The sequence below is a fragment of the Rattus norvegicus genome, chromosome 2, assembly GCF_036323735.1.
Source record: "Rattus norvegicus strain BN/NHsdMcwi chromosome 2, GRCr8, whole genome shotgun sequence".
Lineage (NCBI taxonomy): Eukaryota > Metazoa > Chordata > Mammalia > Rodentia > Muridae > Rattus > Rattus norvegicus.
This window is the reverse complement of record NC_086020.1, coordinates 40,641,028-40,713,116: the sequence shown is the minus strand read 5'-3', so window position 1 is coordinate 40,713,116 and position 72,089 is coordinate 40,641,028. Positions and strand designations below refer to the sequence as shown.

Here is a 72,089-nt window from a genome sequence, read left to right as displayed (position 1 = left end):
GATTGAGTGGTTAGCAGAGGTTCAATGGGTGGAGGGAAGGACTGGAATAACTCCTAGGAATGTTTTCACTGGGTGATGTCTTGCCATCTGCAAGCATAATGACATAGGATAGTGTTTATAGATGTGACCCTAACCTCTTAGGACTACGAAGCAAGTGTAAGTAGAAAATAATTAAGAAAAATATATACTTGGACAAAATAAAACAAGAGCCTCACTTGGGGAAATGACTCATTGCTATGTTTGAATATGCCTCGAAAGGCTCAGATACCAAAGGTTTCCTCTCACAGCAGCATCCTGGGATCTTAAGGACTATGATGTAATCAGTGGATTACATCTATTGATGGATCCATGACTGAATAGACTTTTGGCAGGTATTGGAAACTGTGGCTTGACTGGGAGAAGTAAGTTGGTGAGGGCCTGCTTTTAAAGGATGCATCTTAACCCTGGCCTCACCCACTCCGCCCACCTCATCTCCAGATGTGCTGAGGTGAGCAGCATTCCTCATCCATGCTCTTACACGACGTCTCAGTTTTGCCTCAGGTCCACAGCAGTGGAACCAGCTGACCAGGGACCAGAAATCACAAAAACTGAGATCTTTCCTTTTGTCAGTGGCTTCTCTCACGTATGTTGCCCCAGTGACAAGGAGCTAACAAACAGCCATCCACACAGGCTTGGGAAGTTTGAAGCCCTTCCTCTATTTTGAATTTACTCTTGCAGTGCAAAAGGTTATTGGTGTGGGCGAGGCTTCCAGCTGTTGGTCCGGCTCTTGCACTGTGAGTGCATCCAATCCCTGCTGAACGGAAGAGAAGCATAATGGGAGAACGAAGAAGCAACTTCTATAATATAACTGTTTCCCAGGTATCTCACACATACAAACCTTGCAAACCTTTTTTAGATTTTAAGGTGTTGGGACTCAAGGCTAAAAGAAAATGGGCCTAAATCCCACCCTGCAGGTTTCAGGGGCTCTTTCGTTCAGCTCCAGTCCTGCACGTTGCTTACATAGAGTGTTTGCTTGAAGAAAGTAGAGCTCGGAAAACATCTGGTTCCACTGGATTTTTGGAGACAACCTAATGCAATTTGTTTGTAATAGGATTTGATCTGTGCTCAATTCGAATGTCTGTGTTATTTCAATGAATTTAATGTGGTTTTTGTTGTCGAGATACATGCACTGTTGTGCCTGTTTTCTGTGGACTCCCAGGTGGAAATGATGAGGCAGGCCAATAATAATAGCAGTCTTTATAAGAAGGCATTAATTAATTTATCAGAGAATTCACATATGATCTCATTAACATTTTACCTTTGGGAAAGCTGAAGGGAGAGGAGCTGTTATAAAAAACCCCACATATACAAGATCAGTTATGGTCTAGGACCAGCTTCACTAATACCTGTCTGTGATGATTTTCAAAGATGGCCCCTGCTGAATCGCATCTCCTGTCATTCATGCATTATGTGGTCTCTGGTTCTGGGAGCTAGAAGGTGACCACACATGACACCAGTTTTCTTTCTAGAACACCCTCTCTTTGGAATGAGCTGCCAGTAGTATAAAAGCCCAAACCACCCAGTGAGAACACACACAGTAACTCCAGCTGGCAGCTGGCGCCAGTGCTCATCCTTGGGCTTCCAGCTCAGTTGAGTGTCAGGTGACTCCAACTGCAACTACCATCTCACCACAGTGGGAGGCTACGGCTTGAGTGAACACAAGCCAGCTGACCACAGAACTGTCGGACATTTTGATAAGTGATCTAAAGCTCTTCAGCTTTGGGGTGGCTGAGGGCATAGCCGTGGCTAAACAGAATGTCCTTCCAGTCAGAATGTCCTTCCAGTCAGAATGTCCTTCCAGTGCTTCGTTAGAGGCTACGTGGCGACTTGATCACTGAGTATCATACATGCAGCATCTCAGAGGAACACATTCATGTCTTTCAAGGACAACACCGCCAGCAGCCTGTAACTGAGATCAATTCAAAAGGTTCTATTACCTCTTCCATTGCCACACTGAAGACCAAGTTCCTAATATTTAACACTTGGGGAATACTCAAGGCATGGCTAACCTACAGTGTGCTGTGGTACAGGTTTTGTTTTTTTAAGGATTTTATGCTTTATATCTGACTTGAATACTTCAAGAAAGGGAAACGGGTTCTCCCAGGCACTTCTTACAAACTCATTTATTTTGCATCACTGAGTATCAAACCCAGGGTCTTTGCATCCCCTAACCTCCATCCCAAAGCATCTTTTAAAAATTCTTCACTTATTATTTGTAGGCTCAGAGAGATTTCCCCTGCCTGGTGGGCACCTCTTAGGTGGGTCTTGATGGTTTGGGTCAACGTGTATAAAGAGACAGGAGGGCAGTTGAACTCTGAAACTATATTGAAACTAGAATAGTAAGCATGCTTCTGCACAGGTAAACGGCAGAGGGGAGCTGAAGAAGGTTGAAGCTGAAGCTACTTTGACCATCCCTTGAAGTTCTGTAAGCCTCGAGTTCCATGATTAGGGCTCTCTCGCCCTTGTGTGTGACCTTGGGATCTGAGTATTTATAACCTGATGCTCGAGGCTGAGGAAACCTGAAAAGAAAAGGATTTCTTAAGCACCCCCTTCCACCAGCCATAACGGGTCACCATTCCAGTTTTCTGTGGCTCTACTCCATGCCTCTCCAGAAGAAAGCAGGCTACAGGAGGTCTCTGAAATACACCATGCTCCTGTTGCTACAATATATAGTAGGCAGGAAAAAAAAGGCTTCTTCAAATTAAATTCCAAGGACTTAACCCAGAAGATTCTGGAGTCTACATCCCTAACAGAGATAGAAAGGACACCACAAGGTCCAGGGATGACTTTCCACATTCTACAACCTTTGTGGACCTGGTCACTGTTGTTTCATGATACGGTGGCCTCTGCTGGGCCAGGTTCTTCCCCTTAGGCCTTGCTGGCTTCATTGAATACATATGAAAGGACAGAAAATAACTGTCTCTGTAGAAACCATGACTTATACCTTATTCTCCTATCCCCCACTGATATTTCTGGAGAACAGAGGGAACATGTGTAGCCTCATCCACTTCAGCTTCCTCCTCAGCCACTTACTGTCTCAGCTTCCTGTCTACTCTCGCTCTAGGTGGCTTGCATATGAATGGAAGAATATGGGAGCCTATTCTAAGAGGCTCCAGTGTGCCTGCATCACCTAGGCCTAAGCACTTCCAGCCCTTCACACAAAGGTCCATGGCAGTGGTGCTGGCCTTCTGTTAGTTTTATATGTCACCTTTGTTGGCCTGTCCTGCCTGGCTGCTGTTCATGCCCATGGCACTAGCAGGGAAGCAGGGAAGGGGACTTCGAATTTGCTATGACGACAAGGGACTGGGCACTGCCAGCTCATCCTGTGATTTCGTTTCCTCTCTCAAGTCTGTGAGTCAGATCGGGACAATCACTTAGAGGCTGTGTGTGTTGTCAAGGATAGTGCTGAGCACAGGGAGCTTAGAATAAGAACTGGCTGGGCTTGCTCACAAAGCCATTTCCTTCCCTTGAACTTAATTAAAAACATGTTAGCCCCATCCTTCCCAGGGCCAGCCCTGCCCAGTGCAACCATACAATGTGTGATCTGCCTCCCAGGGCACCATAGTGGGAACCTGTGGTAATGGCACAGTAGTCATATGGCGCCATACCTCACTGAAAAAGAAAAAGGAAATTTGGCCAAAATAAGCAATTTTATGGAGGAAGTGGGCTGAGATTAGCTTTCCCTGGGGAATCAGTTACAATGTCTCATGCTTAGAATCTCAACACACAGGAGTCTGAGACAGAGGGATTGCCATGAGTTTAAGGCCATGGCTGCACAATGAATTTCAGGCTACAGAAGGAGGCTTTGTCTCCATGACAAAACAAAACACAAAACAAAACAAACCACATCTCCAGAAATAATAAAAAAATAAATAAAAATAAGACTTTAAAGCCGCCATCAGAAGCAGACTTTCATAAGTTTTCAGTGTTCCTACTTGGTTTAGCAGGAATGCCAGTCTGCAAGTCATTGTTACTTATTAGGGCAGGCAATTTATAACACCTACCTTAAAACCAGAAGGAGCCAAGCATTGCCTTCAGGGAGTTGAACTTGCAGTGTGAGAGGCTTCTCAGCTACATGGCGGCCTAAGGAGCTTTTCCCTCCAGCAAGAAAAAAAAAATGAGGTCTAGGTAGGCATCTCTAGACTCCTTTTCAGCGCATCTCCCAAGCTCTGGCGGTTACAGCCCAGGTCTCCAGAGGGAGGGGCCTGACTCTTCCCAGGTACCTGACACACCCTGCAGGCTAGCCTGGGGAACCAGCACTGTTAGCCTCCCAGATGAAAACTCCCGGGAGACAGGAGAGGCCTAATCAGAAGAGGCGGGGAGTGAGGCTCAGGGAGGTGAGTTAGCAGCAGTGTGCGTGTTGAGTATTATCTCTGAAAGAAGAGCAAGATGTGCCAGGCAGGGTTTTTAATATTCAGGTTGAAAAGGGTTTTAAATGTGACTTGGCATCATTGGCAATAATCTACTTTAATTGAATTTGCTGCAAAAAGAAGCCACTTGTGCCTCTTAGGTGGATGCATGAGAAAATGCTGCGCCCTTCCACCTTCGCCCCGCCCCCGGCCCCCACTCCCACCCACCAGTCATTGCTAAATGTCTTGGCTACATTCCTGTGGCCAGAAGGCTCCCAGGGTAGGATACTGGAGCTACTGGCTCAGTTGGGCTCACACTCTTTCTCCACATGGCTCAGGTCACTGGACCCAGCTCTGCTCTTTTCTCGGAAGGTCAGTGTCTCATGGGGGAAGACTGATAGCCCAGCCACTATCGTGAGTTGTCCTCTGTTTCATTTCTTCTCCTGATGCCTGTCAGGCACTGAGATAAGGAGGGTTCGCTGGTGTCCTCAGTTGTCACCAACTGCAGCCAGGCAGTCCAGGCCCAGTCGCCAAGCCTCTTCCCATTTCCGACTTCTAAATGCACAGCATTGATTTGCACATAGCACGTGCTGCCTCCGAATAACTGACAAACCTCCCTCCTCGGCATAGCCAATGGGATCAGATGAACAACTGGAATTCCAACCACTCCACCCCCACCCCTTATCCCGTGGAGACTAAGAAAAAAATTGCACATCTAGGAACAATATGTGCAAGCGTGGTCTCCTGGCAATTTGCAGCCAATTACAAGTGTACATTGCTTTGCACAATGGATGTGCTGCAGAAAAGGTTATATGCAAATCGAATTTTTGTAAATTGAATTATATTTAACATGCACCAAGGGAGTGGGCTATTTTAGGGAGACCAAAGTTGAATTCATTTTATGGGGCAAGGAACCGTTTTTTTAAAAAGCAAGTTACCATCCTCCATTATATATATATATATATATATATATATATATATATATATATATATATATATATATATGATAAGATCAGTGTTTATTATGTTGGACTTTTCTGAGCTGCAGCATACCTACTACATTGAAGTCATAATAATAAGATATTGAGAGTCTCCTCTGAGGTCTAGAGGTAAGAAGGTGCAAACTGATTGCTCTGTCCCCAAGGGAAGATGAAGAAGACAAAAGGGAGACTTACCAGCACCAATCTGTGAGCTTCCCTACAGTGCTATTGTCCTTTTGGGTCTAAGTGTAAGTGACTCACCTCAGCCAGAGCCCTGGGTGCCTGTCACATTGTTCTCACCTGTGATGGCAAACTCCCCTCTTCCCCCGTGTTATATAACAGTGGTCAGCCCAGTCAGGGCCCTGTTAACCTTTAGATAGTCCCAGCACAGATCTCATGGCCTATCCGCTCTGTTAAGACCTCTGCAAATGTCTGGGATCTGAAAGAGCATACAGAGAAAGTGCAAATCAAAATTAACGAACCCTGAGGTAAAGAGCAGCAAACTGTAACGCTGTGTCAACTTCATTAATTGTCAAGTTTAGTATTCATAAAAATTTAATTACCTAAGAATTAGAACAAAAGAAACACAACGACCATTACTCATGGCTACTCTAATGGTGGTCCACACTGTGTGTGTGTGTGTGTGTGTGTGTGTGTATTCTGAGAATCTATAGACAAACTATATTGGTCAATAGGTTTTATATATATATATATAATATTTACACACATATGTATATATATGTAGATGCAGATGATGTATATGATATATTTGTATATGTGTATATGTATGTGTATGTATATGTGTTTGTGTATATGTGTATGTATATACATGTATATGTATGTGTATAAACTCCAAAAGAAACTATGGAGCAACCATATTGATCAATAAAGGCTGGGTTATTCTGAGGAAACATCTAACCCTGAAATCCAAGTAATTCAATAAAAAGACAGTTTATTTCTTTCTCATGGATGAGACTCTCTGCTATGGTGTGACTCATCAGTTCAGACCTACCACCTGATAGAGGGCATCCAAGTCTGTTTTAGAATCACTGAGGAGCTTCTGGGTATCTTTGCCCAGAAGCGATATTATTGTTTCTCTTGTTCTGTGGGCTGTAGCTGGTTACATGTGCTTGGGAGGAGTCGCTTTTTACATTTTAGAGAGACCTGGTCCTGTCTATGGTGTAGACTACTAAGACATATAAGAACTTATTAAGATAAACATAGTGAAATAATTATACTCCTGTATAGCCAAAGATCTAAACAGATATAAATATAAAATGCAACAAAAGCCATTGGGCACTGTTGGACAAAATTAACATAAAAATCTGCAAGTGTTTTGTACACATAGAACTTTTTTGAAGGATAGAAAAGAAAATGATCTTCTTCCAGCTGTTTATGCTGAATACAATTATAACTGAAACATGAAATTTTTGATAGTGGTAAATGGATCCTATCAAATGGCAAAAAGGAAAAAGAAAAAAGAAAAAGAAAGAAAAAAGGGCAACTTTGCAGAAGAAGGTGACTATGGTGGCAGAACATGTACTTTGAGCAAAAAGCGGTCAACCAGTCATTGGGATCACTGAGTATTTTTAAAAGATCATATAGGCTGAGGCAGTTGGATTCCCATGAGTTTGAAGTCAGTCTTACCTAAATAGTGAATTCTAGGCCATCCTGGACTATACTGCAAGAACATGTCTCAAAAACATAACACTAATAACAATAAAATCACAGATTATAAATGATCATGAGCTATTTGAAGCAAAATAATTTCAAAACACAAAGGTATAACAGTCATTTTTCCTCAAGAGGAGAGAGAGGTTGGGGGAAGAAAATCGGGGAGGACAGCATGTAGGAGTTGAACAATGATGCATATGTATGAAAATATTATAGGGAAGCCCTAAAACTTAATAAAAAGAAAATAAAAATTTTTTTCCCGTTTTCTTTACAGTATAAAGAGTATTTTTAGAGTACACTGTGGGAGTATTTTTATATGTTTCATAGGATCTGCAATGGGGCTGACTAGCTCAACAAGGCTTTGCCCCTGTCCCATTCCACCCCTTCATTGCCTGTCTGCTCTCCACTGAGTGCCAAGACGACACAGTTTGAACCTTTCAGCCACAGTGGCAATGGCGAGGTGCCTCCAGGGCTCCAGACAACCCATGTCAGCTTGGCTTGTGTTTGGAGCAAGATGGAGTGGCAGCGAAGTCGTGCAGTGAGACGCATCTTACAAGCTGCACGTGTCCCTGTTAGAGCAGGTCTGGTGACTCTGTGGCAAAGGTCTGATTGAGGACTTTCAAAAAGGACAGAGGAAACCGCTTAAAGGAAGAAAAGAAATCAAGGACAGTACCCTGGCCCAAAGTCTGAGTCACAGGAAGAAGGAAGTGATTTCGTGACCTCTCGTTGACAGCGCTTGCATCCGCTTTCTTTTTTAAATGGGTTTTGCTAAGAATAAAGCAGAGTATGCCTTGCCTTTTCCTTTACTTCGCCACCGCTAGCCCCTTGGCTCTGTCTACTGCACAGCTTCCTCCTGCCCCAGATGCTCCACCATTTAGCCGCATCACTTCTACGCTTTTCCCTGTGCCCTACTTTACTTATCACCAATCCATGGCTGAAGATCACAATTCTATTGTACGCGGCCAACTTATTTTCCCACAAGCAGACAGGAGCTATTCACAGATGAGGCTATCTTTGAAAGACAGAGAACACAGGAAAAGGAGGATTCTAGAAAATAAGACTAGGGAAATCAATAGAATGTTACCTTCTTCCAGACGCTGTTGGAGCCGCCGGTCTGCAGCATGGGAAAACGGCGGGCGGTGGAGAGGCTGTAATGGTTTACGTTGGGTGTCACCTTGATACAATCTTGAATCTGCTTGGCAGCCTATCTCTGAGCATGTCTGTGAGAGAGTTTGTAGGTCGGCTAATTGAGGTGCGAAGATCTACACTAAGATTGGGTGGCACCATCCTCTAGGCTGGGGTGCCAGACTGAAGTCCAAGAAGACCGAAGGCAGAAGACAGTCATTCACTTCTCTCTGTTCTTACAGCAGATGCAGTATGACTAGATGCTCTGTGTTCCTTCTGCCTTTCCCCACCGCGGTGGGCCATAGCCTCAAATAAGAGCCAACATAAATTCTTTCTGCCCGTGAATGGCTTCATGCGAGGTATTTTGTCACAGCAACGAGAAAAAGAACCAAGAGAGCTACTATAGCTAAGTCCTGCTCAGTGGGGGCCACTAAACCACGTGGTTATAAGAACTAAGCAACGTGCCCAGTAGCCTGCACCTGGGAGATACTTTCTGAACTCCATTTGAGGACATCAGAAATACTGTTAGAGCCCTTTCAGCAATGATATAAGGAGACAATAGCTCCTGAGGGCTTAGTGCTGAAGGAGACTTGAGAGACAATTCAATAACTGGTCCTGTTTCCCAGGGTGATAAGTAAACTTTCAGTTGTATCACATGTAAACAACCAACTGTATTGATGACAAAATATAACTGGCTTGGCATGGCCTCGTTAAATGATGCCACAGAACTAGGCAAAACAGTAGGAGATCTAATTGGGTGCCATTTAAATATCTTTGATTCAAAGTTTTAATGAGGAATTCAGGAGGTGGGTACCACAAAATGAAGTAGTAAGGAGACAAACGGGATTCAAAGATGTGGTAAAGAAAAATGTAATAATCGTGACCCTAAACGTCTAACATTAGGGAGTGACCTGACACATTTGAGTATTGACACAGCAACCATAGACAGGAGAGGCTTTGTGAGTCTCCTCAGACTCACAGGTACAAACCCAGTTAGTATCCTGGCAACCTGGTCTTTAGTCATGAATAAACCCAAGCCCTTAAATGCCACCCTAAAACCTTCTTAGGAAGGTTTCTACAACTTACTTTTGAATCACCTATTTTCCTTATACCTGTATGTATATGTATTCACACTAATGCATTTATGCATATCAAATGTGTTTACATTTTTTTCTAGGAAAATTTAGGGAACAAGGGAATTTGGTAGTGAATTTGTACACATCTATTAATTTCAGAGAATTGGTACTAGTTAACAGAATTTAGCCTATCAGGATGATGTGTCAGCTTTAAAATTCCAATTTAAATGAGCAGACTGCTTATTTATGTGTGTTTTGTGTGTGTGTGTGTGTGTGTGTGTGTGTGTGTTAAATATGTGTGGGGGGTATGCATGATTGTGTACACGCATGCAGATTTCCGTTAACACGCCACTAAAAGTCAAAATTTGGAAGCTAACCTTAATACACAAGTGTTCATGTTAGCTACAGTAGCATCCTGACAACCCTTATTGAACACAACACTTATATCAAAGACAGCAAAAACTCATATCTACCTTTTAAAAAATCAAACGCTCCATATTAGGAAATACTGTCCTTTAAAACAGTCACTCTGGAGGCCCTCGGTGCTTTCTTTGATAGCTCAAAACTCCCTTCAAACTCACCTGAGATTATGTTTCAGAGCTGGTATATCCTTTTCTCTCTGTCAGGCATGTTCCAAAGTCTGAGTTGGAAACTGGATGACAAAATTATCTAACATAAAACTGAACATGTCACACTGCTCCAAGTGCCTGCAGTTTGACACAGCCACCCAAGGGAGGCACTGTGGGCACGGCGGAAGGCTCCCTGGTCCCTCTTGAATCATATTTCCAGGGTCTTTTTCTCTTTTCCTGGACAGTTAAGAGGAAGTTTTCCTATCCAAAGCTCAATGTAGGCACAGACAGGGAAAGTCTCCTAAAACTAAAATTATCGAGTTTTGAAGTGGGGCCTTTGGCCTGGGGTTACAAACAGAGGTGGGGATGTTCAGAGTGTGGGGCTTGTTTGGGGTCTGGGGTCCTCAGGGTTTGGTGAAAGGTTTCTGGAGTTCCAAGCAGACGGGTTCAGAGACAGAAACAAACCCACCCTAAAAAAAAAACAGAAACTCCAAGCACCAGAAAGACTAGTGACAATTCCTATTTCTCTGGGTGTTAGCAATCTAAATTCCGAAGAGGGTGGAGTAGGCTAGGAAAGATGAGGGGAAAGGCAGATAATAGAAGGGAAAACTGCAAAAAAGCAAAACTAAACAAACACCCTGTGTTTGACGTGGACCTTAAAGCACACTAACTTAGACACTGAGGATCTTTATTATGTCTCTTTTATTTATTTGTTTGTTTGTGAAACAGAAAACTACCGCACATTTTGTTTCCCTGAGTCTGAATATTTGCCAGTTCCCAGCTATGTAATACCTCTCAATTTTATTTAAATATAATTACGCTGTGGGATAAAGATGTCCCCTCTTGAACAATAAATAATTCCTTAAAAACAATAGAGCCGCACTTGGTTTTCTTTCTTTCTTTCTTTCTTTCTTTCTTTCTTTCTTTCTTTCTTTCTTTTTTTTTTTTTTGTTCTCCACTAGATCTATGACAACGAGCGAAGTGACTCCTTCATATTTGCTCTGAAGTCAATTGCTTTTAATGCTTGTCAGGTAATCCTAAAAACAAATTCTGCCAAGCTTCAAGGGGAATCTCAAATGCATGCTCTGCCTGAATGGTAAAGAATGCTTCACAAAGGACTGGGGACTCCGCTCCTGCATCGTCTACCCTTTGAGCAGGCTTGTTAGCATGCCCAGGTACTGTTTCCCCACCTCCCAAATGAGTCAGCATAGCAGGCACGATCAGAGAAGCATAGGGGAGCCTTTCAGAACAATTCGTTTCTTTGCTCATTCACTCATTCACTCAAGAGAAGTCTTTGCCGAGCACAGGACAGGGGCTAAGCTCTGGACTCAGGTCTGTAAAGTTGTGCGAGCTGGTTCCTTTCTATGAAGTCCTATCAAGGACACAACCTCTCAAGGGGGGACTGCTCCACTTAACATTGGAAATTACAGTGTGGCTCAGCAGGCAAAGTGGATTACTAACAATTAATAATGATTACTACAGTCTAAGGGGTTCTAAGTTCTCATTTATTCCAGAATGATCCAGGGACCTCAGTTGGAATATATGGATAATGGAGGAAATACCTTCTCTCCTGAGGACAATCACTGCAGAATTCTAGCGAGATTGGAGGGTAAATAATGGGCAGGAAAAGTAGCCAACCTAGTGGAGGGCACAAAGGAGCCTGAGGTTCATAAGGCGGTTTTCACACTAAGGGTAGCATTCATGGGGGGAGGCGTCATTCAACTTCATGGGGCCTCAATTTGCTTATTTTTAAACAAGAGGAAACAGTGTCCTCCAGTTAGTGTAATGATCACGCGGGATATGATAAAAGCAGTGCTATGTGTAATGTCAGGATGCGGTGAGACCCAGACCAGCACTTAATGAACAAGTGGCTGATTAGGAAAGCAACACAGGCAGGATGGAGAGAAAAGCACAAGCAAAAAAAGCTGATGTCCCAGCCCTCTCACTTGCCTCTTTTCACTGGGGCTTGGGCTTATGTGGAAAACCCCTGTGCTGATGTGATAGCTGTTGGAAGTTTTCCTGCACTGCTGGACCTCACGTTGATAGAACTTACTCTAATCAGATCGCCCATGTCCGCAGAAGCTCCACAGTTTCGAATGCTCTTCCTTAAGGACTTGTATGCGTGCTGAAGCAATTGCCCCACGCTGAGGTTTGGATATTACTGTTACTGTTCACTTGGCTCTCTTTAGGAAACTAGGCCATGAAGACTTCTTCCGGCTATTCTGTGAGTTCGTCTATTCATACTGTCACCTACTTTCCTGTCCCAGGCGATGGTAGGGGACTAGAATAGGGGAGGAGAGTATAAGGACATGAGCTCTGGGCTCCCCACCCCACAGGGAGCTTGGAGAGGTAGTAAGAGTCATTCTGAGGACAATGATCTTTCCTCTTTAATACATAATTTCACATGGTCAATTATCCAGATACTTTGGGAGAGTGCCACAGATAAAGATTTGGGCATCTATAAAGCCTTCAAATGTCACAGTCGTTTTTAAGATGATTTCATAGGTGTGGGTGAGGTAGCTCAACAGATGCTGAAAACCTGAGTTTGGTTCCAAAACCTACATAAAAAGCCAGATGTGGTGGTGAAGCAGTATCTTATTCTCCGTAATCTCAGCGCCCCATAGAGATGGGAGGCAATGACAGGAGAACTGACCAGAAGGTTGATATGAACGAGAGACCTTGCCTTGACACGGGGGAAGGAGAGAATCAACTCCTGGAAGTTACCCTCTGATTTGTATGCTGGGCTATGTATGCACTTGTATATATACATGTATACATACACACACCTTTTTATTTAAACATTTTTAAAAAAGATTTTAGGCTAATTTCTCAGCCAATACGCTCTGGCTTACTGGTTTATAAACTGGAACATATTGGTACCTTTGGATGAAGAAACAAGATAATGTTAGGGAAAGGCTATAAACCAATGAAATGCTAATTCTGGCCAAGTGTGTCGGTGCAAGCCTGCCTACCACAAGAGTTCTGGAATTCAAGAATAGCCTGGACTGCATAGGGAGGCTCTGTCTCTTAAATCAAGCAAGCAGACGTTAATCTCGATTCCCACAGTATTTTGTGTAACTCCCTGATTCTCAGACCAATGAGCAGGATGAATCTTAGCCACTGGTGTTTTTTGTGTTATTGCTTTGTTGTTTGGTTTGGTGTTTTTACCAGCATGAGGCAAGCTAAAACAGACATAGTATCACTGCTATGTAACACACGGGAGCATGTATAACCTTTAGTATGACATGTGGGGGTGTCCAGGAGCTGCAGCCCCTGGTCCAGGCTAAGTTGTCCTCTTTGGTTGCCCCTGGGATATCAGTCCCTAAAAAGATATCATCTCCCACCTCCATGGAGAAGTTCCCTTGTGGGTCAGTGGGGTAGGCCATTTTATTCTTTCTTCACAACACTCATTGCCACCAGGCCTTGGGTACTGTCCTTCCCAGCTCTCCACAAGAAAGGTATACATGACTCTTCCTTTTTAAATTTTTATTTTTCTTGGATATTTTATGTATTTACACTTCAAATGTTATCCCCTTTCCTCCTACCCTCTCCCATATCCCCTCCCCACTCCCCCTGCTTCTATGAGGATGCTCCCACTCCCTCCCACTCACTCCAACCTCAATACCCTGGCATTACCTTACATTGGGGAAACTAGTCTTCACAGGACCAAGGGCTTTTCCTCCTATTGATGCTAGACAATGCCATCCTCTGTTATATACATGGCTAGAGTCATGGTCCCTCCGTGTATACTCATTGGTTGGTGGTTTAGTCCCTGGGAGCTCTGGTAGGGTCAGGTTGGTTGATGTTGTTGTTCTTCCTATGAGGTTGCAAACCCCTTCAGCACCTTCAGTCTTTTCTAACTCCTCCATTGCAGTCCCCATGTTCAGTCCAATGGTTAGCTGCAACCATCCTCATCTGTATCAGTAGGGCTCTGGCAGAGCCTTTCAGGAGACATCCATATCTAGCTCCCATCAACAAGCACTTCTTGGCATCAGCAGCAGTGACTGGGTTTGGTGGCTGCATATGGGATGGATCCCCAGGTTCAGTCCCTGCTCCACTCTTTGTCCCTGTATTTCCTCCCTGGAGTATTTTGTTCTACCTTCTAAGAAGAAATAAAGCATCCACATTTTGGTCTTCCTTCTTGAGTTTCATATGAATTCTATGAATTGTTTCTTGGGTATTCTGAGCTTTGGGCTAATATTCACTTATCAGTAAGTGCACGCCATGTGTGTTCTTTTGTGACTGGGTTACCTCATTCAGGATGATGTTTTCTAGTTCCATCCATTTGCCTAAGAATTTGATGTAGTCATTGTTTTTAATACACACTCCATTGTGTAGATGTACCACATTTTCTGCATCCATTCCTCTGTTGAGGGGCATCTGGGTTCTTTCCAGTTACTGGCTATTACAAGTAAGGCTGCTATGGACATAGTGGAGCATGTGTCCTTGTTATATGTTGGGGCATCTTTTGGGTATATGCCCAAAAATAGTATAGCTGGGTCCTCAGGTAGTTCAATGTCCAATTTTCTGAGGAACCTCCAGACTGATTTCCAGAATGGTTGTACCAGCTTGCAATCCCACCAACAATGGAGGAGTGTTCCTCTTTCTCCGCATCCTCGCCAGCATCTGCTGTCGCCGGAGTTTTTTATCTTCGTCATTCTGACTGGTGTGAGGTGGTATCTCAGGGTTGTTTTGATTTGAATTTCCCTGCTGACTAAGGATGTTGAACATTTCTTTAGTTGCTGCGTTCATGTCTCTTATCACAGTCATTCATTCCCCTCTGAAACTTTGTGCCTGTCCCCAGCCACACTGGCACAATGGGGAGTTCAGATTCATACTGTGATCCTATTTAAGGCATGGACATGAATTTCTCTACAAAGAAAAATGAAAACTTGTACTTAGAAACCTGTATTTCAGCCCCTAAAGTGGGGGACTAAGATGCAAGAAATAAAAACCATGACCTATGGCATCTCACCCTTGGCCGGGAGGGCACCTGCCAAGAAGTACTTTCCGATTCCCAGTTCCTTCTGTCCTGAGCCGTACTTCTGCTCCCATGAAGTGGTCAGGATCCTGCAGATGAGGACTTGGGAATGGAAGCTCAATTGTCCCCCTTGGCTTATCGTTACTAAACATGCAAAGGAAAGCTTTAGCCTACCATCGATTTAGATTAATCTGTCCGCTTCGATATTATTAATTAGCCAAGTTAGCATACCCCATTTAAACATCCAAGTCTGACTTCTTCCAAATTAACTGTTTCATTTGCAGTTCCTTTCCCACAGTTGTACCTGCATTCTTTCTTGCCTTGTGGTCCCACATGAAATGCTTGGCAGATACTGCTCTGACTATTGTCACGCAAAGTTATTAGGCTGGGGATCAACCCGGGTCATTCCTTTCATGGGAGGCCACCAGGCTAATCCTTTGAAGTGACATTTCCATAATAACTTAACATTTGCCAAAGTTCTCTGTTGCATCTGTGCAAAGTAAACACAAGGGTTAATTTAGTTCTCTGATCTCTTGTTATAAGCCTAATTATTTTACATGTCTTCATTTCATTAATGAATTGCAGCTTTTTATATGCAGCTCCTTCCCCATTGCTTTTGTTTAAACCTCCTGGTGGGAAGGGATAGATTAATTTTGTTGTGCCTTAATGAAACTGTATGCTACATTAGATTTAACCATTTGGCATGCACTGCCAACATCACCATTATGCATAATGAATTATTTTTTGTGAGTCCCAAACTACTGTAGACCTTCAGTGTTCTCTCCTTCAGACACTGTGACGAAGCGACCGGCAGGCACACACAGCGAGCTCAGTCGTTGCCCCTGGTGTCTACAGAAACAGCCCTGTCGCTTTTCACTATCTGTAAGTTGCGTGGAGACATCTAGGTTTCTTGCCATAAGGAACCCGGATAGGTGGTAGATTTCCAGGGAACATGAAATGAGCAAATTAGTTTTAAGGCTGTGAGGGCAGAGCAATGAGCTAGGCACCTGGAGGCAGGCCTGAAAGTTGTTTAGTCTTGTCTTCACATCTGAAGCAGATGTCACTCCTCACTGATTCTAAAGTGGGGGCCATCTGTGGTTGGGCTGGTCTAGCCTGGGCTTAGCAGGCAGCTTGGCTCCAGGATGCACTGGCTGGGGAATCTCATGTCTCCATTTATGTTCTGGGACCATCGAACTAACCAAAGCATTGGTGGAAGCTTACCAAACCAGGGCAAAGGCAGGTGCATAGCCTTATAAAATGCTGGCTGGGACATGATTATGCTCACTTATTTATAGCACACCAAAGTATATTGCTAAGCCCAAATTCAAGAGGCTGGGGAGCCTCCTCTGTGAAAAGGCATGGCATAGACAACAACCAAATTATCGATGTGGTTTTAGAGGATGTGTGGGTTCTAGGCTGTAGCCACTACCAAATTCTTGAACTGAGCCATTTGCTATGATTATGGTGAGTCCTAGCCTGAACTTATCCTTAAACAGAGTTCCAAGAATGTGAGGTTGGCAACACTGATGTAAACTCAGATAAACCTGATTGAGTTTGCCTGGACCCAAGTCTCTTCTGAGTTGCATGCATTCTCATGACTCCTTGTACCTCGAACTTGGGTTCCTAGCAGTTTTCTTAAGGCTGTTTAGAGCCATATCCATCTTTACCTGAGCTCCCTCTTTCCAGACCTTTTCTGAATTGACCTGGGAAACATTTGATTTTAAAATCATTACCACTTGTTTCTTGCCTGGCTCTGTCTACAGGACACAGACCTTTCCAGGAGGATCTCCATAATTATGGTTTAGAACAGTTACTCTTCCCCCTTGAAACTGGAATTTGACTTGTTCTTTATCCTGGAAACCAACAGCTTGACCTTTCTGCCTGAGCCTTTCCCTAACTCCCATATCTGCCTCCCAGACTGAAAATCCAGCTAGAAATAGGATACCCAATGCCAGAGGTCAATGGTGCTTTGCATCCTTCTGAGTGCTCCCTATAATTCTTTTGATTTTAAAATCGTAGTTCTGTAGGATTGGGATTGAACTTAGGGCATTTGCACTTGCCAGGCAAACACTCTGTCACCAAGCTACACCTCCAGTCTTTATTTCTAGAGAGGGTCTTATCAAGCTGCCTTGAACTCACCTGGTAACCCAGTCAGGCCTTGAACTTAGCATCCTCCCACTTCGGGGTCCAAAGTAGCTAGGATTGTAATACTGCATGTTTGGAGAAAGCTGGGTACTCAGGGTTGGGACAAGCTGGGACAAACTGAATGCAGAAAGGATGAGAAACTCAAGGGGAGAGACATACTGGGCAAGATGATAATTTAAAATTGTGTGCTGTATCCTGAGTTAAGTGACAGACGCTACAGACACAGGCAACACTCTAGAGGCCCCATTTGCTTCATATGAACAGTATGACCCTTCCATGTTCACAGCATTTGCCTTCACAACCTCCCTTCACAGGAGCTATTTCCCCATGACACTTCTATGACTCTTTCAAATCCAATGCTTACCAATGACCATGCTTACACCTATGTCTTTCCTGACTTCCCAGTTGTTATTGCTTCTCACTCTTCCTCCCTTCCCAGGCGTCCCCATCTTCCCACCCTACCTGGTTTTTTAGCTACCTTACACACCGGACAGTTTCCTTTTTGTTTTGCTGGCTGCTTCCTTCTTGCAGTGTAAATGCTTCTTCATTGTCTGCTTCGATTTATCAGCTGCTTTGCTGCCTAGAATGTATGGTAAGCATGAAAACAATAGCTGTCGAATGCAGGAAGAAAGGGGCAACAGAAAGGCTGGAGGGCAAATCCAGGCCGAAATCGAAGCACGAGGTACAATTGCATGAAGACAGACACATGATGTTCATATCCAGGACTCCAAGAGCTGGGTGTCCAGAAGGCAATGTTGATGTTCATCCTCTGCCTCTGCAGGCTCCTCAGCTAGAGTCATTCCAACCGAATTGATTTCTTTGCCCTCACTTAATGATCGCCCTTCTGACTTCAACTTCTACATGCCTGGGCCAGTTGCTGATACAGCATCCACTCATGATTCAGCTTGAGCACTCAGCATCTTGTCTTTCAAAGATGTCTTGATGTCATCTGTTTCTCACTCTCCACTGAAGTGGACAATTTGGTTACATTGAATGATATTTTGCTGGGCACACAAGTGAAAGGATGTTTTTGCTATAGCAGACACGTGAAAGGACACGTGATGTTTAGAAGGAATATAAATACGACCCCACAGACATTGGGGGCTCAAGTACTGGTTTGCTAGTCTTCGCTGAGGACACACATGTGTTGATCCCCTTATATTGTGTTGCTGAACTTCGCTTGTGGTGCTTTGGAGAGAGAAATTCACCAGAGAACTTCTCCTGAGGTTCCTTCCACAGACTCTGGCCCAGTTAGGAAGCCTCGAGGTTTCTTCTGGATTGAACTGCACTTGCTGATTCATGTGTGATGTCTGCTGAGTGGATTAGTCTGCAGCTCTTGGTTCTTATGTAGTGTTCGATAGAGGACTGGACTGAGAACAATGAAGATTGGAATCACCCCAAAGAACTATTTCTAAACAGGTCCAGTCCCCACTAATAACCTTTTCCACTACCTTTGGTGGGTGGTAGGCTAGAGAGGAGGTTGAGCCCTTATTAAAATAGATTGTTAAAAATATTTGCCTACAGTCCATAATCATTATTACTACTAGCCTTGTCTTTCCTCCTACATCAAGGTTAATACCTCCATGGCCCTCGACACCTGGAGGCCCATGCCAAACTCCCTATCCCTTATGATGCAGCTTGTGTTGTGATTTGCCCATGTTTAATCGCACAGGTTCTTATATATGTTCACATTTTGAAGATTTATCCCTCTAATCAAGAGTATCCAGGAAATGATGGGCATGTAATTTTTCTTATTATATATAAATATACAGTAATTAAAATGAAAACCATCCATTCACATTCCCTGTAGGATCACTTTATATGCTACAGTAACTATCCCAACCCCTGCCCTCAAACACTAATTAAAAATGACCAAGTTGGATCAGGGGTGTGGTCATAGAAGCTGTACCCAAAGGACTGAGGCAGGAAGACTGGATTTTTATCTTGCAAAAAAAAAAAAAAAGAGTGCTGAAGCTCACAAGCTGTCGTGCCCGGTGTCACATGGATTATATAAGAGGTTGCCCTGGCATTCGGGCCTTACCATTGGCTCATCCACATTCTCGGCCTGCTCACACACCGTCTCCATAGGTCTTACTTACTGCTGCAGATGCTTTCACCGTTTGGATTCTGTGACAGTGGAGCTTGTTCTGTTGGAAAGGTGGACCAGCTGCTAAGGGGGATGGGAGGATACCCGGAACAGGGGACCTTGTAGAAAGCAGCACCCAGGCTGACTGAGATTTTCTAGGCTTGCTTTACAAATGTCCCAAGGATGCCAATCAAGTTGGCATGGTTCTGACAGAATCTCGGACTACTGACTTTTTCTGCTGTCCTGTACATTTTGGGTCCCTAGAGATGCTCTGAACTTTACAGCTCTGAGCCAGAAAGCACCAGAGCCAGATCACCGGATTTCTGCCTGAATCTCAGAAGCCCAGCCCGTGTGCACATGGCATAGGCCGGTCTGCTACAGAAGAACCTCAAGGTCGTGCACCAAAGCCTCATGGTAGCTACGCTTTACCTTTAAGAAGAAAATCTTAACTCATCTCCTGTTGTTGGGAGTTTCGTGGAATCTGTGCATGTTAATAGCCATACCTGTCAAATGCCTGTCACCATTACCGTGAGACTGTGTGTCACAGCATTTGAGATGATGCAGCCAGATACTATCGACCAGCTCAGCATCTCTCGGAGAAACCCATGCTCAACTACATCCCTCTGGGTAATAAACAGGATGGATGCCCTCATCCCATGATAGAGTGTTATCTACAAATGTATAACTCAAAAGGAATTACCACCAATAATCTTTTAATTGGAAATATCCTTCTTCCGCCTAAGCAGATACGTGCAAGCCCCTCTCTTACTGAAGCCGTCCACAGCAGAGGAACATGTGTGTGAATGACAGCCTTTTAATCTTCCCCCATAATCAGCTCCCCAAGCCCGAATGCTGAGTCTGTGAAACTGGCAGGGCCAGCCTGTTTCTTAGCTCCCTCCTGCCGCAGGCTCCAGTGGTCTGCCCTGCCCTTCTCCCTAACTTTAGCACTGGGACTCTTTAGGAAGCTAGGATGTTTTTCACCCTGGGCTTGATCCTCCATTAAAACCAGCCGACCTAGAAAAAGAAAGCTTAGGCGAGGCAGCTTTTCTGATCCCATTATTGATAAGCTCTTAGAGTTCATCGATGAAAATTAGAACTTGTTAATCCTGTACATTTCCCCCCGCTTGATTTTTAATTACAAAAGAGAGAAGTAATGGATAACGTCTGGGCTTGCAAAGACACTGAAGCTGTCAAGAGAAAATTAAATTTACAGTCAGAGAGTTTTGTTTTCTCAAGTGTCCTTCTAAAATGCAAAAGAGGCTCCTGGCATCACCAGGGCAATTCAACTGGTTTCCTAAACTGGCAGGATTTTCCTCGAAGAAGCCCTCCTTCCTTTGCCAAGAGAGTGTATTAATGACAAGGACCGGACCTAAAGGGAGCTCATTCAGAAGAAAACTGCATTAAAAGAACATTAAGGGCGATGTTTTAAAGTCTGATTTAAACTCATGAAAGCAAGGAGATTTATTGTTGAAGCCAAATCGCCGGGCTGACGCGCCCTGCCTGGTAATACATTCTGATTGGAGCACAGGGGATTGAATCTGTGCGGAGACATTGCTCACTGTGGCCTCAGCATTCCAGCTGCTGAGCCAGGAGATAGTGATGTGGGGCGGGGAACAGACTGGGGACAGCCACATTTCTAAAAGCAGATGGGCTAACATCCCACTGGGGCCAACTCACCAGGGAAATAGGAGAAGGGAGCTGCCAGCTGAGGTCAGCCTTGATATTAGTAGACAGCTCAGCAGCCTCGCAGCTCCCCAATATTAACAGTCATGACTGTGTTGGGGGAGGGGGAGAGAGGGTTCCCTGGAGAATCAGAGGCTCAGCAGGAAGTTCCAGCCCATCTTCTCTGAATCCCAGCCAACCCTCCTCAACTCCGTGGCCCCACCCCAGCCACGGGGGAGGGAATCTTCTCTTGGGCAGCCCCTCCTACATTCAAAGAGACCCACGACAGAAGGAACCCCAACCTCAACCTGCTGCTCTATTTTCCTTGGCAATTGCATTAAACCCAATGCAAGTTTCGGCTTGTGCTGCAGACCTGGCTGCTAGCCAAAGAGCCAGCTGCTTGCTACCTTGCAAGTCAGGATCTGATTTCTAGATTAGTAGTGTTTGTGCCAATGTTGGAAAGGTACCTTGAAGTCACCTGGAAAAAATCAAAGAACACAATCTTGAGCTCCTGCCCTCTGCTCCCCTCCAAGTTCAAGGTGGGGATGTCATCGCATTCTATTCCAAGTAGCAATGGTCTCCAGAGTAAGCCTTAGTGCCTTTTCCACTTGACTTTCAAACTGATCCCCCTTTGTGCCATTTTTAGTATCCTAACACCTAGACAGATTTCATTTCTTGGACTGTGACTCTCTAAGTCGTATGGAATCTTCCCCATGCAGGAGTATAGGGCTGACCCTTCAAGTGGTCACATTTGAATAGCCAAAAGATAGTAAGGATGTGCCAATAGGCCAATCTGCAAAAACCAGAGGATCACAGAGTGTCACTTGAGGAGAGACCCAAAAATGTGTGCACGCACATGTGTGTGTGTGTGTGTGTGTGTGTGTGTGTGTGTGTGTTTTGTTTTCAGAGTTTTATTGTTGCAGACAGACTCTCGCTCTAGCCTAGGATGCCCTAGAATTCATTCAGAAGCCCAGGCCAGTCTCAAATCATGGTGATACCACCTTCTACTTTCCATTTCTTGAGTGCTAGGATTGCAGGCATGACTTGCTACTCCAAGATCAAAAAGTCTGTGGTGAAAGCAAAATCAGATGTTCGAGACTGGGCAAGCCTCCTTCTGGGAACAGAACCAGGAGTCGACTCAGAAGGCTCACTAGGTGGGATGTGAGATCTTTCTGTTATGTATTTATCTGGTAATTTGTATGTTGAGTGCTTCTCAACATCACAGAGGATGAAGCTGCATAAACTAATAGGCGGAGCAGATTCAGCAAGTCATAAATGTCATAAATGAATGCTCACAGTAGAGGCAGAGACAGCTGCGGGGAGTGTTGGGAGGTTGATCCACAGCAAGTTGGGCTTGAAGAAAATAGAAGGCTCAAAGGCAAGGAGTAAGAAGTGTGGAGGGCAGGGTGCATGAAACTCAGAGCAGGAATGTAGTCAATCCTGGGGTTTAGGGAGCTAACAACTGTGGAAGAGAGATTGGCTGTACCACTGGAGCCATGGTTACAAAGGCTCTCTGTCCTAAGGACCATTCATCCTCTCTGGTAGCTAGTAAAAGCCACTGAATGATTTAGAAACTGAATTATCATCAGTCTAAGGTAGCTGAAAACTCAAACTGCCTCACATAGCTGTCCTAAGTGCGGTAAAGAGGATGACCCCGGAGGGAATCAATACTGGTGTGGACAGTATGAGTCTCTGAAGAAGACCCACAGGTATCCCGGGCCCCAAGAAAATTGCTCATACAATGAAAATTCTGTGAATGATTTCGTGTGCTCCCTAAAGCCAACCCATAATATCTATGTGTCTTAAGTCTGTAGCAGCTTACTCTAAAGAGAGCCAGGGCAAAGAATTTGCTCTTTAAGGAGAATTTCATACACTATATTAAGAAACGATGTGTCACAAGGTCTTGCAATGGTTCACAAGTGTGTGTACTCACACGCATTTCCAGAGAAAGAAGCAGCCTAGGCTTGCTAACCGTGGATGAGTCTGGGGATGGCATATATGGGTGTTCAGTATAATTTCTTTCAACTTTCTGTACATTTGAAATTAAAAAAAAAAAAGAGCCCCAGAAAGCCCCAGCTGAAGATGGAATGAATATAAAGTGATGAGCCTTATTCATTTATATTCCTTTACCACATTCTGTCTGAACACACGCTGTAGCCGTTCAATATTTAGTTGGAATAATCAATAGGATGTAGTATCTGATGGAAGGCACAGTGGCAGAGCTTGAAGTGGCCAGTGTGAATGATGGGCAGCTCAGTGAACAGGGCGACCAAAAGGCACAGAGCAGCAAACCGGAGGGAGGGAGGGTGAGTAAAATTAATTCTGAGAACAGCGTTTTTTTTTTAAAGGTGTGGGGGATGACCTGGAGTGGGTCACCAGAAGATGAGTAGAATTAAAGGGACTGTGAGTGCAGGCAGCCTGAACCAAGGACAGGGAGATTCTTGTAAGGAAGCAAGGCTTAGGAAGTGACATGTGTGGAGGTTGCCTGGAGACGTGTAAAACATGTACAAAGAATCAACTTTATTTCTTGTAGCCTAACAGGGCTGTGCTGGCAAAACCATTGCATACCTTGGCTTCTGCGTCACATTGTCCCCGTCACATTGTCCCCATCATTCTGCTATATATTACATCCACGCCCAGCAAGCAAGAGTCAAAGATAAGGAAGCCCTCAAGGAGACCCCAGTTCAGTATGGGAAAGACACATCTAAGCAGCTACCTCCCTACTTCTTGTAGCCAAGGCTGGGCAGAGGAAAAAAAATAGAGACCTCCAGTTTCACGTAAATTTTATCAATGGACAGATACTTAAGGAGGTCTGAAAACCATGACTTGGGCAAAGATCATGGACCATGTGACTAATTTGTTGCAAATATAAGTGTCAGCTGTAAGTGGAAATGGATGTCCCAGTTAGTACTACATGCCAAAATTCCTCCTCCATAATACACGGGTATTGTTGTAGACATCTCCTAGGCTAATGTTTCATGAGCAATTTCTACGTGCCAAGCATCCTATGGACTCTTTACATGCCTTTTTCCCTCATAAAAGCTCTATAGAGAAGTTATTATTATTAAACTCTTTACCTAGATGAAAAAGAGGGTCTGGGGACAGAGTAGTTAGGCAACTCGTGTAAAGTCAGAATGCCAGGCTGTGACCTGTAGATCTAAGACCGTGTGGGATGACCCTGGAACCCAAGCTCTTAAAAATTTCCATGAGGGGTTATACTGTCTCATTCTTGGGTACATAAACCCATGGAATAAAAACAACCCAATAATAGTAATAATAATAATAATAATAGAAATAGTGACATTGTGTTTTAGACTCTATTCTAAGAACAACATCTATCCTTTTCATTATCATAGACATAATCCTTCAGCAAATGCTGGGACCTATTTTTAATACCCCCCCCACTCTTCTCTCTGTGGTGATATGGGTATATGGTGTATGAGTGTATGCGTGGTTTTGGTGATAATGCCCATCCCATCGTGTACACGTCCATATAGAGAGACTGATGGACAACTTTTGATATCATTCTCAGAAATGCAGTCAACCTTTGAGGTGTCACTGGCCACTCTCAAGGATCAAGGGCTCCCCAATGAGACTAACTGGTCAGCAAGCCCCATGGATCCTCCTGTCTCTGCTGTCCTAGGTCACAGCACTGGCACTATAAGTGTATGCCACCACACCTGGCATTGTTTTGTGGATGCTGAGGATTGAATTTGAGATCTTGTCCTTGCAAGCAAGTGTTTTGCTGAGCTGCCTCCCCAGACTTCTGTTGCCTATTTTATTATCTAATCAAGACAAAGAGAGGTTGGGACACTTGCCTTGGGCTCAATTTTTACAGGTAGTTTAGTGTCTGTTTAACATGCCAGGGCACTGTGCCTGAAGAACAGCATAGACACAACATGGATGACCCATAGGAAGGACAGGAAGGATCTTTCCACGACTAATGTCCATCTGGCACGGTCTCGGGAAGGCCTTGTGTCGCCACCTCCTCATCACACCTTAGCGGCCACAGAGGATGTGCACACAGTCAGGTGCATGCTCTCTTCAGTTGTCCTCATCTCTGGAATCCCCCATCGTGAGAGAGAAATCAGGGATATCTTCAAAACCGTAGGAAGGGATTCATTTTCAAGTGTTAATAATGTGAAACTCCTGAGAAATACGTTCACTCTGGGAAAATCCTGCTAGAGATTAAACACTTTTTGGTCAAATTAACATAATTATCCCCAAAGTTAGAACAGAAAAAAAATTCCTTGCTGTTGGCATTCATTAATAGTTCGTTCAGACTAAACGTGAAATATTTTCATACATTTATGTTTGGGTTGTTACTAACGGAAAGGAGAATTGCTGGTTTGATATAAGGGGGAAGGTAAAGCTGGTGTAGTGGCTCCTGCCTACAATCCTGGCTTCTGAAGGCAGAAGCAGGAGAATTGTCGTGAATTTGAGGGTATCCTGGACTACATAATGCGTTCCAGGCTAGCATGGGAAAAGACCCCGTCCCTCACCTCAAAACAACACTCTAGGAACAAGAGAAGAGCAAAAGCTAGAGCTGAAGAGGGATGGACAGAGGGACAGAGAGGAAAGAGGCACACGAAGTGTTTGTCCTTACAATGAACCACTAGGGCTCAAGATGAAAGGTCTGTGGTCAACTGAACCACTCTGGGACCTGAGGACGGCTGCTCCATTTTTTTACATGGACCGTTCTGCCCTCCATAGGTTACGCACTGACTTCAGATCACCGTGGGAAACTTCCTGAGGTCTCAGACAGGTATGTTCTAGGATGTCATTCAAAATCTGATGACATTTGAGGCTGATGAGGTGGCCTGGGGGGGGGGGGGGAAGAAGTTGCTTACTACGAAACCTGACGACCTCACTTTGATATCCAGGACCCACATGGTGGAAGGAGAGAACCAGCTCCCAGGAGCTGTCCTCTGGCTGCTACATGAATGCTGTGACATATTGACCTATTCCTCCACCACACAGAGAAATAAATACATTATTTAAATCTTGGAGTAAGTTTACCACCACCATCTCTAATTTTTTGAGACATTTAACCATCAGTCAGACCTCTCATATAATTTTTCCCCAGGATTTAAATATTCGAAAACAGCCACCAACCAGGAGGCCCCTTGCAAAAGGACCACTGTGCATCTAAATGCTTTCAGAAGATAGTTGCTACACCAGTCACTTTGCTCACAGTATAGTTATATGTTAGTCCACAGCAGTGGCTTTGACTCCCTCTGTGTTTGTCTGTGTCTGCTCTTCAGACTGGAATCTGCAAATGGAAAAGGACCAGGGAGGGGAGGGACAAGAGGAGGGTGGTAAGTGGGCAGGGGAAAAGAACAAATTACAGTCACTCAAATTACAGGATCAAGAATCTGTAAGTCAACAGGATCCCCATTGGAGGAGTTAGAGAAAGGATTGAAAGAGTTGGAGAGGTTTGCAACCCCATAAGAACAATAATACCGGGCTGGAGAGATGGCTCAGCTGTTAAAGGCTAGGCTCACAACCAAAAATATAAGAATAACAATACCAACCAACCAGAGCTCCCAGGGACTAAACCACCATCCAAAGACTACACATGGACAGACTCATGGTTCCAGCTGCATATGTAGCAGAGGATGGCCTGGTTGGGCACCAATGGAAGGAGAAGCCCTTGGTCCTGCCAAGGCTGGACCCTCCAGTGTGGGGTGGCAGGATGGGAGGGTGGTTGGAAAGGGGAACACACTTATAGAAGAAGGTGAGGGGGATGGGATGGGGGCTTATGTCCCGGAAACTGGGAAAGGGAATAAATAAAAAAAAATCCAATTTTAAAAAAAGTTAAACATTAAAAAAAAAAAAGGAATCTGCCAGTCATGGGTACAGGAGCTGACTGCCACAAACACATCAGCCAATATCCCTGAAGACCAAGTACCAGGGCATTTACACATGCTGACCACTTTGGGCCATCAGAAAAAGGAATTGTATTTTGGATGAAAAACAAACCGATGAGAATGCAGTGAACATAAAAGCCTTCATATACAAACATTCTAAAAGAAGGTTCTACACAAACCTTGGAAGAGTAGCTTGTGTCTTAGGTAGGGCTTCTATTGCTGTGATAAAATACTAAAAGCAACTTGTGGAGGGAAATGTTTATTTAATCTTAACATTTTCAGGAAGTAGTCCATCACTGAGGGAAGTCAGGGCAAGAACAAAAGCAGAGGCTATGGAGGGGTGCTGCTTACTGGCTTGCTCCCAGTGGATTGCCCAGCCTGTTTTCTCATACAACTCAGGACCATCTGCCAAAAAATGGCACCACTCACAGCTGACTGCCTCTCCTGCATCCGCCACTAAGGCTTATCGTAGGCACACATTTTCTTAATTGAGGTGCCTTTCTCTCAGATGGCTCTAGTTTGTGGCAAGTTGGCAAAATACTAGCCAGCCTGGCATGCTGTATGCAACTGCCTCTTAGTTCATGCAGCACAGGTCACTATGTTAAATTGACAGGAGAAGAGAAAACAGTTAAGATCGAAGGCTCTGCGGTGTGAGACCTCGTCTCTCATCCTTTGGGGGCCTCTGATGGAGTCTCTCGGTTCATAATGTTATCTTGGCAGGTTGGGATGCTTTCCTGTGGGGTTATGGCTAAGGAGTTGAGGTCTATGTACTAGCAGGCTAGATGCTGAACCAAGCTAGGACTCTTTTAAAAAAAGTCCCCAGTATTTGGAGGTATTAGATGAAATCAAAAGGAAGTATGATTTTGTAAGCACCAGGGCTGAATGATAGGTTCTGTGTTTGAGGATTTGAACCAACTACTCTGATTTTCTGAGACACTAAGGAACCCAAGAGAACCTAACTCCTCCACATATGTGTTTTAGTGACTAATTCTTGTTAAATACTTATCAAGCAATATGTATCATGTAAAATCTATTCCGTCCGTTTAATCCTTAAGCCAGCTCTGCGGTGGTGGTAGGAATTCTTACAGTGAGAAAACTTATGCCCAGAAAAGCTAATGAACTTATCCCAAAGTAAAAGTAACATAGCCAAAGAAAAAGCAGGTATTATAAGTCGTTCAAGTTATCAAGCCTCAGGTGAATTTTCATGTGGCAGAGAAAGGCATTCTATTTCCAGTTCTCCCTTCCCTCAAATAGTCGGGTGTCTGTCTTTAGGTTGTCAAGTCACTGAACCTTGACAACCACGAAGAAGAATTTTAATGTTCCAAGATTTCAATAGATCTGGCGCTGTTTCTGCAAGAAATTGAAAATGCGGGTTTAACGTGGTATAGGAACAGCCTATCTTGTAGATTTAAGACAGTTGCAGTGTATCCATGTTCAGAGCCGTTTTCTTCGGCACTAGACTTATACTGACAAAGATAAAGAAGGAGTGATAGGGAGTTCACAGGACTCATATCTGCAGGAGTATTTATTCCATCCTCGTAAGAATCAATATGAGGCTGTGCCGACAATTACACTCGATCCGTGAGCGAGGATGTTAAAGCGTTCCTCAGCTTGCCTCACGCACAGAGAATAGTAACGCCGTCCGATGTTTGTGCTTGTTGGAGGCTGGGTATTTAAAGCTCTCTTGTTATTTTCACAGGAAGACAACTTTGAAGAAAGCCTGTTTTCCTATCAGCCCAGGAGCACAAGCTCACCAAACAGGCTCACTCCCCCCCCACCTCTACCTTGAGGTAAATCCCTCGTATTTAAATGCAAGAAAGACATCAGCATCTTCACTTTGAAATGAGAGAACTACAGAATGTCAAACAGAGCCACAGTTTCCTGACTTCTGCCCCTGTTTTGTTGTTTTGTGTTGTGTTTTTCTCTTCCTTTCTTTTTTTTCCCTCTGCATGACTCGGACGGGCTCTTGGAAGCCTAGAGATAAAAGGCCCTGTTACATGTGCAAAATATGACTATTATTGCCTCCTTTAATAAGGCTTCTTGCCAATTTTTCAAATGACTAGAGTCTGTTTGCTAATTATTACTCCATCGTCTCTGCATTCATTTTCTTTCCCTGAAGGAGACCAGTCTGAACGAAGAAGAGGGAAAGTGCTAGAAAGTGTGTGTGCTGCCATCTATGGGAGGTCTCTGGGCTACCATCTCAAAGGATCAGGAAACTTCGATTAGGGAGGTGACTCTCATACACAGTGCTTATGCACTGAAGCCAGGGATTGAATTGAGCCTTAGAACCACAACACGCGCGCGCGCACACACACACACACACACACACACACACACACACACACATGCACACGCAGAGAGAGAGAGAGAGAGTGTGTGTGTACTTGTGCATTGTAGCAATAGAGCTGAACTGAAACCGAGTTCCCATATAAAAACACCACTGTACAACCACTGCTTGAAGTTTTACAGAAATATAAATTGATATTTCCACTTCGTGTATGGAGAGAAGACATTTCTTGTATTCAAGGTAATTATGTTTATTTTGGCCTCTACTCATATAATTAGGGACTTCCATGAGTGTCTTCAAACAGCCTGTTAGAGAGCTGATGTTTTATTTGAGTACTCTGAAAATTCCAAATAAAGTCAAGAACCAGGAAATGGTAAGAATTCCTGAATAATAATAATAATAATAATAACAACAACAACAACAACAATAATGATGGCCCACGAAGTATTTTCACGAAGTTGGCTTCCGACTCAAGCTTCCTAGAATTTTATAGCAAATGCTATTGCTTTAGTATCAGAAACTCTTATTATCAGAAGCAGCAAATTGCAAAGGGAGGCAGAGGTTTTGAAAGGTACATGCACAGGTCACTCAAAACTTGAAAGGCCATTCCACATGTTAACTTAAGTTTGTGAAAAGAATTCTTGTCTGCATTGAGGTTGGTTGATTAGAAGTGCAGCGACTGTGGGATGGTTGGAATGTTCAGAGCCAAATCATCTTGGGTTATCTGAGCTCCCTAAATAGCCACTTATTGACCACCTCTGTGTGTGACCTAATATCTGTGAATATTAGGTAAATGCTTTTGTAATATATGAGCAGGCCCTTAGCTCTCACCAGTACAAAAGGTCAGAATGTCATCAGATAGCATCTGAGGCCCAGAACAAACCGGTTTCTCACTCTTCTATAGCCCAATGTTTCTACCAACACATCATTAAAGTGTGCCGATTTGTGGCTCTTTTTGTTATTCCTATGAAAACTGCATAAAACCATTACCAAGCTAGAACATGGAATCCAGGGCAACCTAAATCTATGTACCAGGGTCATGCTCATTCATATGTGAATCCAGAATAAAGTGCCTCTGGTTCCCTGGGGTAAGAACCGCATTTTCTACATCAACCCACCTCCTTCATGAAACAGAACAAAAAAGAAACTACAAATCAGACATGCATGAGTTAAGGAAAAGTTACTGGGAAAAAAATATTTGTAAAACATACAATGGGTGAAGGACTTGTGTTCAATGCATAAGTCATTCTTCAGTGAAATAATATCAAAATGAACAACCAAAAGTTTGGGGAAAGATCTGAATAGATAGTATTCTGTGCTGGTTTCAGTAAGAATGGCTCCTAGTCTCTTGTATTTGAATGCTTCGTCACCACCCAGTAGAACTGTTTGAAACGATTAGGAGGATCAGGAGGTGTGCGCCTTGTTGGAGAAGGTGCATTTCTGGGTCTGAGGTTTGAGGTTTCAAAAGCCCACACCAGACCCAGTGCCTGTCTCTCTCTCCCTGTGGATCAGGAAGTGGCTCTCAATGACTTCTCCTGTACCATGCTTGCTGCCTTATTCCCTCACCATGATGATAAGCCTCTGAAACTGTGAGCCAACCTCCAATTAAGACAATTATAGAGTCTCTTCATAGCAATAGAACAATGACTAAGACACAACCCAAGGTCACAGGAAACAAAGAAGTGTAAAGGATGATCAGCATTTAGGGGAAATGTAAAGGAATAATGAGAGGCCACTGTGTTTGTGTCAGAGCAACTAAAATCCAACACACTAACAGCACCAAGTGCTGGCGAGAACAAGGCAGCAGGGACTCTCCCTCAGTGGTTGTTTGGAATTCAAAATGGTGCAGCCACTTCCTAAAACAGCTTGGCAGTTTCTTAGAAAGCTAAACCGTATGATCCAGCAAACATGTTCCTAGGTTTTTAATCCAAATGAGCTGAAAGCTTATATCCACCATGAATATTGCTAGCACATGAATGTTTATAGCAGTTTTATTCATAATTGCTCCTAATTGGAAACAGCCAAAGTGTGCTTCAATAGGTGTACCTCTAAACAAATCACGGTACATCTTCACAAAGGAATATTACTTAGCACTAAAAAGAAAGGCACTATCAAGCCAAGAAAAGGCATGAAGCCATGAAAATGTGTAACCACAAAGTGAGGGTAGCCAGTTTGAAAAGGTTCCATACTGTATGAGTGTAATTGCATGATGTTCTGGAAAAGCCAGAAGTACGGAGATAGTACATAGCCAGGAATTCAGCAGGAGCATGTGGGGGAGGGACAAGCTGGTAGAGCTTGGGGAACTTTCTAGGGTAGTGGAAATGCTCTATGAGCATGGGAGCATGATACTACATAGTTATCCACATTCAGAAAACGTACAGCACCAGAGAGTACCTTACTGTGAATCATGAACTTTAATATTGACATCTAATGGTTTCCTTGTGATGGCAAATCTGTAGCGCTCACTTAAGATGCAAATAATCTGCAAATTTCGAGAACTATAGGGAAGGCAGAGCATGGGGATCCTCTCTTCCTGCGCTTGATCTTTCTGCACATCTAATCATGGAACATTTTGAAGGCGGGGAGGAGATAAAGGTTTACAAGAAAAACCAGAAACAAGAAAGAAAATACCACAATGTGAATATAAGACACAGTGAAAAAATAATTAAGCAGAAATAGATGAGAAGATACAAAGATGGACACGTCGCAAAAGCCACGTTCTACAACGAAAACAACTTACAAAATTCGAACGCTCTAATAATCTTCCCATACCAAGGGACCAAAAAATTAAGAGAAAAGTTTTGTTCTGTGTTCAGCTGCTAGTCCTCTCAGATAGCAGAGGCAGAGGAGGTCCACTCCTAGACGGCCCTGTAAGGGTGATGTGGCAGTGGCCATTAAGATGGCTAATGGGAGCCACGATGGACATTAGCAGCTGCATGGACCGTTCTTCCCTGACTAGGCATTCTTTGAGGTTGATTCCATGTTAGCATGTTGGACCATGTTAGCGTGTTAGCGTGTTAGGTTTTGGGTACAGAATAAAGCTGCCACAATCTTATGAACAGAGCTTCAGGGGCAGGGGGATAAGCTGTCCTGTATTGTGGTCGGAGCATGGGAGTTGCTGTTCCTATTCCCATGAGTGGCATTACCCAGTGTCTCTCACAGCCCGGCCCCTCATAGCCTACCCTCACCCAGGGGGTTTGAGGCTGCGGCATCCTACAGTGATCTTAGCCAAAAGGCCGAGAAGCGATGAGGCTGCGGCATCCTAAGCCATGCTAGATGGACCACAGCACTAAGCAGTTGGTGTGATTGCTTCTGCAGCGTTTTCTTACCTGGTTGACCCTGTCTTCCTCCCCCAGCTTCTTGGACTGGACCAAAAAGAAAGGACTTTGTGGACCCTCTGTGATGGCTTGGGGTGAGGAAGGCTGTTTCTATGGATGCTGCCAAATGTGTCATGTTGTCATAGCTAAAAATGGTGACGTTTTTGTGATTGTCTCTTGAACATGCACTGACTGATTAAAAAAAAAAGGAAAAGACAGGAACTAACTGTTGTCTATCAAGAGAAGGTTGCTTTATTAAATAATACTGTTGCAAGGGAATTTAGGAGGCTGAGCTTCACACAGTGTTGAAGGATGTTAACCACCACTGAAGCATTTTTAAAGTAGCATGGTGTCTGGCATTCTGCCTTACAGCACCTATGCACAGACTACTACAGGAACTACCTGGTAATGTCAGAGCTTCTGTTAGGAACGGGGAAGTGGAAGATTGGGGTGTCAAGGCAAGAAGATAATGTTCGCTCTCTGCCCTTTCTGTTTCTATCCTGGAGGTGGGGGGAAACAAGAAATGATTTTAATATTAGGAAGGAAAGGGGTAGGTAACACATTTGGAGTTGTCTCTATTTTCTCTTTAAAATGTTGATTGTTGAAATGAGAGTTAGTTCTCATCACCTGCATGATTTAACCACATGCCACAGCCCATTTCCCGATGATGATGGGCGAGCACACCATTACCGTAGTTCTCTGATTTACTCCTGGTTAAAAAACTAACAGCGCAACCACAGCACTAAAGTGACTTGGATTTAGAGAAAGGGCAAGGGTGCTGGTCATCAGGGACATAAGGCAAGGAAGAGGAAGCCAATGGGGAAGTCGGTACTTCCTTTTATCAATGGAGAAATGAGGACTTGTGGACACGGCGAGCCAGTGTGAGGGCTGCACTTCGTGTTTCGAAGGTTATCTGCCATCTAAACAGAACAAGAAGCTGCTGTTTTCACATAGAGCTGACTGATAGGAACAGAGTCAGCCACCCAGAGCTGCTTTGGGGGTTCTGTACCATTTCTGTTCTCTGGGTTTTGAAGTCAGGTGTTAGCTACAGGGGGACAGCCCTGGACTTGAGACTGTAAGTAAGGCCGCCACATGAGAACTCATCTGCTGACCAATTCCTTACAGCAGATAAGCTGACCACCCAACTGATTGATTACAGGTTGTAGAAATATGCCTCCTGCATGTCTTAAGAAGTATAGGTGTTTCACAAGCTAGTGATATTTGAGCATCTCTTTCCAAGTTGGAAAAATCTAGCAGTAGGGAGCCTGCTTTTCTTGCATGCTAACAATCCAGGGGGTCCGAGCAGGGACTGTTGCCAACCTTTGCGTGGGACAGTAATAGTTCGGGGCTCCAGAAGAAGGGCTGGGGGAACTTTAACCCTCCCCCCCACAAGATAGTTCAAACCTGAGGACAGCAGGAGTTGGCTACCTCCCTGCTCCCAACCTGGCTTCATAAACCCTGCTCCCCTACCATCTTCTTCAGCTCCTGAGTGTGTAGATGAAGTACCTTCTAACACCCCTGCCCTAGACCTATGGTGCATAGCCACACAAACCTTGTCATAGAGACCCTGGCCACCTCCCCGGGAGCATAAATACTACCCTTGCCCTGTAATAAATGAACCAGTTCTCTGATGCTGATTCCGCCGTATCTACATTGTTGGTGCGCTCATCTCAGTCCCAGATCCTGTGCTGTACCCACCCATGCCTGGTTAAACTTCCCTCCCTCCGGTCCAGCTTGCTGCTAAAGGAGCTTGGCTACACCCTAGTGGGGAGTGGACACAAGGCCGCCCCCTGTGGTGTACTTCACAGTCATTTGACCTCTGCAGACATTTCAGGGTGCAAGGTCCAAATTTACCTAAGAAAGGAAAGGACTGGTTTAGTCTCAAGTAGGAGAGGTTGGCAGATGCCAGAAGAGCGTGGTGCCTCAGTGAATGGTGTTGTAAGACATGTTCGAATAAAGTCCCTAAAAGACCACAGTATTTCCCTTTGAATGAAAAACAGACATTGCATCTCGTCCCATCACAGCCACGCTTCGGAAAATCCAGATGATGTGTAGTGAGCAAGGTCCTAGCCGTCCAGCAAATAACAACTGAGCTTCCAGTCTGTGACAGGCCTGTTATAAGAGCCCTTTAGTGGACAGGCTAATGGCTGCCCACCTCTCGGAGCTCACAGAAGTGGACAGAGGATGAGAAAACAAATGATCACACGCAGGTTTACCGTAAAAGAGTGGGTGGAGTGGTGTCTTAAGAAGGACAGAGAAGGTGGACAGGAAAGGTGACAGAGAAGCGGAACAGGGACGATACCCAGCCAGATGAAGAAGGGGATGGACAAGACCCTGGGTGGAGGGAACTGCAAAGGCTCTGGAGTGGAAGAACTTGGAATAGTCCAGGAACTATGATGACTCCAGTGTCCGAACACAGTGAGTGAGGAGGAGGATGGTGGAGGCTGCCACTGCTAAGAAAGACATGTCAGGCCATGGCCTCTGAGTAAAATTTTTGAGTTGTGTACCCTGAGAAGAAGAGAGAGAAGGGTAGGAATGATGGAATTCACTGTAAAGGTCTAAGACAGTGGTTCTCAACCTTCCTAGTGCTGAGACCCTGTGATACACTTCTTACAGTTGGGGTGCTCCTGATCCCCAACTGTAAGGTTATTTTGATTGCTACTTCATAACTGTAATCTTGCTGCTTTTATGATTCATATTATAAATAGTCAGGGACAGTGAAAGACAGTGGCATGTCGCAGTTGCGGGCATCCCATCTCTCCCTCCCTTCCATGTATAGCACCGTCTCTTGTTCCCTTCTTCTCTACCCTGGAGTTCATGTCCTGCGGCTGTCTAGTCTAAGAACACATAGTAGAGAAGTTGGCTTTACTCCTTTCTTTCTCTTCCCTCACCCATGTGAGTGTGCACACACACACACACACACAGTGACTTCAGACAGCTATGCAATTGGGGATGGTAGTACGAGGGCAGGGGGCAGCTGGAAGAGCATGGGCAGCTGGTATGTGGTGGTCATTAGGGGCTCGGAGGGTGCTGTCAGTCTACTGAAGGAGCGATACTTGGTGGAAGGCTTTGAAACTGAAGATCAGAGGGGGCCAAATATGATTTGGGAGCCAACCAGGAGCCCTTGTGGGCATTGAGAAGAGCAGAGTAGTGTGATCTAAGTAACTCTGCAGGGAGATGATTTTCAATGATGCGTGTCCAATAGATGGAAATAGACACAGGCTGGAAGGGGAAGATCTAATTGGGAGACAAAAGTCCAGGGGTGAAGCACTATGGCTCCACTGACCAGTGCTGCTGAAAGAAGGAAGGCAGAGGAAGAAATGGCCAAATGTAATCTTGGATTCCAACTACCTCTGGGTGTGTACACAAGGTTGAGATGAGTAAGAAACTGGGAACTTGCTTGAGGAGAACTTGGAACTATGAAAAGGTTGAGGGTCCTGAGATTGGAAGTCTAAAGCTAGGAAGACAGGGTGAGTTAAACATTAGAGTTGTCAGAGAGGCATTTATTGATTAACTCAAATTAATTTTAATGATCACTCCCATTAAAACCGTGTCATCTCCTGCTCATCCTTTACAGTCAGTACCTTTCCCTGGTGAGTTTTTTGTTTGTTTGTTTTATGCTTGTTTTTGTTTGCTAATTTTTGTTTGTTTGCTTGTTTGTTTTGCTTCTATTCTTCTGCTGTGTGTGCACCATGTATTGTAAATCACCACTGCCTGCCTGTGGTGGTTTTAATAGCTGTAGCCCCCATAGACTCATGTGTCTGAATGCTTGGCCCATAGGGAGTGGCACTATTAGGAGATGTGTCCTCGTTGGAGTAGGTGTGACCTTGTTGAAGGAAGTGTGTCACTGTGGGGGCCTAGCTTTGAAATCTCATATACTGAAGCTATACCCAATGTGGTACACAGTCTCCTTCCACCATACTTCCCACTATGACAATAATGGACTAAAACTCTGAAGTCAACCCCAATTAAATATTGTCCTTTATAAGAGTTGATTTAGTCGTGGTGTCTCTTCACAGCCATAGAAACCCTAACTAAGACACTGTCTATGTGTGCTAGTGGTTAACCTATAAACCCCTGAGGACAGAGTCTCTCATCTACTCCCTTTGTATTCCCAGGGCTTAACTGAGTAAGTGCTCTTAGCACATTACTGAATGGATATGCTATAAAGCCCAGACACTCAATAATAATGTAAAGCTTCAAAAAGGTATGGCTGCTTACGGTAGTTTGAATGAGAACTTTCCCTCATAGGCTCAGGTATTTGGTACCTAGTCAGTGGTGCTGTTTGGGGGTGGGGTTATGGAACTTTTAGGAAGTGTAGCCTTGCTGGAGAAAGTCCATCACTGGGATGGCCTTTATTCATTTACAGCTTTGTTTCACTTTGAGTTTACTCTCTCTGCTTCCTGTTTGCAGTTGAGATGGTGTCTCTCAGCTTCCCGATCTCACTGACTGCTGCTGTGCCGACCGTGCCTTCCACCTTCTCTGGAACCACAAGTTAAGTGCTTTCTTCTATAAGTTGCTTTTGGTCCTGGCGTTTGATCACGGTAACAGAAAATAACTGATACAGCTGGTGGAATACCGGGAGATTTGAGGTTGCTGCTCTGAAGAGTCCAGCCATGTTGTATTTTAGAGGAATTTGGAAGAACTTGGAACTAGAAAAACAGTTTGAATATGAGTAGAGCTTAATGGGCCATTCTATAGGAGCCTAAAACACAGTAACACTGAGAGTGATACATATGTACTTTGATGGCTCCCCTCATGAAGTTTCAGAAGGAAGGAAGGACTTTAACAGGAACTGGGCTGGAGGTCAGTCCTGTGATATTTTGGCAAAGAATTTTGCCTCCTTCTTTCTTTGTTCTAAGAACTTACCTGACACTAAATTTAAAAGCAATGGGATAATTCCTTTGATGGAGAAAAATCTCAAGAGAGCATAGTGTTGAATCTTTGTGGTTGTTACTGAGCACTCTTATGAAGGTCAATGATGAAAAAAGAACAAGTGTATCAGAAAGAAACATACGTGTAGCTTGGAAAGAAATGAACATTAGGAAATTTAATATTACAGCCAAAGCATGTGCTGGCAGAAAGCCTGTAAATAACAAGGAGTTTAGCACCACTAAAGCAAGGCCTTCTGTTCTACATTGGAACCAGGGAAAAGGTGCCTTCAAGATGATACCCCACATAGCTAAGCTTTCAACTTGTGAAAGGAAAAGATCTAAGGAGTTTTGGGCTGCTAAATAAAATAATAATAATAACAATAACAATAATAATAACATACAAGTACTGCCATAAGCATGATTCAAGGGGGCAAGTGTCCACCCCAAGCTGGCAGTTGACCTGTCAGTGCCATCTATGTGGTACTGACTGGCTTTGGAGGCATGGAAGAGGTAGGAGTGATAAGGTATGGATTCTTCCTCTGTGAATTCAAAGAGCTGCCAAGGTCAAGCAACACACAGTGAGGGTCCTGGGAGGGTGGAGAGGGGCTCTTGGATGAAGCTGTAGAACTGAAGCTTGAATTGAGGTGGAGACTCCAAGATGCCAGTGACACAAGAGCTGTGAAACATCTGCTAAGAAGAGCTGCACACGCACAGAGGGACCAGCCCAAGGGAGAGGTGTGTACGTTACAGGTAGCAAACCCAGATGACTTGAACCATCTCAGCCGTGTGCAACTGAAGCTCCAGACCCTCGAGCTGCAGGATTTGATTTGTGTCCTGAGGAAACTTAGTCTTGCTGTGTGTGGTCCAGCATTTCCTCACTTTGCCCCCATACCTCCTCCTTTTCGGAATGGAGATTTATATACTGTGCCCTTGTATACTGGAAGTATGTTACTTTCTTTTGTCACTTTATAGAAAGTCACAGTCAAAAGATTGCTTTGTGTCTCAAGAGAGACTTTGGCCTATTAAACAGGGTTGAGACTGTTAAAGACAATGGGGGAATTTTAAAGGTTGGATAAAGACGTTTTGCATTGCCACATAACTGTGAACCTTTGGGGGCCAAGGAGTAGAATGTGCTAGTTTGAATAAGGAACGTTCCCTGTAGGCTCAGGTATATGAATACGTGGTCCCCATTTAGTGGAACTGTTTGGGAAGGTAATGGACCCTTCAGGAAGTAGAGCCTTGTTGGAGGAAGTATGTCCCTGGGGGTGGGCTTTGAGAGTTTATAGCCTCATCCTACTTCAAGTTCACTCCATCTACCTTGTGTTTGCAAGTGAGATGTGCTCAGTCAGCTCTGGTTACCTACTGCCAGGCCTTCCTTATTGTCAACTCCCACTCTGGAACCATAAATCAAAGTAAACTCTTCCATAAGATACTTTTGGTCGTGATATTTTATCACAGCAACAAAAACATAGCAAATGCACAGCTGCAGAATTCCTTGAGTGATGGCCTCTTCTCCCCCTGCTCTGAAGTCCCAGCTATTACAGGCATGGCTAGGGAGTCCTTGGAAGCAGCACTGTAACTGGCTGACAGAAGGTAGAAGGAGTTAAGACAACGCTGAGACAATCCTACATTAAATTACAGAGTTGTTTAGACTGTTGGGTTACAAATGGGCCCCCATTCTTAAAAATCTGGTGTGCAAATATGCAGCCCTCAATCAGCTAAGTAGCTCTCTTAATAATGTAAATCCCAGTGTTGGTAGAGGCTTTGCATATTCTCACCCTACTGCTTTCACAGAAATTACATTTGTGTTACAATGGAATGTAAAACCGGAAAACACATTTTAAAAATGATCCTTTCACTAGCACATGATGTGCTGCCAAACCAATGGGAAGTGAACGTGTTAAGCTTTCTGGGTAATTATTATTTAATTAGTTTGTACTTTGGACTAATAACTGGGAATGGAATTTGGTATTCGCAGCACACGCACTTAGAGGGCAGGGGTAGATGGTTCTATTACTCCATTCTGGAAGATGATTATCAGTTTAGGACTGGAATCCTGCATGAGAGATCTTGTTGGTCTATCACTTGGTTATCTAACCAGTTGATGAGCCCCCGAAAGACTGAGGTGTGGGGCTCTGTAAAGAAAATAGAGCTGTCTATGAATGAACACTGATGAATGTGTTAGGACAGCCCAAATCTCCCAGAGAAAGTGTGAAGAATGATAGTACTCAAGACTCCATTTCACAGTGGGTCTTCTGGGCTGTCATGGGGAAAAAGAAGACATTTATGAGACCTAATCCCTTTCCAAAAGAACAACTGGATGTCTACTCTAGACTCGTGAGAAGCCATAGCCCAGCACATTACTCATGGGCCATCTGATTTTCTATCTCTTTCTCTCTCCACCCACACCCCCACAATGGATTAGCAACTGAATTGGAAGACAACAGTATTCCATGGAGAATAAGCTTGTCAAGTCAGACTTTGGAGTTGTCCAGGCCTGGGTTCTGGTTTCAGATTTATCCTTTCTGGAAAAATGACCTTGAAGGGAGGACCTGATTCTTTGGTCTTCCTATCTTGAGGCTGATGAGTCTACTTACATCAGCTTTAGACTTAGTAAGAGGATTAAGTCAACTGTTAAAGACTTCAGTTTAGGAAATAGATGAGTAGATAACACTCAATAAAGAATTCCTAAAACTTTCATATACAATTGTAAATTTTCTTTTAAATTAGGTGAATTAAGTACCTTTTGGTTCCTGTGATAAAACACCAGTTTGTTTTGGTTTAGGGTTCTACCGGGATAAGAGGCAGGGAGGCATGTGAATATGGTGGCTTGAACAGAAAACTGGGTGCACACATAGTAACTGCAGGCAGAAAGCAGAAAGCCAGTAGGTGGCTCAAGGTTCTTTAATCTCAAAGCCTACTCCTGAGTAATAAATTTCCTTCAGTAAGGTTTGTACCATCTAAGCCTCCCCCAAAAAGTGCTGTAAGAGTCCGTCGGAAGACCCCCACTCAATAAGGCCACAGAGACCGGAATCGCTGCAATCCGCAAGGGGTTTATTGTTCCAATGTATGTTGCAGTTCCCCAGCAAGCAGGCAAGAGAAGACCCCTAGCTCACAAAGCACACACTTTTTGTAAACATTTTTGGCTGGGAATTCAGCAGTCACCTGAGCTGAAAGGCTGCGATTGGTTACCCTGAGCAACATTTAAAATTATTGGTCAACTCGAATGGGAAGGTTGTCTCCTTCATTTGGCCCTGTCTTGCCCATCCTGTGGAATTTGTGGTATTTCCTGGCATTGTCTTTTCTCTGAGTCACTTCCCTCTCTGTCCTCGCCCTGCCTAGTTCCCTGTTTAGGCCATTTCCTTATCTATCCTTAACCTAGGCAGGGTGGTGGTCTGCTATTTCTGACAGGGTTCTCATAGTGCCACCAAATGGGGACTGGGTGTTGAAATGCCAAGACTACAGGGGACATTCTCATTTAAACCACCTCACACAACTATTCCAGCAATAAATAGTTAGACCCAGAAATAACTAGAAAGCAGAATTCTAGGATGTAATCTAGTGCTTAGTAACAAATTACTTTAAAACTTGGTATGCTGAGACATATACTGTAAACAGTATGTGGGTCAGGAATTGAAAAGTGTTTGGTGTTTGATTCAGAGACTGTACTCACCAGGCTACAGTGTCCTGAGGGTTTGACTGGGACTGGAAGGTATGCTCTTAAAATGGCACACACATACAACTTTTGGCAGGAGGCTTCAGGCCATATGCATCTCCCAGCAGAGCCAAAGAAGAGCCCTGACAATGTGGTAACAACTGGCTTTCCCTGGGAGAGGAAACAGGAGGAAACCCAAGCCGTCCCCCATCACGCCCAACCTTTTCTGTTTGTTAGAAACAAGTCATTAATACTAGCTCATTCAAGAGGAGGCTGATTAGTTTCCACATTTGAACAGAAATAGGAAGCAGTGCAGGTAACATTTACTTAAGCATGAAGATGGACTTGGTGGCCTGGAGGCAAGTGTGTGGGAGCTAGGGACTCTGAAAATATTACCCCTCAAGGGCTGCACTGTCAGTGGGAGAGTACGACTCACACACAGTGTTTGTCTACCTGCACATTAGCTTTGAGAAGTTGTACTCCAACGTACACTACCACACAGACTAAAGCCCCCAAATGAAGAATGGTGTCAAGTAATTTCTCTCTGAAGAGCACAGTCATTAAGTAATTATTAGGTTTCAAGGAACTTGGGGTGATAATCAGAAATTGCTGTTACAAAAATGTAATAATGTCAGCCAAAACGGCCAAGAGACAAGAAGACAACTAGAGATGTTAAGCTGATCCCAAAAGAACTGGGGTGAAGTTGACCCGGGGTTCCAGGCAAACTGTTACAACAAATAAACGGGTGTGTTTCAGATGGTCCTTTAGCGGGATCCCGGTGTGAGTCTGGAGATAGTATCAGTCAGTTTAGCATCTGGACTGAGGATGGAAACACAAGAGCTACTTCAGGAGGGCATGAGATGGAAGAGTACAGAGAGTGAAGGGGTAAAGGGCAATGAATCTGTCCCTCAAGAAGCCATAAAGCAAGCCAAAAAAATATAGTACTGTGCTTCCTTTGGCCATTACAATGGCCAGCCATGTTTTTGTACATGTCCAACGAGCGCTGCCATTGCCCTATATCAGCCATGGTGACAAATGGCAAGGAGGTGAAAGTGAACTTGAGCCAGTGACTTTCTACATTGTAGCTGCAGAAATTCAAATTCTGGATTTAAACAGAGCTTTATTCATTTATTTAGTTTTTGCTGTGGTTTTTAGACAGGTTCTCATTATGGCCCTAGCTTGCCTGGAACTCAATACAAAGACCAGATTGGCTTCAGAAAAAAAAAAAATCATAGAGATCTCTCTGACTCTGCCTTCAAACTTCTGGGATTAAAGACATGAACTTCCAGGGCCAGATAGGTTATTCATTTAGTGAGAATTACTTTGTTGATGATATTAGAAGGGGATGATCTTGGGAAGCAATATGGTTCAATTTCTGATTTCCAATTTTAAAATTGTGCTTGTGTTTGGGGGTGGAGAGTAGGGCATGCTGAAACAATGGCATGGATAGGAAAGTCAGAGAACAGCTTGTAGGAGTTGATTCTCTCTTTCTACCATGTGGGTCCCAGGGATCAAACTCAGATCATTCAGGCGTGGTGGCAAGAACCTTTTCTTGTTGAACCATCTCTTCCCTTTCCCCATTCCAGTTTCCTAATTTTAAAGTCCTAGGAAATCAAGACCTATAATTAGAAGCACTAGAACTAGATTCGATTTCATACTGAAAATTCCTCCTGTGAGGTAGAAGAGAGCTAGGCAGTCATCTAGAAGCATTATCCCATCCAGGGTCTCCCCACATGGATTTTTGCAAGTCTGATGATCCCAGCAACTCACCTTCTTAGTTGGAAAACTGTGGCCCGCCAGGGCTATGATCAGAAGACCTGTCTACCTAGGGAGCCTGTAGGCTCATTGAGGGAATTAGATCTCCTATATTTTTGTCAGTTTGGAGAGTTGATTACATAAATAGATATTTATTGAGCATGCTCAGTATGTATACCTGATCTAATGTTGATATTGGGTTGCTAGCTGTACTGCCCAATGAGAACAGGCTATTGTAAGAACATTGCATGTACACAGTTACAAAGTACTTGCGCAAACTTGGTGATCTCTCTATTTTAAATGATCATACTCTCAATCTGAAATTGAAAAATGGTGAGGGTGATAAATTAGTAACTTGTCTTATTCCTGTGACAAAATATCCAAAAGAAAGCAACTAAAGGAGGAAAGTGTTTCTTTCACCCCACAGTTTGAGTGTACAGTCCATCAAAATGGGGAAGTCCTAGGGGCTGTTGAAGTAAATAGTCTTGTTGCATCCAGTCAGGAAGCAGGGGGAGATCAATGCTGGCTCTCAGCACATTCTATCATTTCTATTCAGCCTTGGAACAGTGATGCCACAGTTAGGGCAGGTCTTTCAAACTCAACCCAATCAAAAACCAAAACAACATCGACAAGAACAACAAAAACCCCTTTCATGGACATTCTTAGACGTTGGTCACTCAAGCGATTCCCAATCCTGTCAACTTGGCAGTCATTGCTAACCAACACGATGCGCATGCCTTTTGAGTGCTTGCCTTTTGGGTTGCATCCCAGAGTGTGTTTTGAAACTGCTGAGTGTAGTGAGATCATTTGGTGTGCTTCACGCTCCCTGCCGTTGCCTACTCCCAGTGCTGGGAAGTATAAGACGGCTTTTCATTAGGAATTGGGTCCAGCCATCTGGAAAGCCTAGTGAGCAGGTTACATAATGCCAATTACCTCATTAGTCTCCCGTGCTGTTTCCGGAACTTCCTCTTACATAGAAGTCCCATCTGATCTCGGGCAGCTTGCAACCAACTAGACAACAGTTTCGTTTTGTAAGTGGTGATCTGGACCTTACTTTCTTGGCATTTATATCTAGGGTGCAGCACGCAGTCAGAGTGGAATTTTTCCCAGCCTCTAGTTTTCTTCTAGGTGCTGATGCCTTGGCTGAGGACTGCAGGAAATCTAGTTGTGACAGGAAATGCTGTGTGGAGGGACAGTGTGGATAGTCTAGGAGAATGTGCTGTATTGGAACCAAAACACATTGAGCATAAGGTGTTTTGTGCCATTTCTGCCTGCTCTTGAACTGTTCCTCCCATGCCTCCCGTCCTGTCCTTTCTGTCCCTCTGGCAATGACTCTCTGGTGTGTTCTTCTAGAAGCAAGGCAAAGTTCATTTTACTCTAGACATAGTTTGCCAGGTTTTAAAAAAATAAAAATAAAACCCAAAGGAGTATACTAGAATAGACTTTATTTAGGGGTATTTATTTAAAAGAAATAATCACATTCATTTGCAGAGGGTTAAGAACAGGGATGCTCATTGTGGTACTGCTTTAGGGGAAAGCAACAGAACTCCAACGTTTAATGAACAGGACCAGGCAATATCTATCCCCCATATATGTTTCCTAGTTTAGGAGGTTCACACCAGGTTTACCAAGGGGTTGAAGAGCCCCTTGAAGACAAAGTGTCTGAAAGCCTTATTCTTTCATTCATCTTTGAGTGTGTATGTGTTTGCCTGAGTGTGCACATAAGTGCACAGGCTGGTGGCTAATATCAGTTTCTTTCTCAGTCATTCTATCTTAACTTTTCAAGACAGGGTCTTTCATTGAACCTGGAGCTCATCAACTCCAAAGGACTAGCTGACCTGACCAATAGGTTCTGGAAAGCCTGCTGACTTTGCCTTCCCAGCACTGGGATTGTGAGCGCACTTAGCTTGCCGTGTCTGCCTCTTGAGGTACGTTCTGGGGACTGAACTGAGGTACTATTGCTTGTACAACCTAAAAACCCGATTTTGAAGCTGTTCATTCAGAGGTAGACCTGGTGAAGATGACCCCAGTGGAGACCAGATTCAGAGAGGGGAGCAATTCTGAGATGCTTTTTCCATAAAGGAGAAAACAAATATAGGTTGGCAATAGGAAGCTATCATTAAAAAGAGGTCACAGTCTTAATTCCGAATGTTACTGGATCCAGCACTCAAATTAGCTCCTCTTCCGGGGTGACCAAACCACTCCACTGTGCCTGTGATTGAAGAAGTTCCTAGGGATGGGGGATTTTCAGTGCTGAAGCCGCAATGTTCCAGGAAATTGAGATTATTGGTCATTCTACCCCTGACTCTGGAAGTGTGGGCAGATCTTCACTGAAAAAAAATTATGTAAGAATCACCAGCATGCGTAACTCTATATTGGACATACTTGGCTTTGAGCAATTTTCCTATGGGACACAACTGAACACAATGAGGAATAGGCTTTCCTTTTCATTCCAGAAGGTGGTGAGAGCTATAGAAACGACTGGACATGAAGGCCACTAATGGCACTGTGGTTACATTAATGTTTAGAACAGATTTTTCAGTGCCTTGTGACACACAGGTACAATAGGAGCAGAAGGTCAGCCTCCAGTACTTCCAGTGAAGCTGTCAGCCTTGGGGACACATGGCTGCTCAGGAAACATGCAGGAGCCAGGACCTATCCTTAGGCACAGGCAAGCACTCCCGGGAATACAAATATTTAAGAGAAGGACAAAAAAAATGGGAGCTGGGTCTATAGAGACATTAAAATTTGGCAATCAAGATGGCCTTATTTGACTAGTAAGACATGAAACAGCCAGGCCATATTTATGAGTAAAACACATGTTGTTTGATAACAGAGGATACATATGGTATTTAAAGTCATTTGGAGAGAGTTAGAGAGAGGAAGTGTGTGTGTGTGTGTGTGTGTGTGTGTGTGTGTGTGTGTGTGTGTGCATGTGCAGGCCTTAGAATTCAAGCTTAGGTCATCAGGCTTGGCAGCAAGCATCTTTACCTGCTGAGCCATTTCAACAGCCCACTTCTTTTAAAAAAATTTTTTTTTATTATTTTCACTACACTAGATCAGTAACTCTTACTCCCATTTTAAAGGTAAGAAAACAGAGACTCCTAGGAGCTTAATAATTACCATCTGTATCCGTGGTACCGTGCAGTGGTGTTTGTTATCTTTGATTTCCCAGCCTTTTGTGTTCCTGGTCCAGAATGGCAATCTGAAGGAAGCAGTCATGCAGACACTCTGGGAGAGTACATGCTGGCACAGTGTGTTAGCATGCTATGCCCCTGCTGGCTGATGGCTCAGACAGTGCAAATGAGAAGACAGAGAAGCCCCTCTTCAGCATGCCTTCACTGTTGATGAGAAGGCTTCTCAAGCCTGGAGCTCTGCACTTTTTAGATGCTCATCCAAGCCTCTGTGGCCTAGGTAATGGACCAAAAAATCAAGCTCTTCCTGGGAGTTCCTAGTTCAATCAAGTCAAATTACATGAATCTCCATGTTCAAAAATGCATATATTTTACAATGTGATTGAAGGAATACTTCGGTCCTGAGTTTTTACCAGCTATCCTACATTGCTTGATTCTTCAAAACATTCACAGAAATTTACCTGATAAGATTTAATTGCAGTCAAGCTGTGTAAGGTACTTGTTCCACCCACAGGGCATCAGAATTCAGATTGACGTCACTCCATAGAAATACAGAGAGTGTTTATGTAAAATGGTACCCGGAGAATTCTTCGAAATATAATACTACTTTGTATGAACTGCAGATCAGGACCCAGCAGCAAAAACTTGTGCCCTTTCCCCAAATTGGGATAGAAGAGGAAGGAGGAAGGAAGGAAAGGAGGGAGGGATAGGAGAACAGAGGGAGGGATGGAGGAAGGAAGGAGGGAAGGAATAAAAGAGGGAGGAGAGGATGGAGAGGAATGGGGAGGGAGGAGAGAGAGGGGAGAGGAATGGAGGCAAGAAAGGAAGGGGGAAACAGACAGAGAGAGTGAGAGAGAGACAAAGACAGAGATGCAGAAAGAGACAGAGAGAGAGACACACACAGAAAGACAGAAAGAGAGAGAGAGAGAGGGAGGGAGGGAGAGAGGGAGGGAGGGAGAGAGGGAGGGAGGGAGAGGAGAGAAGGCCCTGAGCATGTAGTCATCCACACTATAGCATCCTTCACAGCTGTGGGTCACTTTCTTCCCTACAAAGGTACCAATTTTATGACAAAATTTCTGTTCTGCTATGTACACAGGAAGGAGACCTGAAGGGCAAGCAAACCAAAGAGGATATCATATATTAACTTAAATTCTTTCAGTGTGATGATTTCTGGAGACAGAATGCTGCCTTTCAGAAGTCTAGGCCTAAAGTTTTGAGGATCTTCCATGGGAGACTTGCGGGGACAGCTCAGTGAGTAAAATGCTTGCTACGTAAGCTTGAGGACATGAGTTCAAGTTCTAGCACCCACTTAAACACTGGGCATAGTAGCATATATTTGTAACCCCAGTGCTGGAGAGAGATGGGAGTGGGAGAAGACAATGAATGACCCTGTCCCCCAAAATCAGGTATCTAGCAATGTAGGAAAACTCTTTGTTGCCATTTAGTCTAGGCTCGGCCCCCACAGTTACCTGGCCACAACCAGGTGTGCCTGACCCACTATAAAAGGGGGTTGCTTGCCCCTTCTCTCTTGCCCTCTAGCTCTTGCTCTGTCCTCTCGCTCCTTCTCCCCCTCTCTCCCCATTCCCCTCCCCCTCTCTCCATGTGCTCATGGCCAGCCTCTACTCCCCACCTCCTCTCTCTCTGCCTTTCTCTCAACTCCCCTTCCCATGCCCTGAATAAACTCTATTCTATATTAATAAACTCTATTCTATACTATACCATCTTGTAGCTGGTCCTCCAGGGGGGAAGGGCTACCTCAGCATGGGCCCCCATAGATACTCCCTTCCCCCCCACCATACCTCACCTCCACCGAACATATTCCTGGTTTCTCTTTCTTTTTATAAAACACAACACTCTTGATATCAACTTCTGGTCTCTACACTTGCAATCTCTCTCTCTCTCTCTCTCTCTCTCTCTCTCTCTCTCTCTCTCTCTCTCTCTCTCTCTTGCTCTGAAAACAAAACAAAGCAAAAACAAACAACAAACAAGCAAACAGAGTTCTCTATTGAAGTCTCCTTAAGATTACCTGGAAAGCTACTAGAGCAACTCCAGGTTACTCTTAGCACCTTGGAAGCCATGAAGTTATACATCAGTAGCTGTTTAGGGTCTCTTTATAATGCTCAAGCTGGCTTTGAACTTCTGGATTTAAGGCATCTTTCCATTTCTGCCTCTTGAGGTATCTGTGGCTAGAGGGATACCTTTCTCTTCTCTCCAACTTTCCTGTTCCACTCCTCGCCCTCTTACTTACCTATTGGAAATACAGCCTGATCTTCCAAGCAAATTCCTCAAGGCTCTCAGAAGGTGAGAGTGAATAGCAACCTCAGCAGTGAGCTATCCCAACTTCCTCACTGTACAAGGGGAGGCAGCTGGACTCACAGTAATTATGAGATGTATCCGTGGTGCTGAAAGGACTTTCTCCAAAATAAAAGCAGCATGGATTGGGGAAGTGGAGGGTTTCTGAAGTTACAGGGTTTGACCATGAGTCCCAGACCCACCCTTTGCCCTCTGGCCTGGGGCTTAATTGCTTAACTGTAGTGCCTATTATGTCATCTATAAATGGAAGCTGATAAAACATACATTAGGGTTATGTGAACTAAATGGGAGCTAAAAGAATGGCTGGCCGAGCGGGATGGATACTCAATCAACTCCATTTCCTGTCTTTAAAAGACCAGCTATAAAAATAAGTTAAATATCGGGGAGATTTCCGTCAATTTACTTCAGGACAGATGTAAATGAGGCTGAGCTTCTGTTCTGAATTGACTCCTGCATTTCTTTTCCTTTCTGAAAACCCTGTGCATCTTCAGGAAATCTCCAAAAAAAGAATTTCCAGTAAGAAGAGAATCTAGGATGTTCAGGCTTCCCTCTGGGTGTCTGGAGAGTATCATGGGAGGGCAGAGACCCCTTCGGCATGGGGCTGGGTCACTCAGAAGGATAGTGGATGATCCCGGGGATGTGCCTCATGTTTGGTAAGAGTCTCATTGTAATCGCTGATGGAGTGCCTGGCCTGGAATTAGGGAAACTGTGCCGCAATAAAGGGCTGTGAATATGAGCTACAGCCTGATGTGGGACTTGAGGAAGAAGAAAGGGGAGATCCTGCCATGATGTAAACATCGCTGCAAGCACAATAATATGCATTTGCATGTGTGTGTGTGTGTGTGTGTGTGTGTGTGTGTGTGTGTGTGTACCTACATCCCTAAGCACAAGGAAAGAGATGTTGTCTAAAACAGTAAATGGCTTGGACTTCAGGGAAACAAACCATTCCAATAGTGCCCTCCCCCCAGTTATAAGTAGAGGAAGAAGAAATTCAGGAGGTGTGACAATACGTCTCATCCCGATAAAGATTTGATATGGCTGGGAAAGTTTTATTTGCAAACTTTGTATGGGAATCACAAAGAGACACTGCTGGTAGACAAGGGGTATTCTGCAGAGAGTGAACATAGGGTCTGTTCTAAGGATCAAGGGGGGATGTGTGGATTATTTTCTGTGTTCATGAAAACTTGCACCTCATACTAAATTAGACCAGTGCGGGAACATCCATCAGCCAGCATCAGACACAAAATGGCACAAAAAAGACAGGAGAGTCAAACAAGCAAAGCCACGGCTTTATGTCAATTTTGACTTCCCTTTTTGCACAGTGACTTGAGTGACAATTTAATAGCAAATCAGGGCTTCACAGATTTGGAGAAAAATATGGAAAATAGTATTTGCTGGGGCACTGTTACATGCCAAGTTCTGCACTTGACAGTCACTATAAGGTAGGCGCAGAGAGGAAGCTAAGAGATGCAGGACTCTTAAAACAGGAAAAGAAGACCCACGATCCACCCACGGGCATTTCTAGGAACTTGATTCTAGGCTAACACAAAATTCTCACAGTACCTGATCAATTGTTCAGAGATAAATTCGTACACAAACTGTCCATGCAAAAATAACTTCATTCAGTCTAGTTGATGAGCGTTGGAGAGGCAAATCAAGGTTTAGATGACCCATGTCAAGTAACTCAAGGGAGGGCGAGTAGAAGGTGTTTATGAGACACATTTCATGGCACTTGGAATCTCATCTGGGCACTCTACCTGATGACTGATGGAAGTCCTTCAGGACACTGCAAAGCATCCAAGTAAGGTTTGTTTGCAATGGGTGTCTGTAACTTAATTGAATTATGTCTTGCTCCGTCTAGCTTCCAAATGAACGAGACTCAAATTATGACATATATTTGGCTTTGAGCAATTCCCACGAGATTACCCCTGATCTATTTTTCTATACATTAGACTGGCTACTTCCCAGATGTGCTCCCCAAATCCTTGCCATATGAGTCTTCCTGGGTTATTTCTGCCCCACCAGTCTGTCCTCAGGTTCCAGTTCTCTTTGGGCACATGCTCTTGGTCCATCAAAGCTAATGGAGACCTCTTACTTTATCCATCTTTTTCCTTATTTCTCCTTTCTGCTGTCTTTCTCCTCATGGTCCTTATCTACAACCCCCAGCCTTTCTCTTTCCCCCAGTAATAAGCTGCAGCAATTTTTACTTAACCTATAGTTTTGTTTTATTGGATATTTTTTATTTACATTTCAAATGTTATCCCCTTTCCCGATTTTCTGTCCATAAACCCCCTATCCCATCCCCCTCTCCTTCTTCTATGAGGTTGTTAGGCCCCACCCACCCACCCTTTCCCACCTCCCTACACCGGGGGGTCCAGCCTTGGCAGGACCAAGGGCCTTTTCTTCCATTGGTGCCCAACAAGGCCATCCTCTGCTACATATGCAACAGGAGCCATGGGTCTATCCATGTGTACTCTTTAGATGGTGGTTTAGTCCCAGCGAGCTCTGGTTGGTTGATATTGTTGTTCTTATGGGGTTGTAAACTCCTTCAGCTCCTTCAATACTTTCTCTAACTCCTCCAGTGGGGACCCTGTTCTCAGTTCAATAGTTGGCTGTTAGCATTCACCTTTGTATAACCAATAGTTTTAAATTGGAGAGCAAGATTTGTACAACAAAAGCTGATATTCATGGGAATTTGCTCGTCTTGGGGCAACCATATCTTGGGGTGCAGAATTTAGTATTTGAATATATAGCAGCATCAGACCAACCCCCAAGAGGTGCCAGGCAAGAGAACTGGAGGCACAGAGAGAGAGAGAGAGAGAGAGAGAGAGAGAGAGAGAGAGAGAGAGAGAGAGAACCAACTCTTGATGATATCAAGCCATGTCAGAGAAGTCACTTCCTACCCTGAGCATCTTCCCTACAAGGCTGAGGAGCCAGACTGATGTGGGATTCACAAGCTCAAATTCCTCCTGTATCCAGGTGAATAATGGCTGCTGGCTACCTCTTCTCATCAACTTCTCCAGGGCTGTCATTCATGCCGTTCTGAGCCCAGAAGAAACCTTCGCCAACAAAATGAAGAAAAATCCTTCCTTCCCTAGTTCCTGAGCCAAGATAGTCATAAAACATTGGCATATGGTTTTATTTCAGTGACTCACATTGCATAGGGAGTTTCTATAGGTGGTTATGTGAGGACAGGACCTGTCTCCCATTGAAAGCATTCAAACACTCTGTTACTCCAAGGAAACACTCAGCTAGGTACCATTATTACTCCTTTTGTTACTGGATTCTTGAAGAGGGGCTAAGGGAATATGGGAGAGGTGATTGAGGAAAGCAATGTCTATAATTCAAGAAGCAATCACAGAACCCCATTTCAGTGTACTCCAAAGAACCCTGGCTCACCATCTTGGAGAATCAGAGCTGGCTAATCACTTGGGAATCTTTTCATGAATGACATTCAATGGAAATGGGATATGAGCATCAACAAATATATTAAAAATTCAAAGAGTAATGACAAAAAGTAGACATATTTTACTTAACCCAATATGTCAAAGGTGTAATTTCAAGTATAGTTAATATAAATATGTAGGCAACACATTTTAACCTCTTTTGTCCCTAAGACTTTGGAATTTGAATCCATGATTTGGAACACAGGTATGTTGGAGAAGCACCAAGAGGTGTGTCACTTATAACAACGATGGATTCTACACTGCTCCTTTATTTCAAAATTTATTTTTAAGCTTACAGATAGTAAAACCTAATCTCTGTGGTACACCGATCTAAGGGCTTTGACAAATGCAGGGTTGCGTGGAAGATATCAGACTAAAGATAAAGACTACCAGGGACTCAGAAAAGTCTCCTAACAGCAAAGTACTGCCTCCTGTTGCTCCCTCACAGCCCTCTGCAGCTCCTAACACCCACTGGTCTGCTCTGCAGAGGACAGCTGCTGCCCCAGAATGTCACAGTATTCATTCAGCAGCATTCATTTGTGAGTCATCTGTGTCATTGCGTCATAATCTGTTTGTCATTGCTGAGTTGTCTTCCATTATATATTTGGACCAGTTTGTCTAAAGATGACTGAGTTTTCCAGTTTCTATAAATGAAGTCCTTTAACTAATATATTCACTTACATTCTTTTGTTATTGTTTTTAGGCATTTGGGCATAAACACCTGGCAATGGAAACTTTTCTTCTCTCCTAATTTTATAATGTAAGCCTGGATCATGGCTTGTTCTCCTCCATTTGCCTAGAAACCAGCACTACTTACAGAGAAGACTCCTAGTCTCATTCTCCTTAAGTTACCACATATGGACGTATGGGTGGTATCTTTCCGTTGGTATCTTATGTGTGTATGTGAGTGTGTGTATTCATGTGTGCATAGAGCAGTAAATAATCTCAGCTGCCATTCTTCAGACACTATCCACCATTAGGGATAAACAATGAAACAGAGTTTCTCCCTGACCTGGAACTCACCAACTAGGCTAGGACGGCTGGAAAGTATGCCCTAGAGAGCTACATGTGTCTGTCTTTGTGGCTATGGGAATCCAATTGTGATCCACTGTGTTCCAGCTTTTGTTCCTGGCATTTTAAAAATGGATTCTGGGGGCGGGCTGGAGAGATGGTTCAGTGGTTAAGAACACTGACTGCTCTTCCAGAGGTCCTGAGTTCAATTCCCAGCAACCACATGGTGGTTCACAACCATCTGTAATGGAATCTGATGTCCTCTTCTGGTGTGTCTGAAGACAGCAACAGTGTACTTACATATGATAAACAGCCAAATAAATAAATGGATTCTGGGGGGTCAAACTTGGGTCCCCATTCCTGCATGTCCAGCATTTTACTGACCAAGCCATCCTCTCGACCCCTGGCCCCTGCTTCTAGCATCTTTACTCTGTTCCATTGATCTGTGTACATCTTAACAGAACTCACTGCCTGTATTGTTACAACCACTCAGGAAGATTTGAAATTAAGAAGACTTTGTCCTGCTACTTTGTTCTTTTTCTAATTTTTTTGGGAGGTATCTTATCCTTTTCCTATTGTATATAAATGTTACAGTTGACTCATCAATATCAATAGAAGATCCTTTTGGGTTTTTATAGAGATTTTTTTTTGACCCTCTAGATGAATTTGAAAACCATGTTAACAAGTTAGTCAATCCATGAACATAGAAATCTCTCTGGTTTTGTTGTTGTATTTTTGAAGTCAGTATTTTTTTTTTGTAGTTTTTAGTTTTTAGGATACTAATTCTTTACTTGATACTATTGTACATAATAATCGATGAGAATGTTTTTACTCATCGATTCTAATTTACACAGAAGGGTACAACTAAGCTGTTTATATTTACCATGTGTCTTTCAGCCTTGCAGAGCTCACCTAGTTCTATGGTCTCTTTGGCATAATCTTGAAGATTCTGGATTATAAACAGACAGTTCTGTTATCCATGGCTAGAGATTTTAACAAGTCTTTTGCAATCTGTGTACTTCTCATTTCTTTTAATTGCTCATTTTAGTCACTAGAACTTTATGATACAGAGCATGGAGGAGAAGGATGCTGCCTGCTGCCTTCATTTTAGAAAGGGAGGCACCTGAGTTTCACTAGTCTCACCAGCTTTAGTCTCCTTCAAGTTGCCTTTTGTATTTGCAGAACACAAGTTTATAATTGAGAGTAGATGTTGAACTTTGTTTTTAAAAAGTCTCAGTACTAATTCTGATAATCAATTATTATCTTTCTTTTAGGTACTCTATTACATTTTAGAAATTTAAAGGGAAAAATTGTTCTATCCAGAACATTTAATTTTAATCTAAGTGTTTAATATAAATCTAAGTTTTTGTCTTATGCCCTATTCTTTCTGCCTAAGACCTTTGGTAACTTTTTATACAGGATAGATATACTGGCAATAAGTCATACATTTCTTTCTTAATATTAAAAAGTATTTATTTTCCTCCATCCTTTAAGTATAATTCTCCAAGGGTAGTATTTAGGCTACCATTTTCTTGTTCTTTTGACTTATTTTTTGTTCTAATAAATATTTGTTTTATACTTTCCAAAAAATAAATCTGAATTATTTTTTGTTCTAATAAATATTTGTTTTATACTTTCCAAAAAATAAATCTGGTATAATTCATAACCTTGTCAATATGTAATGTTATTTATTTTCTTTCAGGTGCTTTTAGAATTTTCCCTTATTTTGGATTTTAGCATTTTAGATGTGATGTGGCTATATAGGGGGTATATTTATATTTTTAGCTTTTTGAACTTAAAATATATTGATGATATATAGATGTAGATGATAGATATAGATGATATAGAAGATATGGGTATATACTGATAGGTAGATATAGAAATAGATATGATGTAGGTAGATAGAAATGATATAGAGATAGGTAGGTAGATAGAGATATGATATAGGGATAGATAAATATATATATATATATATTTATAGAGAGAGAGAGACAGAGAAAGAGATAGAGATGGTCTTAACTATGTATTCTGCATCTCACTATGCAGCCTTTGTTAATCTCTAACTCAAGAGCACACACATGGGTATATGTCTATGTACCATGCGTGTGTGAGGAATCTAAGGAAACCAGAAGACAGCATCAGATCCCCTGGAACTGGTGTTATACATAGCTGTGAGTGCGTTTGGTTCTTAGAACGGAACTTGGATTCTCTGCAAGTGGTTAAGAGCACTTGCAAGCCTGAGCCATCCATCTCTCCAACCTTATCAAGGTGAATTCAGCTTCATCTGTCTAGGGGATAAAATGTTTGGAGTTCCAATATTTCTGCAAACAAACTCTGCCATCTCTAAAAGATCTCTAATAGGACAAATGACAGTTGTGGACTTATTATTTGGTGTCTTTTTGCATGTGCGTGTGCATGCGTGCGTGTGTTGTATGTTGTTCTTGCCATCGCTTGTTGCTGTTCTCATAAAGCTAAGAGCAATGTTCTTCAGCTCATGCTTCTCTGGACGATGTAAGAAGTTCCTCTGTTTTTCTGTGAGACTGACGTCATAGATCTGATGTGTGCCTGAGGCCAGGTTTCATTCGATCCTTCCACATGTCAGTCTTCTCCTTGGTAGGACTTCCGATGAAGAACAGGAAAACCTATTCCTCTCAAAGGTAAATAAATTGCACCATCCATGCTGATTTCCGTTCTTAGATGTATGCTACAAAGTTCTTTATGTTTTCTTATTGTTCTTGTTATCCAGTCAATAAAACCTCCAGAATCTTCTTAAACTGAAAGAGGATGCGAATCATATCACTACAAATTTGTTTAGCTTTCTAACGCTTTGCAGAAGCTTTCTTTAAACCACATTTCCCATTTCAGAAAGTACAAAGCCAGTCGGCTATTCTGTTATTTCACAAAAGAAATCCTTCAATTAGTGGTATGTCAGATGAAAGGGACACTTTGAATCGTGGCATCGTTCTGAACATAAGAAAACAAAGTCTGCACCTGTCATAACTGGGAGACGAGGCATGAATATTCTATACATTTCTGATTAATCAAAATCCTTGCGAAAATATCAGTCAGATCAGAGGAGTCAGAATTGATTAAACCACGTTTAGCTTATCTGTATTGTTCCAGTATCTCACAGATTAGAATAGAAGCCACTCTGATACTGTAGGAACAAAAGACTTGTCAACCTGACACTATTTTAAACATGGAAAACAAATGGAATCTTGCAAACCAATTCTGATGAACTAAACCTGACTCTACCTTGAAAGGCATAATGGTATTTTTATGATTTTAATATGGTTATCAGCACAACCCTTCTCTTCTGGGGTCTCTCGACACATAATCTTCATGCACTGAAAAATAAGATCTTCACTTTTTAAAAAATGGATGGCCTGTGTATGCCAGCCACATACCAGAAACTGTGGGGCATACTTGTTTCTGGGGTGATTAAAACCTCACTTGAAAAGACTGCTTTGCATGTGGAACTTTCCTGGGCAAAGGATAGAAGGCTTCTTTGTCTTCAAAGAGCTTCAAAGGATATACAGAGCAGGAAATCCTGCAAAGAGGGCTCAGATGTGTGAGGTAAGGATCGTATCAGCATGTTATACTCAGCTGATAACCAGGGTCTCATACCCTTTCTCCTTGTCATCTCTCCCCACGAAGCCCATTCGGGTAGAAGGGAGAGAAACCAAATTCAACTTGACCTCTTCCATTTCAACAGAGCTAGGGAGACTAGAGACTTAACTTGGTCATAACTGAGGATGTAGAAATGGAGGCAGCCTGCAGGAGATGGTGCAGTGGGCAGGTGTGCCCCCAAGATGTCTAGAATGCACCGTGGAAGTGGCTGCCATGCTGTGCCTGGTTCTGTTCTATTACTCACCTGAGGTTTTGGCCTCAGGAGCTAGGAGAAGCAGGAAGAAAAGCCAAACACTCATAATCATGCTCCTGACGTTCTTTGTTTTCTCTCTTCTGAAATTCCTTCTCATTTGACCCCCACAGCCCATTACTCAGGGAATTTGGCAGCTTCCGTGCCCCAGGGATGCCAATCTGCATTTCTGTTGGAAGCACCTGTGGGTGCCCGTACCTCAGTTAGCAAAAGGCTCTTTCAATAGGGTTGTGTGTGTTTTAGATCCCATCTCTGCCAAAAGCTATTAGTGCTTTCATTAAAGCCCATTCTTGCTTTTGTTTTTTTAAGATGGTAATGGCTTTGGGCACAACACAAATTTCCAAATCCACAGTTTGCTCTATTCCAAACCAATTAGCAATCAGAGCCACCTATGAGCTTCTACCAGGCCAGTCCGTCAATCTCACAACGACTCTCCCCAATCTGAGTCAATTTAAGATAATCTCACTTGTCACCCCCTTCTGCTTTTAGAGAGCTCAATCTCTTACCCCATTTCATACTTACTTAATATCCACAAACATCATTCACAGACAACTCACAGGAAAAAGTATATGGTGTTGCAGCATTTGTGCAGTGAGAGCCAATGTTTCAAATCCAAAGCATGTTCAAGCTCTGCCTATTTAAGTTGGTGTGAAATTCCATTTCAATAAACCCACTGGGAGGAGAAGGAGAAGAAAGTTAAATCATTTTAGAACCAAACTCATCTCAAATCCTCCAGAGAAGAGATACATTTTGAATAGAATTTCTCTCAGTGTGTCTCATTTATGCCATGCACTCCTTACCCACAGTCATAGCACCTTAAGCAGATGAGAAGTTCTTATAGGACTTGAGATTTCTGATTTGGTGTGTAAGAAACTTGGAAGACTTTATTCCATGTGAAAGTCAAGGCAACCCCAGAAGCAACTGAAAGATCAATACATGTTTCTAAGAGAAGTGAAAGCAAACCATTGCCCCCCTCCCCTCAAACCAGAGAGAGATAGATTGGCAGACAGATCCCTTCATGAAACTGCACCAGAAAATCTTAATTAGAAGTGACAAGTTACTGAAGGAATTAAGTGTACTTTAAAAACCCCAGGGAAGCTGGGTCTGGTGGAGCATGCCTTTAATCCCAGCACTAAGGTGACAGAGGCAGGCAGATCTATGAATTCAGAGGACAGCCTGGTCTTTCAGGATGAAAGCCGGAGTGCTTCCAGAACAGCCAGAGCTACACAGAGAAACCTTGTCTTACAAACAAACAAAGAAACAAAACAAAACAAAAGAACAAACAACAACAACAACACCCTCCAAAGAAACCAATTCATCAGAGGACGTCATGACTGTATGAGTTCTATCTTTTAAAGCTGCATCTGGTTCTCATAGTATCAGTGAAAGGTCCTGTCAGAGTTCAGCAGTGAAAGAGGAAAAGGTCCTTTTTAAAACATGCTGTAGTGTTTTGTTCTTCTTACCAAGGTCTACCCTCAGGAGAAGCTAACCAGAACTAAACTATTGACATTTTTAGAAAGCAAAATGGACTGTGCTTGCCCAGTGGACTGCACTTGCCTACTATGTACAAAGCCTTGCACTGCCTAATCCAGGCATGGTGGCACACATCTATAATGCTGCTGCTTGAAAAGTGGAAGCAGGAGGATTAGGAATTCAAGGTCACCCTTGGTTACATAGAGAGCTCAAGACTACCTTAGTATTTAAGAGTCTTAGCCTCAAAACAGACAAACCAATGAACCAAAGAAGGAAAATATGTAATCCAGCATCTTTTAGCAATACCTAAGCAGTGTGCAGTAGAGACACTGAGATGTATTTGTGAAGTTCAAGGTCCTGGGGCACAACCTTGCTAAAAGATCAAGACCTAAACCATAGGACTCCATAGTCTACTATAGACTAAAAGAGCAATACCTAAAACATAGGACAGAACACTTGTCTTTTCAACATCTACCAGCTCATTACCAAATGCCCACTCATAGCAGATTTTCTCCCAAATGTGTCTAGATATCAAAAGAGAAAAATACAGATCATATAAACACATAACAAGACAAAATAATCAAGCAAAAAGCAACTTGAAGAGCAAAGGCAAACAGAACTGGATTCAGATCTGCTAGGGATGTTGACCTTATCAAACTTGGGTTTTAAAACAGCTATGATAATATACAAGGGGCTATAGTAAACAGAGTAGATATTAGGATAGAAGAGATAGAAAAACTAGGCAGAGATAAAATTCTATGTGAAGGGGAGAGAGGAAAGGACTAGAAATCTAAACCACTGTGGAAGAACTAAGCAATGTTTCTAGAGGCTATACAGGCAAAACAGTCATGGCTAAGTCACTGAACCTGAAAATATTACAGTAGAAACTCACAAAAAAATGAGCAGATTTGTAGTAATTTTTAAACTTTTATGCACATAGTTTTATATGGTACAACAGAATACATGAAACACTAGAAGGAGAAGACAGCCAAAGGGGAGCAGGAAAAAAAAGATGTGTAACACAGAGAACCACCTGCCCAGGGGCGGCATTCACAGTGAGCTAGGCTCTTTCCCACCAATAGCTATCACAAGTCTACCACCTATCAACCTGATACATAAACGCATCACTTCAAGACATACTCTTTCTTTCTTGTTTGTCCTCATGACCTCACATTAATATTATACTGGAGCATACAGCACCATGTGAGAAATCCTGCAAAGGAGGAGGCAGAGCACAGAGGTTGGGTGCAGACATCATTTCCAAGAGCAGTTTATTTTGTAATGGAGCTCCTGGGAAGTGAGCTTCAAGAGAGGGGCCCTCAGTAAGGAAGACCCTGCCTCCAAGAAGAAAAAAGAAAAAAAAGAAGAGAGATTCAACCCAAAGAATTCACAAGACACAACACTGATAACAAGACAATGAAAAAGTAAGACAACATGTCTCCTCCAAAAAATAAGAGCTCTTCAGCTACTGAATTCGAAGATACTAAAATGGGGGAAATGTCATATGAAGATTTCAAAAGCGTTTTGGTAAAAATGATGAATGAACTGAAGGTCGTTGAGATTTAAAAAAAATACCAATAACAATGGAAAGAAATGTTGAAAATGGAAAACTCAATGGATGGTAATTTTCTTTTAAAAGAAATAGAAAGCATCACCAATACACTTGATCAGGGTGGAGAACAGGATGATGAAATACAGTGTACCAGTTTGCTTCCCTGTTGCTGTGACAAGATCCCTACCAACCAACAGCAGATTAGAGGAGAAAAGGTTTATCTTACCCTAGAGGTTATAGTCAGTCATTGAGGGAAGGCAAGGCAGCAACCTAAAGGTAGGTACTGAAGCAGAAAGAAAATTAGGAATGTGGCTTCTTGGTTTGCTTCTTACTTCTCAGGAAGCTGGCTAGGTTTCCAGTACCAAGAATGATTTCTCTTCTGTTGAGCGAACGCTAATTCCAGGTAGAGAGCTGGTGGTTGACACTCACATGTGGGTGCCACTTCCTGCACCCTTATGCATATCTTGCTATGCTGGCAATTGTCACAGTTCATGGGTGTTACAGCTGGGTAACAGTATTTTCTGGAATGGTGGAAGCTGATCACAGCAAAGAGGTTTTCAGGTCAGATACAATCGTCCAAGTCATGTGTTCTAAATGTGTAGTGTCTTCAGCAATACGGATCCACACTTAACAATTGAAAGACAAGGACTTCAGAGATAATTTGTGTAGTTCTGGGAATCATCTGGAATACCCTGACCAACCTTTTGAAGTGTCTCGTGTCTGGCACTGAAAATCTGTTAGTCATTCTTGTGAGAAGCATTGTCAGCATAAGTGGCAAAGCCATCTTTTAACATTGATAAATAAACTTCAAGACAAACACAAAGCAAGGTAGCTCATGCCCACCAAGCCAGCACTGCAGAAGTCCTTACATGAATACCATGGAGAGAGGAAGGAAAAGGAAGATCTCAACCTCTATAACACAAGCCAAAGAGAATTCATGAGAGGAATGACTGAACAAAGGAAATGCGAGAAGAAATGCTCTAAAGCAACACAGTCAATGGGCAAACTTCTGATACTAATGGGGGATACAATAAAGAACAATTACTCAACTAAAGAGAAAAGAAACAAAAACATTACAGTAATTAGTAATCATCTCCCAATAATAACATTAAATATAAATGTATTTGACTTATCAATAAAAGACATAGACTAGCAAACTAAACAGAACTAGAGCCAACTATTTGTTGTCTTCCGAAATCCTTCTTACCTCACAAACACACCCAAAGACTTGAGAATCAAACGATTGAAAGCAATCTACTCAATAGAAACTGAAACCAAGTTAGCAAGGTGATTCTTCTTTCTGTTAAAGTACATTACAAACCAAAATGAGTCAGATGAGATAATAAAAGAGTGTTGCATATCACTAAAAGAAACAATACATCATAACATATAAAACTTTAAACATATATGCATCAAGCATTGGGGTCCTGAATTTCATAAAACAAACACAAATGAACATACAATTTCAGATCTGTCCTGATATAATAATCATGGGTTATTTTAATATACCACTCTTATTTTTATATGCTATCCAAACTAAAAATTAATAAAGAGTCTTTTTTTTTCTTTTTTTTCTTTTTTTTATTAACTTGAGTATTTCTTTTTTTTTTTTTTTTTTTTTTTTTTTTTTTTTTATTAACTTGAGTATTTCTTATATACATTTCGAGTGTTATTCCCTTTCCCGGTTTCCGGGCAAACATCCCCCTCCCCCCTCCCCTTCCTTATGGGTGTTCCCCTCCCAACCCTCCCACCATTGCCGCCCTCCCCCCATAGACTAGTTCACTGGGGGTTCAGTCTTAGCAGGACCCAGGGCTTCCCCTTCCACTGGTGCTCTTACTAGTATATTCATTGCTACCTATGGGGTCAGAGTCCAGGGTCAGTCCATGTATAGTCTTTAGGTAGTGGCTTAGTCCCTGGAGGCTCTGGTTGCTTGGCATTGTTGTACTTTTGGGGTCTCGAGCCCCTTCAAGCTCTTCCAGTTCTTTCTCTGATTCCTTCAATAGGGGACCTATTCTCAATTCAGTGGTTTGCTGCTGGCATTCGCCTCTGTATTTGCTGTATTCTGGCTGTGTCTCTCAGGAGCGATCTACATCCGGCTCCTGTCGGTCTGCACTTATTTGCTTCATCCATCTAGTACAATTGGGTGGCTGTATATGTATGGGCCAAATGTGGGACAGGCTCTGAATGGGTGTTCCTTCAGTCTCTGTTTTAATCTTTGCCTCTCCCTTCCCTGCCAAGGGTATTCTTTTTCCTCATTTAAAGAAGGAGTGAAGCATTCACAATTTGATCATCCGTCTTGAGTTTCGTTTGTTCTAGCGATCTAGGGTAATTCATGCGTTTGGGCTAATAGCCACTTATCAATGAGTGCATACCATGTATGTCTTTCTGTGATTGGGTTAGTTCACTCAGGATGATATTTTCCAGTTCCAACCATTTGCCTACGAATTTCATAAACTCGTTGTTTTTGATAGCTGAGTAATATTCCATTGTGTAGATGTACCACATTTTCTGTATCCATTCCTCTGTTGAAGGGCATCTGGGTTCTTTCCATTTTCTGGCTATTATAAATAAGGCTGCGATGAACATAGTGGAGCACGTGTCTCTTTTATATGTTGAGGCATCTTTTGGGTATATGCCCAAGAGAGGTATAGCTGGATCCTCAGGCAGTTCAATGTCCAATTTTCTGAGGAACCTCCAGACTGATTTCCAGAATGGTTTTACCAGTCTGCAATCCCACCAACAATGGAGGAGTGTTCCTCTTTCTCCACATCCTCGCCAGCATCTGCTGTCACCTGAGTTTTTGATCTTAGCCAATCGCACTGGTGTGAGGTGAAATCTCAGGGTTGTTTTGATTTGCATTTCCCTTATGACTAAAGATGTTGAACATTTCTTTAGGTGTTTCTCAGCCATTCGGCATTCCTCAGCTGTGAATTCTTTGTTTAGCTCTGAACCCCATTTTTTAATAGGGTTATTTGTTTCCCTGCGGTCTAACTTCTTGAGTTCTTTGTATATTTTGGATATAAGGCCTCTATCTGTTGTAGGGTTGGTAAAGATCTTTTCCCAATCTGTTGGTTGCCGTTTTGTCCTAACCACAGTGTCCTTTGCCTTACAGAAGCTTTGCAGTTTTATGAGATCCCATTTGTCAATTCTTGATCTTAGAGCATAAGCCATTGGTGTTTTGTTCAGGAAATTTTTTCCAGTGCCCATGTGTTCCAGATGCTTCCCTAGTTTTTCTTCTATTAGTTTGAGTGTGTCTGGTTTGATGTGGAGGTCCTTGATCCACTTGGACTTAAGCTTTGTACAGGGTGATAAGCATGGATCGATCTGCATTCTTCTACATGTTGCCCTCCAGTTGAACCAGCACCATTTGCTGAAAATGCTATCTTTTTTCCAATGGATGGTTTTGGCTCCTTTGTCAAAAATCAAGTGACCATAGGTGTGTGGGTTCATTTCTGGGTCTTCAATTCTATTCCATTGGTCTATCTGTCTGTCTCTGTACCAATACCATGCAGTTTTTATCACTATTGCTCTGTAATACTGCTTGAGTTCAGGGATAGTGATTCCCCCTGAAGTCCTTTTATTGTTGAGGATAGCTTTAGCTATCCTGGGTTTTTTGTTATTCCAGATGAATTTGCAAATTGTTCTGTCTAACTCTTTGAAGAATTGGATTGGTATTTTGATGGGGATTGCATTGAATCTGTAGATCGCTTTTGGTAAAATGGCCATTTTTACTATATTAATCCTGCCAATCCATGAGCATGGGAGATCTTTCCATCTTCTGAGGTCTTCTTCAATTTCTTTCTTCAGTGTCTTGAAGTTCTTATTGTACAGATCTTTTACTTGCTTGGTTAAAGTCACACCGAGGTACTTTATATTATTTGGGTCTATTATGAAGGGTGTCGTTTCCCTAATTTCTTTCTCGGCTTGTTTCTCTTTTGTATAGAGGAAGGCAACTGATTTATTTGAGTTAATTTTATACCCAGCCACTTTGCTGAAGTTGTTTATCAGCTTTAGTAGTTCTCTGGTGGAACTTTTGGGATCACTTAAATATACTATCATATCATCTGCAAATAGTGATATTTTGACCTCTTCTTTTCCGATCTGTATCCCTTTGATCTCCTTTTGTTGTCTGATTGCTCTGGCTAGAACTTCAAGAACTATATTGAATAAGTAGGGAGAGAGTGGGCAGCCTTGTCTAGTCCCTGATTTTAGTGGGATTGCTTCAAGTTTCTCTCCATTTAGTTTAATGTTAGCAACTGGTTTGCTGTATATGGCTTTTACTATGTTTAAGTATGGGCCTTGAATTCCTATTCTTTCCAGGACTTTTATCATGAAGGGGTGTTGAATTTTGTCAAATGCTTTCTCAGCATCTAATGAAATGATCATGTGGTTCTGTTCTTTCAGTTTGTTTATATAATGGATCACGTTGATGGTTTTCCGTATATTAAACCATCCCTGCATGCCTGGGATGAAGCCTACTTGATCATGGTGGATGATTGTTTTGATGTGCTCTTGAATTCGGTTTGCCAGAATTTTATTGAGTATTTTTGCGTCGATATTCATAAGGGAAATTGGTCTGAAGTTCTCTTTCTTTGTTGTGTCTTTGTGTGGTTTAGGTATAAGAGTAATTGTAGCTTCGTAGAAGGAATTTGGTAGGGCTCCATCTGTTTCAATTTTGTGGAATAGTTTGGATAATATTGGTATGAGGTCTTCGATGAAGGTTTGATAGAATTCTGCACTAAACCCATCTGGACCTGGGCTCTTTTTGGTTGGGAGACCTTTAATGACTGCTTCTATTTCCTTAGGAGTTATGGGGTTGTTTAACTGGATTATCTGTTCCTGATTTAACTTTGATACCTGGTATCTGTCTAGGAAATTGTCCATTTCCTGAAGATTTTCAAACTTTGTTGAATATAGGTTTTTATAGTAAGATCTGATGATTTTTTGAATTTCCTCTGAATCTGTAGTTATGTCTCCCTTTTCATTTCTGATTTTGTTAATTTGGACGCACTCTCTGTGTCCTCTCGTTAGTCTGGCTAAGGGTTTATCTATCTTGTTGATTTTCTCAAAGAACCAACTTTTGGTCCTGTTGATTCTTTCTATGGTCCTTTTTGTTTCTACTTGGTTGATTTCAGCTCTGAGTTTGATTATTTCCTGCCTTCTACTCCTCCTGGGTGTATTTGCTTCTTTTTGTTCTAGAGCTTTTAGGTGTGCTGTCAAGCTGCTGACATATGCTCTTTCCTGTTTCTTTCTGCAGGCACTCAGCGCTATGAGTTTTCCTCTTAGCACAGCTTTCATTGTGTCCCATAAGTTTGAGTATGTTGTATCTTCATTTTCATTAAATTCTAAAAAGTTTTTAATTTCTTTCTTTATTTCTTCCTTGACCAGGTTATCATTGAGTAGAGCATTGTTCAATTTCCACGTATATGTGGGCATTCTTCCCTTATTGTTATTGAAGACCAGTTTTAGGCCGTGGTGGTCCGATAGCACGCATGGGATTATTTCTATCTTTCTGTACCTGTTGAGGCCCGTTTTTTGACCAATTATATGGTCAATTTTGGAGAAAGTACCATGAGGAGCTGAGAAGAAGGTATATCCTTTTGCTTTAGGATAGAATGTTCTATAAATATCCGTTAAGTCCATTTGGCTCATGACTTCTCTTAGTCTGTCTACATCACTGTTTAATTTCTGTTTCCATGATCTGTCCATTGATGAGAGTGGGGTGTTGAAATCTCCCACTATTATTGTGTGAGGTGCAATGTGTGTTTTGAGCTTTAGTAAGGTTCCTTTTACGTATGTAGGTGCCCTTGTATTTGGGGCATAGATATTTAGGATTGAGAGTTCATCTTGGTGGATTTTTCCTTTGATGAATATGAAGTGTCCTTCCTTATCTTTTTTGATGACTTTTAGTTGGAAATTGATTTTATTTGATATTAGAATGGCTACTCCAGCTTGCTTCTTCTGACCATTTGCTTGGAAAGTTGTTTTCCAGCCTTTCACTCTGAGGTAGTGTCTGTCTTTGTCTCTGAGGTGTGTTTCCTGTAGGCAGCAGAATGCAGGGTCCTCGTTGCGTATCCAGTTTGTTAATCTATGTCTTTTTATTGGGGAGTTGAGGCCATTGATATTGAGAGATATTAAGGAATAGTGATTATTGTTTCCCTTTATATTCATATTTGGATGTGAGGTTATGTTTGTGTGCTTTCATTCTCTTTGTTTTGTTGCCAAGACGATTAGTTTCTTGCTTCTTCTAGGGTATAGCTTGCCTCCTTATGTTGGGCTTTACCATTTATTATCCTTTGTAGTGCTGGATTTGTAGAAAGATATTGTGTAAATTTGGTTTTGTCATGGAATATCTTGGTTTCTCCATCAATGTTAATTGAGAGTTTTGCTGGATACAGTAATCTGGGCTGGCATTTGTGTTCTCTTAGGGTCTGTATGACATCAGTCCAGGATCTTCTGGCCTTCATAGTTTCTGGCGAGAAGTCTGGTGTGATTCTGATAGGTCTCCCTTTATATGTTACTTGACCTTTTTCCCTTACTGCTTTTAATATTCTTTCTTTATTTTGTGCGTTTGGTGTTTTGACAATTATGTGACGGGAGGTGTTTCTTTTCTGGTCCAATCTATTTGGAGTTCTGTAGGCTTCTTGTATGCCTATGGGTATCTCTTTTTTTAGGTTAGGGAAGTTTTCTTCTATGATTTTGTTGAAAATATTTACTGGTCCTTTGAGCTGGGAGTCTTCACTCTCTTCTATACCTATTATCCTTAGGTTTGATCTTCTCATTGAGTCCTGGATTTCCTGTATGTTTTGGACCAGTAGCTTTTTCCGCTTTACATTATCTTTGACAGTTGAGTCAATGATTTCTATGGAATCTTCTGCTCCTGAGATTCTCTCTTCCATCTCTTGTATTCTGTTGGTGAAGCTTGTATCTACAGCTCCTTGTCTCTTCTTTTGGTTTTCTATATCCAGGGTTGTTTCCATGTGTTCTTTCTTGATTGCTTCTATTTCCATTTTTAATTCCTTCATCTGTTTGATTGTGTTTTCCTGGAATTCTTTCAGGGATTTTTGCCATTCCTCTCTGTAGGCTTCTACTTGTTTATTAATGATTTCCTGTGTTTCCCTAAGTGTGTTCATGTCTTTCTTGAAGTCCTCCAGCATCATGATCAGATATGATTTTGAAACTAGATCTTGCTTTTCTGGTGTGTTTGGATATTCCATGTTTGTTTTGGTGGGAGAATTGGGCTCCGATGATGGCATGCAGTCTTGGTTTCTGTTGCTTGGGTTCCTGCGCTTGCCTCTCACCATCAGATTATCTCTAGTGTTACTTTGTTCTGCTATTTCTGACAGTGGGTAGACTGACCTATAAGCCTGTGTGTCAGGAGTGCTGTAGACCTGCTTTCCTCTCTTTCAGTCAGTTATGGGGACAGTGTGTTCTGCTTTCGGGCGTGTAGTTTTTCCTCTCTACAGGTCTTCAGCTGTTCCTGTGGGCCTGTGTCTTGAGTTCACCAGGCAGCTTTCTTGCAGCAGAAAATTTGGTCTTACCTGTGGTCCCGAGGCTCAGGTTCGCTCGTGGGGTGCTGCCCACGGGCTCTCTGCAGCGGCAGCAACCAGGAAGACCTGTGCCGCCCCTTCCGGGAGCTTCAGTGCACCAGGGTTCCAGATGGTCTTTGGCTTTTTCCTCTGGCGTCCGAGATGTGTGTGCAGGGAGCAGTCTCTTCTGGTTTCCCAGGCTTGTCTGCCTCTCTGAAGGTTTAGCTCTCCCTCCCACGGGATTTGGGTGCAGAGAACTGTTTATCCGGTCTGTTTCTTTCAGGATCCGGTGGTGTCTCAGGCGCAGAAGTCCTGCCGCTCCTGGGCCCTCCCCCACAGGAGCCCAGAGGCCTTATACAGTTTCCTCTTGGGCCAGGGATGTGGGCAGGGGTGAGCAGTGTTGGTGGTCTCTTCCGCTCTGCAGCCTCAGGAGTGCCCACCTGACCAGGCGGTTGGGTCTCTCTCTCACCGGGTCTGGGAGCAGAGAGCTGCTGCGGGCCGGGATCCGCGGGTGTGGGACTTCCCATAAAGAGTCTTTAGATTTTAATTTAAACATAAATAAAGTGAATATTAAATCTCACAGAAATAGAATATAAACTCTTCTTAACAGCCTATGGAACCTAATACAGAATGGACTATAAGGCTTCAAATTAAGCCTTGCTAAATATAGTGGATGTGAAATAATCTTTTGTATCTTATTCACAGTGCAATAAAAGTAGAAAATGTTGGCAAGAAAAGCTATAAAAAATACAAATACATGAAAATTGAACAAGACACTCTTGAAAGACCAGTGGGCCATTGAAAAAAATCAGAAAGGAAATTAAATTGTTTCTAGAATTAAATTAAAATGAAAGCACAATTTATAATAACCTTTGGGATTCAATAGCTCTAAGAGGAAATTATAAGCATGTAAACTTACCTTTAAAAATCATAAAAATCTCAAACAAGTAGTCTAATGATATACCTCAAGATTCTGAAAAAGCAAGAACAACACAAAACTAAACACAGAAGATGGCAATAAATAATAAAGATCAGGAAATTTGCTGGTGAAATGTGAACTAAAAGCACAATACAAAAAATAAATCAATGAATTGTATAAACAAGATGGGCAAACCCCTAGCTAAATCAACCAAAAGAGAAGACCCAAATTAAATAAAATTAGAGATGAAAGAGGGAGGTTATTATCTATTCCAATGAAAGATGAGATTTATTAGATTTTGATAACTTATATTCCTAAAATCCTGAAGTGTCTAGGGAAAGTGGACAGAGTTGTAGACATGACCTACTAAATCAAGTCAAGAAAAGATAAACAACTTCTAAAATCCATAACAACCAATGCGTTTGAAATAGTGCTAAGAAGTCTGCCAGCACAAAAGGCCCAGGAGCAAATGAATTCAATGCCAAATTCTACCAAACCTTGGGAAGATGAACCATTGCTCCCCAAATGGTGTCATGAAGTAGAAAGAGAAGAAACGTTTTTTAAGAAAAAAATTGTAGATTTATTTATTTTTTTAATTAGATATTTTATTTATTTACATTTCAAATGTTATCCCCTTTCCTGGATTCCCCTCCACAACCTCCCATTCCACTCCCCTCCACCTGCTTCTATAAGGGTGCTCCCACCTACTCCCACCTTACTGCCCTAGCATTCCCCTACACTGGGCATTGAGCTTTCACAGGACCAAGGAGCTCCCCTCCCATTGATGCCAGATAAGGCCATGCTCTGCTACATATGCAGCTGGAGCCATGGGTTAGTCCCTGGGAGCTCTGGGGGGGGGGGTTGGTTGGTTGATATTGTTGCTCTTCCCATTGGGTTGTAAACCCCTTCAGCTCCTTCAGTCCTTCCCCTAACTCCTAGATTTATTTATTTTATTTATATGAGTACATTGTCTCTGTCTTCAGACACACCAGAAGAGGGTATCAGATTCCATTACAGATGACTGTGGGCCACCATGTTGTTTCTGGGAATTGAACTCAGAACCTCTGAAAGAGCAGGCAATGCTCTTAACTGCTGAGCCATCTCTCAAGCCTTGAAAAGAAACAGTTTATGAAGAAAAGAATTCATTATACAAAGTCATCGTTACCCTGATATCTAAACTGGATAAAGACACAACAAATAAGAAGGACTTCAGATCAATTTCCCTGTTAAATGTAAGCATAAAATGCCATAAATTCTTTCAAATAGAACTTGAGACTACTTTAAGATGATCATATCCCATGACCAAGTTGGCTTTATTCTAGGGATGCAATATCTGTTAAACAAAAATAAATCAAGAAGTAAAACTTAATACATAAATAGACTTCACTACAGAAATAGAATGGTAATTTATACAAAAAAGTCCTCAGCAAAGTTCAACACCCCTTTATAAATACTTTAAAGAAACTACAGCTAAAGAAAACATAACTCAACATTATAAAGATAATAGATACACATGCATAGCCAAGTCACACTAAATGGGAAAACAGCATTTCCTCTAGAATCTAAAATCAGAGAAAGATGCTCTCCTTACCCAGTAGAGTGCTTAATGTCTTATCTGGAGCAACAAGATGAAAGAAAGAAAGAAAGAAAGAAAGAGAGAGAGAGAGAGAGAGAGAGAGAGAGAGAGAAAGAAAGGAAGAAAGAAAGAAAGAAAGAAGGAGGGAGGGATAAAAGGAGGGAAGGAATAAAGGAGGGAAGAAAGAAAGAGAAAGAAAAATAAGGAAAGGAAAGAAGTGAATGAATGTAGGTATGTATATAAATATGAAAGTAAGAAATTAATTTATCTCTATTTGCAGACCATATGATCCTATACTTAAATGATCCTAAAGACTCCATCAGAAAATTCTTAGACCTGAGAATGGTTTCAGCAAAGTAGCAGGATAAAAGGTTCAATGTATAGATAGCAATAACTTTCCCAAGTGCCAAACAAACCTGGCCAAAAAATTAAAACAGTGGGTCTGGTGAGATGTCTTAATGGGAAAAATCACCTGTCAAACCCGATGACCCCTGTTTGATTATTAAAATGCACACATGGAAGGAGAGAACTGACTCTCACAATTTTTCTGTGACCTCCACATCTGTTGTGTGTAACATGTGCATGCCTCAAATAAACAAATAAATGTTAAAAACAAAAATAAAACCCGGAAAGAAACCCTGGGGGAAGTATCATTCATAATCACTCCAGAAACAAAATAAACAAACTAAGAACTAATGTAACCAAAGACATGAAAGACTTTTACAATGACATGTTTAAGACATTGAAGAATTAAATGAAAAGAAAACAGAAAATGGAAAAACCTCTTCCATTCATGGGTTAGCAGAATTAAGACTGAGAAAAATGGCTTCATTACTGAAAGTAATCTACAGAGTAAATGTACTCTCCATCAAAAAATCTAATAACTTTCTTTACAGAACTAGGAAAAACACTCTAAAATCTTTATGGAAATATGAAAGACCAATCCTGACCAGAAAGAACATTAAAATTGGATTATAGTATGGTATAAAATATAGTTATGAAAACAGCAGGGTACTATTACTCAAACAGATATGTAGAGCAATGGAATAAAATAGAAGACCTTCAAATAAGCCCATACAGTTGCAGCCACCTAATATCTGACAAAGCTTTCAAAACATTCATTGGGAAAATAGAAGAAAGAATCTTTGACCAATATTGCTAGGGACAGTATATTTCATATATAAGAATGAAACTAGATCTACATCTCTCACCCTATACAAAAATCGGTCAAAATGGATCAAAGAGCTTGATGTTTAGCTTAATAAAAATGGTAAGTGAAAACAGGAAAATATTTAAGGACTCCAATAGCACATTAAACACATTAAACAATCTAAAGAAGAAGCAAATGAGATTTTACGAAATTTCAAAGCTTCTAGAACAAAAAAGTTCTAGAAAAGACAGCCTATAAAATGGGAGAAAGGATTGTAAGCAGCCATGCATCAGGAAAAATGATTAATACTTAGGATATACAGAGAACTATATAAACACACACACACACACACACACACACACACACACACAGAGAGAGAGAGAGAGAGAGAGAGAGAGAGAGAGAGAGAGAGAGAGAGAGAGAGAATTATCCATGGCCTAATGGGATGATTAGTTCTCAGAGGAAGTAATAGAAATATCAAAAATTACTTGAAATCATGCTCAATATCCTCACCCACTAGTGAAAACAGACATCCATAGACCACTTTATCCAATGACAGCAGAATACATTCTGGGCCAAAAGTCACAGCTTCAAAAGCTGAAAGACTACAAATCATACAATATCTACTCTCAGAACACAGCAAACTTAAACATAATCAAGACCAATAGCAGAAAGATAACTGGAAATTCAAGTGTACAGGCTAATCAACACAGTACTAAATGAATGAAAACGAGAACATAGCTTATCAAAATTTATGGAGTACAGGAAAAGCAGGGGAGTTTATAGCAATCAATACACCCTAAACAAGATCCATAAACATCAACCATTTAAGCTTCCACCTTAGAAGACTAAAAGAGGGAAAATTAAATGCAAAGTAAATAGAAAAGGAACAATGAAAAGTAGCTCAGAAATGGGTAATATTAAAATTAGAAAATCGACTGCAGGAAATCAACTATAAGCTGCTTCTTTTGAAAAGAGAGATAAAATTGATAAGCTTTTAGATAAGCTGACACAGAAGAAAAACTCAGGTTATAAATTAAAATGTCAAAAACAAAATAAGGGAACATAATTACGGAGGACAGACATCAAAAGGACAGTAAAAGTTTGCACGGAACACTTGGCTCACAAGCTTCGTGGCCCGGGTGAAATGCGGCATTGCTTAAAAGACATGATTTGTCAAAATGCACCCAAGTAGGTCATCTGATTGCTCTGCTGCACTAAAGAACCCGTGACCTACAAATAGAAGAGTTTATTGGGGGCTTACAGTTTCACAGCCTTAGAATCCATGATCTTCACAGTAGGGAGCATAGCAGCAGGCAGGCGTGTTGTGAAGTGGTTCAGAGTTTACATCCTTTTCATAAAGGAGTCAGAGAAACCTAGGGAAGATGTGAGCTCTTGAAACCTCCAAACCCATCCCCAGAGACACGCCCTAATCCTTTCCAGATGCTCCACCAAGTAGAGACCAGAATTTCAAATATAAAAGCCTATGAAGAAGTCAGTTCTCATCAAATCCATCACGTTCCACTCTCTAACCCACATAGGTTTGCAACCATCAATGCAAAATACATTTAGTCAAACTTCAAAAGTCCCCATAGTCTTTCACAGAATCAATTCAATTTAAAAGTTCACAGCTTCTTCTGAGACTCAAGGTAACCCTCAATT

At 42.5% G+C, this 72,089-nt stretch overlaps 2 long non-coding RNA genes across 6 annotated transcripts in view; one reads left to right on the top strand and one right to left on the bottom strand.

The window, feature by feature from the left end:
• Positions 1-6,027, bottom strand: part of LOC102546727 (uncharacterized) — a 19,379-nt gene extending 13,352 nt beyond the window's left edge. For both annotated transcript variants that reach the window (XR_005500607.2, XR_005500608.2), the window contains exon 1: positions 467-6,027. This is a non-coding gene — a long non-coding RNA (uncharacterized LOC102546727). The remainder of the gene's footprint in view (positions 1-466) is intronic.
• Positions 6,028-35,477: 29,450 nt separating this feature from the next.
• Positions 35,478-54,023, top strand: LOC120100699 (uncharacterized). Of its 4 annotated transcripts, none has more exons than XR_010063741.1 (4): positions 35,478-43,475; positions 44,235-44,372; positions 45,620-45,858; positions 52,041-54,023. It is a non-coding gene; the product is annotated as an uncharacterized LOC120100699 (long non-coding RNA). The 4 variants fall into 4 exon arrangements; XR_010063740.1 differs by having other exon boundaries at positions 44,231-44,372; XR_005500606.2 differs by lacking the exon at positions 45,620-45,858.
• Positions 54,024-72,089: the final 18,066 nt, after the last annotated feature.